Source organism: Pelophylax lessonae (assembly GCF_965119305.1).
Source record: "Pelophylax lessonae genome assembly, chromosome: 12".
NCBI classification, from domain to species: Eukaryota; Metazoa; Chordata; class Amphibia; order Anura; family Ranidae; genus Pelophylax; species Pelophylax lessonae.
The window spans coordinates 169,136,089-169,204,386 of NC_138779.1; the positions used below are offsets into that span (position 1 = coordinate 169,136,089).

The 68,298-nt window shown below is 45.3% G+C and overlaps 1 protein-coding gene across 1 annotated transcript; it reads left to right on the plus strand.

Moving 5' to 3' along the window:
- The first annotated feature begins 12,303 nt into the window (after positions 1–12,303).
- Positions 12,304–60,259, plus strand: SNRNP70 (small nuclear ribonucleoprotein U1 subunit 70). Its single transcript, XM_082273209.1, has 10 exons — positions 12,304–12,458; positions 23,890–24,045; positions 24,524–24,586; positions 26,534–26,588; positions 26,696–26,760; positions 32,467–32,529; positions 35,725–35,806; positions 42,068–42,169; positions 51,305–51,392; positions 59,172–60,259. The coding sequence occupies exons 2-10, from the start codon at positions 23,899–23,901 to the stop codon at positions 59,950–59,952; spliced, it is 1,446 nt and encodes a 481-aa protein (XP_082129335.1). The 5' UTR covers positions 12,304–12,458; positions 23,890–23,898; the 3' UTR covers positions 59,953–60,259.
- The last annotated feature ends 8,039 nt before the right edge of the window (positions 60,260–68,298 follow it).

Consider the following 68,298-nt stretch of genomic DNA (forward strand, 5'->3'; position numbering starts at 1 on the left):
GGACGGAAATTTAGTTTGGGTACAGCATTGCATGACCGCGCAATTGTCAGTTAAAGTCACGCAGTGCCGAGTTAAAAAAAGTGGTCTGGTCATTAAGCAGGAAAATCCTCCGGTCTTAAAGTGGTTAAGCAACATAAACACAAGTAATCAGAATAGAGTCTGGTGGACAAAACACCGCCCGCCTGCGGTCATGTGACGTCACTAATAGAGTCTTGTGCAGAAAGCAACAGAACAAGTTTGGTCACTGGTCTTAAAAATACTTTGGCCTCATTCTGCTGGAAGATCTTGACTTCAACATTACGGACATGCTTATCTTCGCTTAGCAGTTCTCTGGTGACCAGACCTAAAGGCCACTCATTCCTTTGTGTCTGGCAATCTCTCATGAGCACAACATCACCAGGTTTGAGATTAGGTTTTTCAATGTGCCTCTTTATCCTTGGTTGAAGTGTAGAGATATATTGTTTCCTCCACCGACTCCAGAAGGTGTTGGCAAGGGTTTGTACTTGTCTCCACTGACGTTTGTAAAGGTCCTTTTCACAAAACTCTCCAGCTGGAGCACCAACAAGGCCAGTCCTTTGAATGAGTAACATGACAGGTGTAAGAATCACTGGATCCTTGTCTACATCAATTAAATCAAATGTGGCAAAGTCATTAGTATTGCAGTCTGGATTGCGCAGAAAGGTGGGACCTGTGAACCATAAAGTACTTTTGAGGTGGCTGGACGCAACAGATCTGGTTGCTAGGTCTGCAGGATTGCAGTCTGTAGGCACAAAATGCCAAAATGTTCTGGGCGGGTGGACCTCCTTATCCTCAACACTCTGTTATTGACATAGATGCCTAGTTTCATTGTAGATGTAACCCAGAACTACTTTACTGTCTGTGTAAAACTCAGCTTCTTGAATTCCTATGTCTCTGTTGCAATTAGTTCAGCTAGCTCTATAGCCAATACTGCGACACAAAGTTCCAATCTAGGTATGGTGTGTTCGGGGAGTGGTGCAAGCTTTGCTTTAGCCATTACAAACCCTATGCGGCATTGTCCTTTAGTGTCTATGGTTTTGAGGTAGGCTACAGCAGCAATTGCTTTAACAGAAGCATCTAAAAACACACAAAGACTTTGCATCTGAACTTCTGTAGATGACACAGGGGCATATTGGCATGGAACTTTGAGGCAAGATAGAGGTGTTAGTGAGTCCTTCCATTCTACCCATAGGTTCTTCCTGTCATAGTAATAGGAAACACAAGGGTAATATAAGAACACTGCATTTCAAAAGAGCCAATTTCCCAAAACTGCGCTCACTGCTAGAAAATATCAAATGGGATAGAACCCTGGGAACAAAGAACACAGGGGAAAAATGGGAGTGCTTCAAGAGCATACTAAACAAAGGGACTGGCCAGTGCATTTCAAAGGGAAATACATTTAAAAGAGCAAAACTAAACCCTGGGTGGCTAAACTTCAACATAAAAATGCATATTTATACTAAAGAAAAGGCCTTCAAAAAATACAAGGCTGAGGGGTCATTGGCAGCATTCAAGCATTACAAAGAGTGTAATAAGAAATGCAAAGACTAAATCAAGGCGGCTAAAATAGAACACGAGAGACATATAGCAGAAGAGAGTAAAAAGAACCCCAAAAAATTATTTAAGTATATAAACAGTAAGAAAGCAAGGCCAGAACACATTGGCCCCATAAAAGATGACAAAGGAAATATGGCCACAGAGGACAGAGAAAAGGCGGAAGTATTAAATAATTTCTTCTCTTCAGTCTTCATAAAAGAATTGGGGGGGCAACACTAACCCAGCTTGTAAGGCCAAACTAAATAACACACCTCAGCAAGTACCGCCATGGCTAACAGAAGATAGACTTAGAACTAAACTAGAGAAACTCAACATAAATAAATCACCGGGACCGGATGGCTTGCACCCGAGGGTTCTTAAAGAGCTCAGCCAGGTGATTGCCAGACCATTATTCTTGATCTTTAAGGATAGTTTACGGGTATGGTGCCAGCTGATTGGAAAAAAGCCAACGTGGTACCAATATTTAAGAAAGGGCAGAGATATATCCCGGGCAACTATAGGCCGGTCAGCCTAACATCAGTAGTCTGCAAGATTTTGGAGGGGATGTTAAGGGACCACATACAAGACTTTAGTAATGAAAATGGTATTATTAGTAGTAATCAGCATGGATTCATGAAAAATCGTTCTTGCCAAACCAATCTATTAACCTTCTACGATGAAGTGAGCTGCAACCTAGATAAAGGTAAGCCTGTGGATGTGGTGTATCTGGACTTTGCAAAGGCCTTTGACACCGTTCCCCACAAACGCTTACTGTTTAAACTAAGGAAGGTAGGTATGGACCATAAGGTGAGTACCTGGATAGAGAACTGGCTCCAGGGGAGAGTCCAAAGGGTGGTGATAAATGGGGAGTACTCGGATTAGGCGGGTGTGGAAAGTGTGGTCCCCCAGGGTTCTGTGCTGGGACCAATCCTGTTTAATTTATTCATAAATGATCTAGAGCAGTGTTTCTCAACCTTTTTTCAGTCAAGGCGCCCTTTAAAATTATGGACAATCTGGAGGCACCCTCCAAAGTTATGGACAGTCTTGAGGCGCCCCATCCTAAAATCTAAAAACTATTCTTATAGTTTTACATAATACAACAAACATCAATACACGTAGGACACCCAGCATTAGAGGTGATTTATTCTTCCAAAGCAAATATACTTTTGCAAACTGGTACTGACTAGTATTCCAATGTTTCTTTTCTCCCTCACTTAGCTAATGAAACCCCAAAGCTGACGGAGAGAGGCAAGGGAGGGTCAAACAAGGATGATATGCAGGCAACTGACATCCTCCTTATCAACTGATGATGTCATTGGTCGTTAGGAGGTTGGCAGCTAGAAGGTTGTAATGGTGTACAATGAAAACCTGTGGCTTTGTGTAACTAAAAGGCAGGTTTCATCCAACCACCAGCTTGCATACAATTGTGGGGCAATTTTTAGGCATTTTGCCAAGGCACCCCTGAAGAAACCTCAAGGCGCCCCAGGGTGCCTGGGCACCCTGGTTGAAAAAGGCTGATCTAGAGGAGGGGATATCTAGTACAATCTCAGTATTTGCGGATGAGACTAAACTAAGCATGCCAATATCTTCTATGCAGGATGTGGAAACCTTACAAGCGGACCTGAACAAAATAATGGGGTGGGCAACTACATGGCAGATGAGGTTTAATGTTGAAAAATGTAAAGTAATGCACTTGGGTGCCAGAAACCAGAAAGCAAGCTACTCACTAGGGGGGGGCCTCTGGGTGAGTCTAGGATGGAAAAGGACCTGGGGGTACTGGTAGACAACAGGCTTTGCAGTGGCATGCAATGCCAAGCCGCTGCAAGCAAAGCCAACAGAATACTGGGATGCATAAAAAAAGGGGATTCACTCCAGAAATAAAGAGATTATTCTCCCTCTCTACAAGACTCTGGTCCAGCCACATCTGGAGTATGCTGTCCAGTTCTGGTCAGCGGTCCTCAGAAAGGATATGCTGGAACTGGAGAGAGTCCAGAGAAGGGCAACAAAAATAATTAGGGGAATGGAGGGCATCGGCTATGAGGAAAGACTACTAGCACTGGACTTATTCTCTCTGGAGAAGAGACGATTGAGGGGGGATATGATATCAATGTACAAATACTGTACTGGTGACCCTAGCATAAGGAACAAACTTTTCAGAGAAAGGGAATACAATAAGACACGTGGCCACTCACTAAAACTAGAGGAAAGGCGGTTTAACCTTAAAATACGTAGGGGGTTCTTCACTGTAAGAGCAGTAAGGATGTGGAATTCTCTTCCACAAGCAGTCGTATCAGCAGGGAGCATCGATAGTTTCAAAATACTGTTAGATGGGCACCTTAAAGACCACAACATAGAGGGGTATACAATGTATGGTTAACAGCAAACACACACACACATCATAGGTTGAACTGGATAGACGGATATCTTTTTTCAACCTCACTAACTATGTGTGGAGAGGGTCGTCCCAGTCTAATGACTCACAGGTTAAGTCTCTAAGTAGTGATTTACCCCAGATGGTAACAGGTGCTGCAAAGTCTAAAGGATCATACAGGCTGTTTATGGTAGATTGGACACCTCTATGGGTAAAGGTCTTTTCTTCTGCATTTACTTGGAAGGTGAAAGTGGCAGATTTTAAATCCCAAAGCAAACCAAGGCAGCGTTTCATGGGAAGTGAGTCTGTGCCTAGATCTAAGTCCTTTAACTCGCTAGAATGATCTTGGGCAGGAAAGGCTTCTATAACTTCCCTACTGTTGGAAGCAATTATACGGAGTCTTAAGTTGGAGCCAGCAAGCATTGCTTGAGCTCTTTTGAGGAGACTGATTGCAGCTTCATTTGTGAGTAGTGATTTCAAGCAGTCATCCACATAAAAATCCTTGTCCACAAATTGTCTGACATCTGACCCATACTCTGACTCTCCAACTCTAGCAGAGTGTCTGAGACCATAAATAGCAACTGCAGGGGAAGGACTGTTGCCAAATATGTGCACCCTCATGCGGCATTCTGTGATGTCTCCAGAGGGATTGTTGTCCCTGAACCAAAGGAACCTTAGAAAGTTTTGGTGTTCTTCTTTAACAAAAAAGCAATGGAACATTTGTTGTATGTCTGCCATGAATGCAGCTGAATCTTTGCGGAAGCATACCTCCCAACTTTTGAACTTCGCAATGAGGGACACTAAATGAAGTACACAACCTGCGACGCGCGTAGCGCGCCGCGGCAAATTGTGGGTGTGACCAATTGAGTAGCAGTGGGAGGGGCTTAAGGGATAGGGTAAACAAAACCGAGACTTCCTAGTACTCATAAAATAAGCTTTGATTGCTCAGCCTACCTTAAAGAAGAACTTCATTAAAATAGTCAGAGACTGCATAGCAACCAGCAACTGTTGAGACAATGAAGACTTTGGTGAGAAGTATATAATGTACAGTATTGTGTATATAGTGCAGGAGAGTGAAATGTACAAAATGCAGGAGACAGGAGTATGTAATGTACAAAATGCAGGAGACAGGAGTATGTAATGTACAGAATGCAGGAGACAGGAGTATGTAATGTACAGAATGCAGGAGACAGGAGTATGTAATGTACAGAATGCAGGAGACAGGAGTATGTAATGTACAAAATGCAGGAGACAGGAGTATGTAATGTACAGAATGCAGGAGACAGGAGTATGTAATGTATAGAATGCAGGAGACAGGAGTATGTAATGTATAGAATGCAGGAGACAGGAGTATGTAATGTACAGAATGCAGGAGACAGGAGTATGTAATGTATAGAATGCAGGAGACAGGAGTATGTAATGTGCAGAATGCAGGAGACAGAAGTATGTAATGTATAGAATGCAGGAGACAGGAGTATGTAATGTGCAGAATGCAGGAGACAGAAGTATGTAATGTATAGAATGCAGGAGACAGGAGTGTGTAATGTACAGAATGCAGGAGACAGGAGTATGTAATGTACAGAATGCAGGAGACAGGAGTATGTAATGTACAGAATGCAGGAGACAGGAGTATGTAATGTACAGAATGCAGGAGACAGGAGTATGTAATGTGCAGAGCGCAGGGGACAGGAGTGTAATGTACAGAATGCAGGGGTCGGACTCTGCACCATCCACCCCCAGCTCTATCCACCCCAAATGCCCATCCCAGCTCCATCCACCCCCCCATGCCCATCCCAGCTCCATCCACCCCCCAGCTCTATCCACCCCAAATGCCCATCCCAGCTTCATCCACCCCCCCCCCAGCTCTATACACCCCAAATGCCCACCCCAGCTCCATCCACCCCCCAGCTCTATACACCCCAAATGCCCACCCCAGCTCCATCCACCCCCTCACCGGCTCTATACACCCCAAATGCCCACCCCAGCTCCATAACCCCCCCCCCAAGCTCCATACACCCCCCCTAGCTCCATCCCTCCCCCAGCTACACCCCCCCCTCAGCTACATTCACCCCCTTCCCAGCCTCCCATCCCAGCTCTATACATCCCAAACACCCACCCCAGCTCCATATACCCCAAATGCCCAACAAAGCACCATCTACCCCCCAGCTCCATACACACCAAATGCCCACCCCAGCTCCCTACACCCCCCCAGCTCCATCCACCCCAAATGCCCACCCCAGCTCCATACTACCCCTCCCCCAGCTACATCCACCCCCCCAGCTCCATCCACCCCAAATGCCCACCCCAGGTCCATACATCCCTCCCCAAACTCCATCCACCCCCCCCAGCTACATTCACCCCCTTACCAACCTCCCGTCCCAGCTCTATCCATCCCAAACACCCACCCCAGCTCCATATACCCCAAATGCCCAACAAAGCTCCATACACACCAAATGCCCACCCCTGCTCCCTACACACCCCCCAGCTCCATCCACCCCCCCAGCTCCATCCACCGCAAATGCCCACCCCAGCTCCATACACCCCAAATGCCCACCCCAAGCTCCATCCACCCCCCCCTCAGCTACATTCACCCCCTTACCAACCTCCTGTCCCAGCTCTATCCATCCCAAACACCCTGCCCAGCTCCATATACCCCAAATGCCCAACAAAGCTCCATCTACCCCCCAGCTCCATACACCACAAATGGCCACCCCAGCTCCATCCACCCCCCTAGCTACATCCCTGCCCCCAGCTCCATCCACCCCAAATGCCCACCCCAGATCCATACACCCCCCCTGGCTAAATACCTCCCCAGGGCCATCCACCCCCCCCCCCAGCTACATCCCTCCCCAGCTCTATCCACCCCAAATGCCCACCCCAGCTCCACACATCCCCCCCGGTCCATCCACCCCCCCCCCCCAGCTACATCCCTCCCTCAGCTACATCCACCCCAAATGCCCACCCCAGCTCCATACACCCTCCCGGCTAAATCCCTCCCCAGCTACATCCACCCCAGTTCCATACAGCCCCCCCGGTTAAATCCCTCCATCCATCCACCCCAGCTCCAAACAAACCCCCCCAGCTACATCCACCCCAAATGCCCACCCAAGCTCCATACAACCCCCTGGCTAAATCCCTCCCCCAGGTCCCTCCCCCCCGGTTAAATCCCTCCCCAGGTACATCCATTCACCCCAGCTCTATTTACAACCCCCCCCCCCCCCCTCGGCTAACATCGCAGCAAGAGGTAGGGAGTTCCAAAAAGGACACTAACCTCTCGGGAGACAGGGAGATCCAGAGAGTAGACAGATGCAGATCGCAGAGACCTCAACTCCCGGGTCCCACTGCACCCGCCCGCAGGTCCTGCTGCTCGGCACTTCCTGTAATCATCATCATGTGTCAGGGGAAGAAGATAACTCCGCAGCCGCCTGACACAGACGGAAGTTAAAAAGTGCAGGAGTGAATCTCGCTGCAGCATTAACTGCAGACTGTGTCAGGCGGCCGCGGAGTTATCTTCCCCTGACATGTTCCTCTGATTGTCCCCCGCTGCAGCGATCGCGGCCGGCGCAGCGGAGCTGAGAGAGGCAGGGAGGTGGAGCTGGGAGGAGGAGGTAGGAGAAGAGATGGCCGGCCACATTTTCCGGGACTTCAGCCCGGCTCCCGGGACCGCGGGACTCCCGCCAAATTGCGGGACAGTCCCGCGGAATCCGGGACGGTTGGGAGGTATGCGGAAGTGGAGGAGTACTCCTAACAGTCTGTTGTTAAGGTCAGGGCCAGAGAGAAGAACATAATTTAAGGAGACAGATAATAAAAATATACATATATTCTCAGAAGAATATATTCTTCGCGCCTAGGAGTACCTAATTAAGCAGAAAAATACACTAATAGAAAAGTATTAATAAATTAGCAGGTGCTATAGAATAAAAAAACTGAGTAGAAAAAAACCCAAGGTAAATGGGATTATATAGCGCTTGCTGGTAGGATCATAAAGGAATATAAAATGTAGTAAAAAAGCTAATATTATAAATTACATAAAATCTAAACCATCAAAATAAACACAAAGTAATAAATAAATAACATTAGTGTCATAAAAGTGTAATAATGCCAGGTGAAGTCCAAAGTAAAGAGTTCATATGTGACTTAGTGACAAATAATCCACTTCAGTGCAAAGAAAAGTGCTAGTGCTCGGTGTTGGATCCTCCAATGGTCCAAGAAATCCAAACATGAGAAGTGACTTCAGGAAAGGGTAAGGTAAAAACTCACCAGATATGGTGGGTCTCAATTGCCTTACGACAGAGAGACCTATAGCACTTTGTGACCTTCCAGGTCAGAGGAGTGGTGACTGCTGGGCTGTGTTCCCTGTAAACCGAAATCTCCTTCCTGAGCAGGTAAGGTCCTCCAAGTCCGAATAAGGAAAAAACACAAGGCTCCAAATAGTGCAGTATCGTTTAAAAAGTTTATTGGAGTTGGTAGTCAAACAAAGATAAAAACACGCTGGTTCCGTGCCCGCTATAGTGATGTCTGTAGCGTGGAGAGCGGTAGCTACCGGATTGCGTTCCACGTGACTTCCGGGCTGACGGTGAGCGTTCCACCTGGCGCGCGTTTCGTCAGAGCGTATGACGTCTCCCCTCTGAAGAAGTAGGATTAGGGGGTATTTAAAATGGGTTTTTTGCTTGCTCAGACGAGTATTGGGTGAAGCAGTAAGCCAACAGCCCCAATAAGCCCTATTGAATGAAGCTATCTTCAATATGCCCTCCAGCGCACAGAGACTAGCTTCTTTTATTCTCTTAGCAGCCAAATGCACAATTGCAGGAGCCTGGAAGAAACCGCCTGTTTCCTTCACCCACACAAAACCTAAAATCTCCTGGATCATGATCCATGCGAAATTGGCAAGTGTGCTGCTTTATAAGGTTAAACAATTTGAATAGACATGGTCACCCTTGGTCATGTGTATGCATATCCAACTGGAAGAAGAACCACAGTTTTAATTTCCTGGCATCAGAGAACCTTAGGTCCACTGTGTTTTCCTTTTCACTCTATTTCCTATTCTTCATCCTTCGGTATATTCTGATACTGTTTCTCATGCTATTTTCTGCTTCTTAACAAAATTACTTTTATAAATACCTTTCTGGTAATGGCAGAAGTGTTTTTTTTTTTTTTTCCTGGCATGTCCTAACTGCACTGCGGTATGACTATGTAGTGGATTGCAGACACATTATAATGCATACTGCCTCCATTCTCTTTATATGCCATTGTATACTGTGCTGTAAGATGATCTGCACGTATCACAATGTGCTTGTGTGGTTATTCCTTTTGCTACCATTAGGGGAGGACTGGGCCAGGGGGCAGGGGGGCAATTGCCCCCTGGGCCACTCTGATGCCCCATAAAAAGGATGCACCACTTCTGCCACAGACATGCCTAAAGGATTCCTGGTGAAGAGAATGAAAAAGTCCCCACCACTGACCTACTGATTGCGGGATAAAGACAAGGACAGAGAGCAGGCCCCCCCCAGCATGAATGGTGTAAACTGTGTCTGAGCAGAGGCCAGTGACATGCACCACTGGAGACTCTCCTCCCCTGGCCAGCCCCAACCGAGCTGTCCCAGCTCCCCCCAACCACCCCCTCCTGGCCAGGTCGGGAAACCAGATTCGGACGGTGAGTAGAGAGTACCTGGAGCGGAGCTTCAGCCTGGAATGGGGGTCCGGAGGGGGCTGGGAAGAGAGAGAGTGGGAGGGGCCGAGTTGCTGCACCATGGGCCTCTGGTTTGTGCCTGCCCCCTGGGCCGAAAGTTGCCAGTCTGCCCCTGGCTACCATTGCCCTACCTTGCTGTATTATTTTTAATCTTTGTAAAAATTCAATAAATATATTGAACATAAATACATTAAGGGGTGAATAGGGTTTAAGAGGACATACTTTTCAATATGAAGCTAAGATCAAGAACATGGAGACATGACCTCAAACAAGCAAGAAGAAAAGTTCAAAACTAATCTTAGTATTATTTTACTAAAAGGGTAGTTGGGGCTTGAAATAGACTTCCAGCAGAGATAGTGAGTCAGTCAAAAGTAAGGCCTCATGCACACTTGAACTCAGTGGCGGCTGGTGCGTTAGGGGCGCAGGGGCGCCGCCCCCCTAATCTACATGCGGGGTGCCAAACGCATGGAGTTCAATGGGGTTTTTTTTTTTTTGAATCACCTGATTAGAGCCAGAGGCTCTTATAGGCTTCAGAAAGGGTGGACTCTGGGCGCAGAGAAGTGCGCCCCGAGCCCGCCCATTGTGTGACAATAGCGAAAACATACGTTGTGCGTGGGGTGCGATTAACCTCTTTATGACCGCCCGCCACAGATGTACTGCGGCAGGCAGCCGCTCCAGCGCAAACCACCATAACTGTACGTCGGTTGCGAGCAGGAGGCTAGGGGGCGAATGCGCACCGCCAGGGGGCCCGCCCCCACTCGTCAGCAGGGAAGCCGATGCAGCAGGAAGGGGGCTCCGACTGCTGCCTGACACCTGAGATCGTTCCCCGCTGAGAGAGAAGAACGGTCAGCTATTGTAAACACAGCTGACCATTCTTCTCCCTGGAATGATCATAGAGCCCCTGTGATCCTTCTATAAAGGAACACAGGTCTCTATGGTCATTTCAAAAGCCCCCCCCCCCCCCCACCGTTAGAATCACTCCCCTAGGCTCACATTTAACCCCTTGATCACCCACAATGTTAACCCCTTCCCTGCCAGTGTCATTATTACAGTAACTGCATATTTCTAGCACTGATTACTGTAGTAATGTCACTGGTCCCCCCAAATATGCCAAAAATGTCAGTTAGGGGCCTTATCTGTCCGCCACAATGTCGCAGTTCCGCAAAAAATCGCAGATCGCCGCCATTACTAGTAAAAAAATATGTAGCAGAAAACAAATTAATTTTTTTTTGGGAATGTTATATAGCAGAAAAAAAGGACGTAAATTTTGTTAGGGTACAGTGCCGCTCGACCGCGCAATTGTCAGTTAAAGTCACGCAGTGCCAAGTTGAAAAAAGTGACCTGGTCATTAAGGGGGCAAATCCTTACAGTCTTTAAGTGGTTAATTGTTAGTGGTACCCCAAAACGCAGGAAGTAGACACTCGCAGCAAAACGTACGTGATAAATGCAGTATAAAAATGCACGCAGCTCATCGCCCTAAAAGGTGCAGGAGCTTTTTTGCCATGCATAAGGCAGCTCTTCTAAGTGAATGAGCTGCTCTACGTGCGTCGCATGAAAAAAATATTGCAAGACAGAAAGACACAAAAAAGTCAATGCGATGATGCACACATAAGAACGGTACTATTGAATGCTCTGGGTAAACGTTTTATTCTGAATTTCTCTATGAATTAAATCTTGCTGCTGAAAAATCAGCTTTAAGCCCCAACAGTGTATTGGTTGTACAGTAAACCCCCGTTATATCGCGGTTCAGTTTTTGCGGTCCTGGTATATTGCGTTCTTTTTTTTCTGTAAGACCTATTAATATTATTTTACTAATTAAATCATTGTTAATTAAATATTTTTGTGTTTTCCACTGCGCTTGCTCTGTCTCCCAGTATCTTTTATGTGTTTAAATGTGTTTCTATTGTTTTAAAAGTGTGTTTAAAGGCCTTAAGAGCCCATTCAGACAGGGGCGACACGACTTGCCGGGGCGACCTGTGAAGTGCACCGCGACCTCGGCGCGACATGCAGGGACTTCATATCATTGAAGTCAATGCAAGTCGCCTCCAGGTCGCCCCAAAGTAGTACAGGACCCTTTTTCTAAGTCGGAGCGACTTGTGTCGCTACTCTTAGAACGGGTCCTGTGCTAATCAATGGCAGACGACCCACCGCGACTTGTCAGGTGACCAAGTCGCGCTAGTGTGAATGGGGACTAAAATGCTTTTAAAAGTACAGTGAAAGTTATGAACATGCCTAGAGTGTTTTTTTTAAATAGAGCCTTTCTATTTCTCGGATTTTCACTTTTCGCGGGTGGGTCCGGAAAATAACCCCCGTGATGGAGGGGGGTTTACTGTAATCATGAAAGAATAGCACCGAATCTGCCAACTGTAAGCGCTAAAACTTGTTTCGGGTTTCAGATATGACCGAAAGAAGCCTGGCAGTACACAGACCAACAAAGAAAAAGATGGTTGGGGGTTTACATACACTGGAAGCCACAACGGCGTTTTGGTTTTAACCTTGAATTTCCACAAATTTCTCTACTGTACTCTAGTCTGTGACTCGGGAATGGCCGAATATAGCCGAGCCCCACAATAGAAGGAATTCCTAACAATTGTCCTTCCAGCGAACTTTTTTTTTTCCACAGCGTTGTGTCGTTACGCGCTGCAGAACACAGAGAGAAGTGCTATTCATAGTACCGGAAGTGGGCGTGGTTTGAGGGTAGCATGAGGCTGTTTTGTAAGGCGGATGAATCCTCACCCACGACACGGTGAGTTCCGCTGAGTCGCTGTGCGGCCTAGTTCGACAGCAAGACGGGAGTGAGAGCGGGAGTGCTGAGGAGAGCGGAGACGTGTCGGGCACTGCCTGGTGAGTACCGAGAGGAAGGTGGCCGTAGTGCCGAAACGAGAAAGCGGTGGCGGGTTATTTATGTGATGTAGGCCTGAGCGGTGATTGAAATGTAAGGCGGGAACGTGCCGAATATAAGCGCACGACTCGGCCGCTGCTGATTGCTTATTTTCATTATTCGCTCTCTTCCTACGGTTGGGGTTGCGGTGCTAGCAGGCTGGGTGGTAATTATCTGTAGGCTAGGAGTCATTCCGTACTGGTGTGGAGGGGCTGTCTGGAAAAGGCGCGTTCTTCAGGAGGCATTGTTTGTCTTCGCGGTTTCCCTCACGTCTAGAAATGTACATGGGCGGCCAATTAAAGTCAGTAAAAGAGACTGAAATGTGTGCAGACCGCGTGACTTATGGCTTTGTCTGCGTCCGATATCACGGGGCCCGGGTCGGTCTAGGAGAAAAAAGGAAACTACAGACAGGAAGTCCTAGGCCGTACACGTGTGAGCCGTTCAGCCACTTGGAATCTCTCCTGTGATCTGAGCTTTAAGGCCTGGTTCACTCCACTGCCATTTTCACACGACTTCCTTCGCACAATGGGAATTGCACTCTGACTATAGATGAAATGCATGTCGTGTTTCTGTATTTTAGTGAATTTTTGGCAGAGTTGTATATAAATCCAGTCTCCTACCCCAGGCTGAGGCCCCATTCACACTTCGCTCATCTGAAATCACAGTCTGATTTTTCTGGTGATTCTAGATTGCGCTAAAATTGCAGCACATGGTTTTTGGATGTCCCTAAGGCTCCATGTACACGGGACGTTGTTAAAAGTCCCTTTGAATGCTGGAATTTTTGAGGATGTTTGAAACGTCCGTTCGGTCGCGTTTGTACCTGCGTTTAGCGGCGTTTGCGTTTAGAAGTGTTCCTAGAGGTCAAAAAAATTATTCCCCTTTAAAATGGAAAAACGCTAAACGCGGGTCATCGCGTTCAGACGCGTTTGAAACGCCGGGAAACACACGCTCGAACGCAAATAATTGCATTCTAAAAACAGTCCCTGAACGCAACTGCCTGCAAATGACTGTAAACGACAATGTGTACATGGACAGATAAGATAAAATGTAGATGGGTTCAGGGGCTTCTGAAAAAAAAACGCCCAACTGCTCCTAAACGGCCATTTCCAGCGTCCCGTGTACATGGAGCCTTACATGGTTAGCAGATTTGTGTTTGCTCTGAAAATGTGAGCGATGCTCCTCGCCCAATAACGTGCAGGAGCTCTGTGTTGTATTAGGCAGCCCATTCATGTGAAAGGAAATGCAAACAAAAAAACCCCTGTGTAGGAGTGCATGTTCTCACTATGCGGAGTGTGAAAGGGGCTTAAAGTGACCCTAAGCTCTGGATTGAGGACATCAATAAAAGTATGTATTCTTAGTGGTATTTTACCCATAACAGCATAAAAATAATGTTCTTTTGCAAGGAACATGCATTCAACGTTAATAATTATGCTATCAAAATGACTGTGTGCTGTAAATTGCCTCCAGCATTGCTTTTTTCTTCCAGCTGGTGGCTGCCATTTTGTTGCAGACCAAAACCCCAGAGCTTAAGCCGATCGGCTCATACTAATTCGGCACAGCACCTAAAAATGAAGAGCAATCATATGCAGAGCAGGGAGAGGCAGTGTATTACTGCATTTTAAGGGTCCATGTACAAGGGACGCTGGAAATGGCTGTTTAGGAGCAGTTGGGCATTTTTTTCAGAAGCCCCTGAACCCACCTCTGTTATCTTCTCTGTCCATGTACACATGGTCGTTTACAGTCATTTGCAGGCAGTTGCGTTCAGGGACTTTTTTTAGAACGCAATTATTTGCGTTCGAATGTGTTTCCCGACGTTTCAAACGCACGAACGCGATGACCCGCATTTAGCGTTCACGTTTTTTCCATTTTAAAGGGGAATAATTTTTTTGACCTCTAGGAATGCTTCTAAATGCAAACGCCCGCTAAACGCGGGTACAAACGCGACCAAACGGACGTTTCAAACGTCCTAAAAATTCCAGCATTCAAAGGGACTTTTAACAACGTCCCGTGTACATGGAGCCTAAACATACTTGTGTTGTATTGCATAGTTATACCTACAAAAGGGGCTGACCTTAACCACTTAAGCCCCGGAAGATTTTACCCCCTTCCTGACCAGGGCCTATTTTGCGATTCGGCACTGTGTGAATTTAACAGACAATTGCGCGGTCGTGCGACGCTGTACACAAACGAATTTGACGTCCTTTTTTCCTTACAAACAGAGCTTTCTTTTGGTGGTATTTGATCACCTGTGTGATTTTTTTTTTTTTTTTTTTTTTTTTTTTTTTTTTTTTTTTTGATCATGCGCTATAAACAAAAGAAGAGCGTACATTTTGCAAAAATAACAATATTTTTCACTTTTTTTTTATATGAAATTCCCCCCCAAAAATGTAAAAATCAAATTTTTTTTTTTTATCATTTTCGGCCAATTTGTTTTATGCTACATATGTTTGGTAAAAAAAATAGCAAAAAGCGTGTTTTGATTGGTTTGCGCAAAAGTTATCCTGTCTACTAACAAAGGGAAAGATTTTTTTTTTTTTTTTTACGCGCAATGGCGGCGATCTGCGATAGAACCGTATGATCACCATTCATACACGGGGGGAATGACAGGCGGCTTGTTTACATTAGCTGCCTGCCTTTCTCCCTCTGCACCGACGGTCGCCGAGTGACCGGCGGACGATCGGGTCCGCCGGCCACACGCGCGGGGGGGGGGTCCGTGACCACTCGGGAGCGTGCCTCGGGGGGGGGCGCGCGATCGCTCCCTGGGCCCTCACAGGCTAGTGATGTAGTACTACGTCACTCTGCCTGTGAGGGGCTGACCGCCGTAGTAAATAGTCGTGCGGCGGTCGGCAAGTGGTTAAAGTCATGTAGCAGGATTACATTTTCTGACTAAAGTTCTACTTTAGCGCAAAGAACCTTGAATCATACATTTTTCCTCATCTGAGTATCCCCCCCCCCCCCTTTATTTTTATTTATTTTTTTTTAATATCCCACTTACTGTTGGTTGCTACACTTGCTCTCCTTAGTCCTATTGTATTTAGGAACATAGCCATCCTCTCTTTCTCTCTCTGGACATAGGAAAGGCTATGGGATTTTTAGTCTGCATGTAGCTTGACCACATGTAATTTGCATTGCTCGTTCCAAACAATCAAAGAGAATTTTTAAAGGTGGCAAAAAAGGCAATTTAATGAAAAATAGTTTACAAGAATATTCCTGGAAGTGTAGGGATTGTTTTTGGCGATTAAAGATCCTTTAGTGTCCCTCTTAAGCCACCCATAGACAGTTTGAATCTATGCTGCTTCAGCAAGGAGATTCAAACCATCTATGGGCAGGCTGATTGTACCCAAGTCTATCAACCAGCATATTGGATTTGTAGCATGCGATCGTCGATGGCTTTATCCACTAGCATTATTTACTGTGTTCATTTGGCAGGGGTGGCCCCCAGCTGGGTGAACACAATAGTTCCATTGTAGAAATTCCCCCATTAACCCATGGTTGCAGGAAAGAAAATCACATCTGTGGCCTGCCTACATTTTTTTTTTTTTTTTTTTTTTTCTTTTTTTGTGCACATGACCATTTTTTCTTTTTTTTTTTTTTTCAGTCGTTCCAACTTCCAATTGATGCCTTAAAGTGGTTGTAAAGTCAGGTTTTATATCTTAATGCATTCTATGCATTAAGATAACAAACCTGTATGCATCAAACCCCTCAGCCCATTTCAATCCACGATGTTGCAGGTGGAACTCTGTCCCTGAGACTCTCACTCCTCGGCTGAGACAGCAACGTGGCAACATTGGTTCCCACTGCTGTCAGTCAGTAAACCAATGAGGAGGGGAGGCAGGGCAGTGCCATGGCTCCATGTCTGAATTGACGCAGGGGGCTGTGGCATGGCTCGGGGTGACCCATAGCAAGCTGCTTGCTGTGGGGGCACTCAGCAGGAGGGAGGAACCTTAGAAGAGGATCTGGGCCACTTTGTGCAAAACCACTGCACATAGCAGGTAAGTATTTTTTTTTTTACCAAACAAAAAACTTTACAATCACTTCAACCACTTATACCCCCTTCTTGACAAGTCCAATTTTCAGCACTGTCGCACTTTGAATGACAATTGTGCGGTCATGCAACACTACCCAAACAAGATTTCTATCTTTTTTTTTTTTTGCTAAAGAAACAAAAAAGAAAAAAGACAGAACATTTAGAACAGACTTTTTTTTATATGTTATAAAATTTTGCAAACAGGTAATTCTCCTTTACTGATGGGACCAGTGTCCTTGTAACAGAAGCTGGTTATCGGCTTTCTGACAGCATTAGAAGAAAAAAGGTGATTACCGGTGTTGATTACTGTAAATTGTTGTACATCAGCTAGTGTGATGTCAACACTGCGCATGTGCAGATTGCCAGAGGCTTTATCAGGCGATCAGCAAAGAGCGCAGACAATCTGATCATCAGATTCTGCCTCGCTCTCTGCTCATTTGGGTTCTGTCGATTACTGCGGACCGCTGGATAATGCCTGAAATCTGCGCAAGTGTTGCCTTGATGTCGCTACTGCACATGCGCAGATCGTCAGGCATTATCCAACTATCTGCAGTAATTGACTGAACACCGGCTTCTGTTTACTTGCGTGCTCAGCTGTTATTGGCTGACAGCTGATCACTTGGTAAAGGGCCACTGTGATTGGCCTTTGTCCCTGATCTGTGATCAGCCGAAGGACTTTGCAATCAAGAGTGTGCCACGGAGGACACACAAGCAGTGCAATTACGGGAGGGTGTCTATGGACTCCCTCCTGGCACTGGAAGCCAATGCTGTAGCTGGCTATATCACAGGCAAAAAGTGGTTAAGGGACAAAAGAGGAAGCTCCTTTAGACTTTTGAGCAGCAAATGCCTGGATGGTCAGGTATGTAAACAGAAACCATTTAAAACCATGGCTAGCTTGAAACTACAAAATGCTCAGGTATAGATGGGCCCCTATAGCCCTTGGCTTCCCTATGAGGGAAGGGAACTTCAGACACCTTTGGTGATAGCCCTTGTTTATCTTACAGACAAGCCATTGGACAAGATTTGTCAACATTTCCTGCAGGTGTATCATATATGTTCGCTATGGAACTCCTTGTCTAGTTTGGGGGCATTAATATCCAATGTTTGGTCTGGGAATAAATCTATTCCTCTACAACCTTCCCTGCCCTTGTAGTCCTTGGGCTTACTCGGCTTGTTGGCCTGGTACTGAAATATGTTCTCCATGATTTACCTTCAAATAGTTAATTTGGACCAACCCCACTAACATTTGCAGCGACTGGGAGCGCTGTATAAACTGTAGCTTCAGTATGATACAAGGAACCCCACTGTTCTGTCAGCGGGATAAGAATGTCCCTTCCTGCTCCAGAAACAATTTTAATTCGTAGTGTGTGCAGCTCAGCCATTCAGAGGGAGAGAAGTATTATATAAATGAAAGGATAAGTTCATCTTTGGGATCATGTTGCATGTTCCCAATGCTGCAGCCGCTGCCCAGGAGAAGTTCCCCGTATTAGCTGGCACTTTTTGAAATCAGCGCAGCCGCGTGGGGCTCCGGCCACACAGCTGCATCATTCATTCACATCGCTTTGTATGTGAACTGCAAGCCCCCACGTCCTTTGGGGCTCTCGGCTGGTAGTTCATCGATTCTTCTTTTCGGTATATCTGCTTGCCCGTACATGATGTATGGGCACACCAATACACAAGCAGATGCACGGCACCAGCCATCTACTGATTGCTGGTGCACTGGTTTACAGCAGGGATACTCAATTAAAACTCAAGGAGGTCCGGTTGGTAACCTTTTCTTTCTGTAGAGTAGGGCTGCAACTAACGATTAATTTGTTGACTAATCTTAAAAATAATCCTTAGATTAGTCAACTAATTGTAAAAATAATCAATAATCGAACGCCTGTAGCGGCCCCAATCAATGCAGCGGCCCGGCCGGCAATGCGAGTAGGGGGCGTGTGACGTGACGCGTCGACACCTTTCACGCACATCGAAGAATTTTTGTAGTCGATGAGTCGTGGCAGCCCTACTGCAAAGGTCTGAATCTAATTTTTCTGCTATGACTTGGGTCTTTCACATTGCAGCCCCCTTTAAATATAGTGTCCTCAGTCCCCCTTTTCTTGTCACAGCCCTTACATCACAACCCCCTTTCACATTAGAGACCCGCTTACATCACAGCCCCCTTGCTATCAAAACTCCCCACATCATAGCTCCATATCACAGCCCCCTTTCACATCCCAGCCCCCTATATCACTGCTTCCCCCTCACATAATGGCTCCCCCATAGCGCATCACAGCCCCCCACATCACAACTCCCTTTTTATATCACAGCTTCCCTTCTTACATCAGTCCCCCCCCCCATATCACAGCTTCACTCTCACATCACAGCCCTTCAGTACTATAGAGTACCCTCCCTCTCACAGCTCCCCCAACCTCACCTCACATCACAGCCACAGATATCAGTGCTCCCCCCCCCCCCCCAAAAAAAAAATCTTCTCCCTACCTCAACTCAAGTGTTGTGGAGGGCGGGGGGAGAGGTGGGGCGGACTCCTCCTCTGGACCAGCTCGTCTGCTGCCGCTAGGCTCCGTGCAGTCTGCCCTCCTTGCTTTGGGTTCAGTGGTGGGCGAGTGCATTGGGGGAGGAGAGAGGTTAGGCAGCTTCCACTCACCCTCACAAGTCAAAGCAGAGCGGACGGGGGTCCAGGTCCACCCTGCCATTCCTCCTTCCCCCTACCAGGAAGTGATCCTTAACAGCTGCAGGGGGAGAGGAGTCCGCTCAGGGTGGTGTGGCTGCAATCCGGGCGGGACTGTCACTCAGTCCATGCCCGAACCGCGGTCCCCCATTTAGTGACACATGGTTTACACGCTCCTGCAACAAAAAATAAGGTACATAGAAGAAGTGTGCTTAACCACTTGCCGACCACCGCACGACTATTTACGTCTGTGGTCAGCCCCTCACAGGCAGAGCGACGTAGGGCTACGTCGCTAGCCTGTTAGGGTCTAGGGAGCAGGCGAGCTCCCGCGTGGTCATGGACCCCCCCCCCCCCCCCCCGTGTGTGTGACCGGCGGACCCGATGCCCCTAGGGACACACATATCCCCTCCCTCTCAAAAGTTAACCCCTTCACTGCCAGTGTAATTTTACAGTAACCGTGCATGTGTATAGCACTGATTACTGTAGAAATGTCACTGGTAACCCCAAAAATGTCAGTCAAGGGTCCGATCTGTCCGCCGCAATGTCGCAGTCCCGAAAAAAAAATCGCAGATCGCCGCCATTACGCGTTAAAAAAAAAAAACAACAAAAATCTCTTGTTCGTTCGTCCTTTCCCAGTGAAGGTGCATTCTCCTGGAGCGCTGAGTGCCTCTTGGGCTTTTCGCCATCAGGCGTCAGTGATGCAAGTTTGCAAAATGGCAACTTGGTCGTCTCTGCATACGTTCACGAAATTCTATAAAGTTGATGTGTTGGCATCTTCGGATGTCTCCTTTGCCCGAAAGGGTTTGCAGGCTGCTGTTTAAAAATCATCTTTGTTCTCTTGGAGGGTGTATGTTTTGCTAGGTGAGCCCCAGTTGTTTCTGGTTGGCTACGTTTAGCTTTCGGGGAGTTGCGTTCTTTGCGTTGTCTTCCCAGTCCCACCCCTAATGAATATACTGCTTTGGGATATCCCAATGGTCTAAGAAGATATGGAGCTGCGTCTGTCAAACGATGGAGAAAATTGGATTTGTGTACTTTACGTAAAATCCTTTTTTTTTTTTTTTTTTTTTGAAGTTCGACAGACACAGCACCCACCCCTCCCCTCTTCTTTGAGTGTGGGGTTTTTTGTCTTCTAAACACTGCAACGAAACTGGCTGCTGTAGCAGTGTGTGTAGAGTTATGCCTGCAGGGACAGCCCCCCCTTAAGGATTTTACGTTAAGAACAAAAATCCAGTTTATCATTCATCGACAGACGAAGCCTCATCTCCATGAGCTGAGTGGGTTATGCTTCTCCCATCAGGAGTAGTCTAAGGCAGGAAAAATTGAATGTACACGCCCTAGGGGCTGTCCCAGGCATAACCCCCACAGCCCAGCACATCAGTTTGTTTCTGCCTAGAGAGAAAGTAGGACTGGCAGAAAGTAGGACCTAAGATTCCTGCTGGGACTCCAGTCTGTTTTTTTTTTTTTTTTATTATTATTATTATTTCTCTTCACTCGCTAGCTAGTGTTCAGGGAAGAATTATCCTGGTTATCTGCAAGCAACAATGCCGGCTGGGGCTTTGCACTGGATATTTTAAATCCTTATGGTCCCCCCAGTCTGGCCCACGAGCGTGAGTAGGTTATAGTTTCAACCTAGACCTAGCCACAACTGTCCCCCCTCTTCCATCTTTGTGTAGCCCTGGTGCTATAGTCAGCAGTGTAACCTTATTCAGGCGACATCACTTCCTGTGCAGTCACTTCCTGCTGCTGAGCCAAGGTCACTTCCTGCCTTTCCACGCTGCTGAAGGATTCAGGACAACGGTTTGTCTGAGGGTGGTACAGTACTTGGACATTATCCTTGCACTTTGTTGTCAGTTTGTTTTAAAGGGATTCCCTGCAGACCGCGGCGATCTGTGGCGGATGCTGCGGTTGGCGCTCTTAGTGACAGTACATAGTTTTTGAAAATTGCAATATGAAGTCCAAAACTGTGCAATCACCCTCAGACCCACTCTATGCAACTCCCGGACAGTTCGGAATCACAGTCACTGGCCGCGATTTCATCAGCCCTGGAAAGCCTGGCGACTAAAGTTAATTTAGTCATAAAAAGGGTTAATAGCTGAAAACGGCCGCTGCCTTCTCCTATGGAGGTGTCCTCTGATTCAGAGGCTAATGGGGTCGTCCCGGACGCCCCCCTTCCTGAGGGGTCGCTGTTCTCGCAGTCAGATTGTGAGGAGGACCGGTCTTCGGCTGCAGCGCGAGAATGCGCCTTAGTGGAAGCCCTGATTATTTCAGTGTGGGATACTTTAAAATTGTCTGAGCCCCTGCCGGCATGGACACAGGTGGCTTTTGACTCTTAGACGTCTCCAAAAGCTGACAGGGTTTTCCCTTGTCCCTACACTTTTCACGATATTGTGAATGACCAATGGCAGTGCATTAAGCACGTGTTAGTGGTGCCTAAACGCTGGTACCCTTTTGCTGACAAGGTCTCCAACTGTTGGACGGTGCCACCTAAAGTGGACCATCCTGTTTCCAGACTGAACAAATCTACCCTTGTGCCGTGTGGAGGATTCCCCAGTTTTTACAGATCCAGTGGACAGGCGGCTTGAATCCCTTTCCCGCCATCTTCATATGCTGGCAGGTTCCATTTTGAAATCGGTTTTTGTGTCTGTGTTAGTGTCACAGACGGTGAAGAAATGGATTAGGGGTTTGCGGTAGTCCCTGGACACCGAGACTGTTCTCCGGAATAGCTGAAACTGTTGGACCAGGTAATCCAAGCTCTGGTGTTCCTGTGTGATGCGCCTATGGATGCGGCTCCCCTGGTGGCCAGGGTCTCAGTCATGGGCATTGTTTTAAGACGCATGCTTTGGTTGAAGAGCTGGTCGGCTTCTAAGAACGCCTTAGCTGATCTCCCTTTTCTGGGAGACCGGTTTGGCAACTCATAGGATGAGTTAATCAAGGGCCTGACTGGCGGGAATAGTACTCTTCTTCTTTCTCAATCCTCTAAGGGTAAGACTCCCCGTACTTAGCGGGGTCCCTCCTCTTCTGCTCATAAACAGTTTTTTCCTGCCTCTGGGGCGCAAGAAAAAGGTAAGCCGTTAAGAACTTCTGCAGGAGCTGGAAGTCCTGAGGCAAGCCCAAGGCTGGTCAGTCTGGTGCGCCAGAAAAGTCCTCTTCAGTTTTAAGGGGCGCCCTCACCCGTGTCTCAGGGGTGGGGGAACGTCTGTGCTTTTTTCAGGAACCCTGGACTTCCTTCATTCAGGATGATTGGGTTCGCAAACTAATTTGCTCCGGGTTCAAAATTGAATTCTGGTCCCGGCCAGAGGACAGGTTCTTTCAGTCGAATCTTCATCTGTTTCCGGAGCGTTTAAAGGATCTGCGGGAGGCTGTGCAAGATCTCCTGGCTCAAGGGGTGATTGCTCCGGTTCCGCTGCAGGAACGCTCTCAAGGTTTCTATTCAAATCTGTTCAATGTGTCCAGAAAGGACGGCAAGGTGTGTCCAATCCTGGACCTCAAGGCTCTGAATCGCTTTGTGCGGGTGCAGAAGTTTCTAAATGGGAGTCCATTCAGTCGGTGGTGGCATCTTTGAATCCAGGATTTTCTGGCTTCCATAGTTTCAAAGATGCATATCTCCACGTCCCCATTTTCAAGGGACATCGATTTCTCCACTTTGCGGTGGCAGAGGAGCAATTTAAATTTGTGGCGTTACCCTTTGGTTTCGCCTCGGCTCCCAGAGTTTTTACTAAGGTGCTGGCCTTGTTACGTCGGCGAGGTATCTCCATTGTGGGATATTTGGACGATCTCCTGTTGCGTGCAGTCTACCATTCAGATCTGCTGGACAACATTTCCATCCCCCATTCAGACCCTTCCAAGTATTCGGGTGGACGATCAATGTCACCAAATCTGCCCTGACACCGTACGTGAGGGTCACTTATCTGGGGCTGATCCTTGACTCTGCTCTTGTGAGGGTCTTCCTTCCCTTGGACAAGCTTCAGAAGTTGCAAAGGGCAGTCCGGTTGCTGATGGAGGCCAATCAGTCCTCCTTGCGGGCTTGCATGAGGGCCCTGGGTCTGATTCTCAACCTTTTTGAAGCGGTCCCGTTTGCTAAGGCTCATACAAGACACTTGCAGAAGGAGATTCTGTCAAAATGGAACAGAGATCCTCGGTTATTGGACCAAAAGATTGGTTGAGCCAGCTCAAGAAGTCAGCTCTTTTTGTAACATCTTACTGTAAAATATTTTTCTCTAATGTCCATTGACAGACGCAGCACCCGGCCCTCTGGGGGTTGGTTCTTTTGTCTTCACTGCTTTAAACTAAACTGATGTGCTGGGCTGTGGCAGTGGTGGTTATGCTTGGAGGGACAGCTCCTAGGGCGTGTACATTCAAATTCTCCTGCCTAGACTACTCCTGATGGGAGGAGCAAAACCCACTCCTCTCATGGAGATAAGGCTGCATCTGTCGGTGCATCAGAGAAAAAGATTTTACGGTAAGATCTTACTAAAATCATATTTTTGGGGGAAATACTTTTTTTTTTATTATTTTGTTACGCCGAGAATCGTGAGAATTGTCCTCTTTTAAGCAAAAAAAATTGATTCACATTTTATCCGGAATCGTGCAGCTCTACTATACTGACTAAAAAGTGTTCCTTTAATTTTTTGAGCAGCATATCTGGGGTCCCTAATGTGTTCACTGAACTAAATTTTTTATTTTTTTTCTTTACTAGGTCTTCAAGATGACGCAGTTTCTGCCCCCGAACTTGTTAGCTTTGTTTGCCCCAAGAGATCCAGTTCCATACCTGCCGCCTTTGGATAAACTACCTCATGAAAAGCACCATAATCAACCATACTGTGGAATTGCTCCTTATATAAAAGATTTTGAGGTAACAATTTTTTTTTTATTTGTTTGCCGATATACTTGATTTGTGGTGTGCAGTCACTCCCTTGTTTGCCCTGTCTTTGTTTTCCAGCTGTGAAATTTTCCACAGCAATTCCTGGTTCTTTTCCTACTTGTATGGAGTTTTGTTTTATTTTGATCTTGGATATTCCTTTTGTCCTGTTTCATTTTCTACAGTTTATAGACCAAAACAGTAGAAACCACAGCAGGTGTTTATCTGGTGCCTAAGGGCTTGCACACATCGTGTTAGTTTTAGGTGCATTTCTGGGCACCACTATACATGTATGGTGTGAACTGGGCACATAGAAAACACTTGTAGTGTGATTCAAAATGCAGCTCAATGAACATTGTGTGAACAAGCCCTAAAGGGTGGAAATTTACTTCAGACTGCTCAGACTAAAAAAGTTGAGATTTGCACTTCATTCTTGCATCTGAAATTTGCTGATATTTTTTTGTTTCTGTAGGACCCCAGAGATGCTCCACCACCAACTAGGGCAGAGACAAGGGATGAACGGATGGAAAGAAAGGTAAGATGTGCAAAGGAGATGGATATTAAAGCAAAAATTACGGTACTGTGCAAGAGTTTTAGGTGCTTACGTTTTAGTTTTATTCATCAGTTAGGCTATAAAGTTCATAAACCAAAAAATATAAAAAATCACTTCATCTTGGTACACTTGCAAACAGAATTTTTTGGAACTCAGCAAGTGGGTCATTCAAACCTAGGAGCACGAACCAGTATTTTCTCGGGATTTTGGCTTTGTTGCTTTGTCTTATATTCCCAGACAGACATAATTTTAAAGTGATTCTAAAGGATGAAGGTTTTCTAAGGTGATGTTCACAATAGCCTCAGCTGACCCGGAACTCTCCCTCCTCATTGGCTGAGACAGCAGCGGGAGCTCACTGGCTCCCACTACAATCAGTCACAGCCACTGAGCCAATGAGGAGAGAGTTGGGCCAGAGCATCGGCTCAGGAGCAAGGATACAGCAGTGACCCCCAGATCAAGTTGTTTTCTTTGGGGGTACAGCTCGAAGGGAAGGAGCCAGGAGCGCTGGCACGGGAACTGAAAAGACCACTGCCAGAGCAGGTAAGTATAACGTGTGTGTCCGTCCCCCCCCCCCCCCCCCCCCCCTCCAACTTCAAAATTGGGTCTATGTGAGGGCCATGCTGTATCCAGGACTCATTTGTTCTTTTTATTCAGGATGGTTGTTTTGACTCTGTGGTTAAGGTTGTTGTCCTTCTGCAGAATTAATTTTGTACCTAGAAGACCCCTTTCTGACGTGTCTGCCTGCACTTTTCAGCATTCAGGAGACGGCAGTAATTTCAAATTTGAAGTTGCCAGCTGCTATATTGCACGGTTTCCCTGGTATACTGCCGCTTTTTCATTTCTCAACTTTAACAAGGCTGAAATGTGTATAAGTGTACATGGGCACACTAAATTTGGTTTGGGTTTTTTCTGTTTATGCGCTTAGTAGATTAATTGATAAAACAAGCTATTTTTTTGCAGCATGTTTGACATCACGATTTGCAATATATTGAATTTATTTTGCTTGCAGTGATGTTGACTGTAAGAAAAGACCTTTATGATGATCATATTGCTTTAGAGGGCTCAATATAATGTTTGTTATTTTGGAGCTACCCATATTTCTAGATCTCCCAGGGTACAAATTTTATGTAATTTCTTTTTTTTTTTTTATGCTCTTTTGGTTTTAAAAGTAAGACAAGTCTTTGAGACGAAGGTCCGTTCAGATCCGCCTGTCAGTTTTTCAGGCGGATCTGAACGGATGCCCCAAATCCGGACGGATGGAATGTCAGCGAAAACATGTCCGCTGACATACGATCCTGTCTGTCAAATCCAGACGGATGGAAACCCTATTTTCCATTAGTATGGCGGATCGGATGAGAACGGACAGGCGGTCTGTTCTCATCCGATTCCCCCATAGAGCACAGTGGGGATCTAATGCCTTCGTTTCTGCACACAGAGCGGAGACAGAGCTGTCATCCGCCGTTGAGCAGAATGGCTCTGTCGACGGAACGGAGCCGTGTGAAAGGGGCCTTAAAGTGAAAATGCCATTTCAGTGGGTGATGTCCTGCAGAATCAGTGTCTGAAGAAGTATAAGATAAATGTACTTCATAAAAGGACCACCATCTGTGGTATTACAAGCTGCCACAACTGACAGATTTGTAATGGGACCTGAGATAATAGCAGTTTTACGTGTTTTAGGCTTAAAGTGCATTTAAAAATACTTAACCATCCCTGACTACCAATGCCATCAGCATGTAGCATTTTTGGGAACTCCTTTAATGAAATTTTCTTCAGCATCCATTGTTAACATCCTTGGTTTAAAGTGTTATGCTGGTTGCATAGGGCTTACAGTTCACTTAAGCTCATTGATTTGCCAGAGGGGCTGGTAAGTTATGACATTTACGTTTTTCAGTGTGTATGCCAATGTTTATTTTGAACAAATTTTTGCAGAGGAGAGAGAAGATCGAAAGACGACAACAAGAAGTGGAAAGTGAACTGAAAGTTTGTAAGTGCTTCCCACAATTAACAATGGTTATTACTGTTTTTGATTCAGTAGTTTTTGATACTAAAATATTAAGATTGCATCCAACATGTCACTTTCTTTGTCTCCAGGGGATCCTCATAACGATCAAAATGCTCAAGGAGATGCCTTCAAAACACTATTTGTTGCCAGAGTGGTGAGCTTACTTTTTGTAATCTTTTTCAGTCTTCTAACTGCAGCAGGAACTGAGCTGTTAAGTTGTAATCAATGCTGGTGCTGTCAGGTGATCCAACAGCTCCAGCTCCTCTATGTAAGGCTAGGTTCACATCCATGCGGGTGGTTCCTGCTGCGGGATCCTCATCTGTAATAGCAGCTGCACTACCTGCACAGAAAAACGTGCTGGATGCGTGCGGGTTCCATTAATGCTAATGGTACACCACACTGCACTTGTGTTTCCTTTGCGAGCTGTGACTTAAAATGCTGCAGGGACATTTTCCCTGGGTTTCAGGAGGCATGGCAACCCATTCAAATCAATAGCCTGCCGTGCCTGCGCAAAGTGCAGCTCGCAGAGCCGCATGTGTGTGAACCCGAACGTAAGAGAACACTTGACAAAGGCTGAAGTCCCAGAGCTGTGACCACCCCCATTGCACATCTGTTGTCAGTGCTCCCTCCTCTGCAACAGGCTTTTTTTTTTTTTTTTTTTTTTTTTAACACATGCTGTGTGAAGGGTGGAGGGTGGCAGGCAGCAGTTTTAGGAATACAGTGTATCTGGAAAGTATTCACAGCGCTTCATTTTTTCCACATTGTTGTTTTAGGTTACAGCCTTAATCAAACAATTTGAAGCGGAGTTCTGCCTCCCCCTCCAAAAATTGTCAGCAGCTACACATACTGTAGCTGCTGACTTTTAATATTAGGACACTTACCTGTCCTGGAGTCCAGCGATGTCGGCACCACGGCCAATGATTTCCGTCGGGTGCTGCCGCCGCCATTGCCGGTACGGGAACCCAGCAGTGAAGCCTTGTGGCTTCACGGGCGGGACCCTACTGCGCATGCGCGCTGCGCATTTCTCTGGCTCGGTGGGGGGGGGCAGAGGTTCCGGGGGACAGTGCCACGGTGCCGTATCACGGAAGTGGGGAAGGGTACCTGTCAAAATCGGGTACCCCCCGCCCAAAAGGTGCCAAATGTGGTAGACAAAAGAGCGCAAGTTCCACTTTTGGGTGGAACTCCGCTTTAAATTTTGTCAAAATTCTACAAACAATACCTCATAATGACAACGTGAAAGAGAAATTTTTTGAAATCTTTTGCAAACTTATAAAATAAACGAAAAAACTTGCGTGCATCAATTCTTTGTTAAAGCACTTTTTGGCACGAATTACAGCCTTAAGTTGTTTTTGAGTATTGTGCTGCAAGCTTGGCACACCTATTCTTGGGTGGTTAATCCTATTCTTTGCAGGACCTCTAAAGCTCCATCAGGTTGGATGGGGTCGTCGGTGCACCGCCATGTTCAGATCCCTCTGGCTGGATCTGGTTCAATCGGGTTCAAGTTTGGGATCTAGGTGGGTCACTCAAGGGACATTCAGAGTTGTCCCATAGCCACTCTTTTATCTTGGCAGTGTGCTTAGGGTCATTGTCCTATTGGAAGTCTGAGGTCCAGAGCGCTCTAAAGCAGGCTTTCATCACGGATGTCTCTGTACTAGGGATGGACCAATATGGTTTTTTCAGGACCGATTCCGATATATTGGTCACAAGGTATCGGTATGGGCCGATATTCTGCACATTCAATCACACATCCAATGCAGAATGACCAGTGCCCCCATTGCATGCAGGCAGAGTGACCAGTGCATGGGGATTAGAGCTCCGCCTGATAACACAAAAAGCAGGGTTCTTCTGCTTACCCGGCGTGGCCACTGTCATACGAAGTCCCACCTCCTGGATCGGCTCCTATGATAGACGTCACCAGTGTGCTGTCTATCATGGGTAGGAGGCGGGACTTCGTATGACAGCGCCCACGCTGGGTAAGCAGAAAAACCCAGCTTTTTGTTTTATCAGGCCGAGCTATAATCCCCCTTCCCCTCCGGAGGCAGAAATGTCAGTCATAGGGCCAAGTTTGTGGCCGATATTTGCAAAAAATGAATATCGGCCAAACCGATAATCGGTTGATCCCTACTCTGTAGAATGCTGCATTCATCTTTCCCTCGATCCTGACTAGTCTCCCAGTCCCTGCTGCTGAAAAACATCCCCACAGTATGATGCTTCACTGTAGAGATATTGGGCAGGTGATCAGTGCCTGGTTTCCTCCAGACATGACACTTTCCAAGTTGCCATTCAGGCCAAAAAGTTAAATCTTTATTTCATCAGACGAGAGAAAATAAATAAATTCTCTGATGGTCAGAGTCCTTCTGGTGCCTTTTTTCAGGTGGATTCCAAGTTGTAGCAACCTCTCAAGAATGATCTGTGGAAAAGGATGCACCTGAGCTCAATTTTAGGTGTCATGGCAAAGGCTGTTACTAATGTACATGTGATTTTTTTTTTTTTTTTTTTTTTTTTTTTTTTTTTAATACATTTGCAAAGATTTCAAACAAACTTTCACATTGTCGTCATGGGGTATTGTTTGTAGAATTTTTAAGAAAATAAATTAATTTATTCAATTTTGGAACAAAGCTGTAACCTAACAAAATGTGGAAAGTACCTGTAGCTGGCCTTATCTCCCACTTTAAACCACTTCATCTCCGGAAGGTTTTACCCCCCTTAATGACCCGGCCATTTTTATGCGATTCGGCACTTACTTTAACAATTGCGTGGTCGTGCAATGCGACACCCAAATATAATTGATTTCCTTTTTCCCCACAAATGGGCCTTTTTTTTTTTTTTTCTTTAGATTTTGAGCTATAAACAAAGCGACAATCTTGAAGAAAAAAAAAATTTTTTTTCTTTACTGCTATAAAACATTCCCAATAAATAAAGTTCAGAATCAAATCTTTATCAGTTTAGGTCAATTTGTGTTCCACTAGATAATTTTGGTTAAAAAAAAAAAAATACCAAAAAGTGTATATTGGTTTCTGCAAAAGTTTATAGTGTTTACAAACTACAGGATAGATTTTTGGACTTTTTTTTTTTATTTGTTTTAATTAGTAATGGGTTTTTTTTTTTTTTTTTTTTTAAGCGGGACTGCGGCGTTAACGGCGGACAGATTGTACCCCTAACTGACATTTTTGACACTTTTTGGGGAACAGTGGCATATAGTAATCAGCGCTAAATAATATGCGCTGTTACTGTGTAAATGACACTGGCCGGGAAGGCGTTAATTACTGGGGGTGATCAAGGAGTTAAATGTATGCCTCGAGTGCAGCATACTAACTGGGGGGGGGGGGGGGGGGGGTTGGTGGGCTCTGTGAAAGACAGAGATCAGTGTGCCTGTCTGACCGAAGAGCCACCTCCTTTGTTTACATAGGCAGGCGGCTCTTCTGTCAGTTTCCCCAGAGATTGCGGGAGGCCAGCGACCATTGTGCCTGCTCCTCCCGCTGTGTCTAATCACAGCTGGAATGCGGCTCTGGCGGCCATACAAATAATCACGTAGATCTACATGATTATGTGCAGCCAAGCTGCCCTGCCGCAGTAAATCTGCGTGGGGCGGTCGTCAAGTGGTTAACTATTATAACATTAATTTATTTTCTTTTTGTTACTTTATTTTGTTTTATAAAAAGGGTAGTACATGGGGCAGCCAATTTTGTTGACTAAGTTCTAAACTTGCAAAGTAATCCAATTTGGTTTCCACTTCAGATCACCTTTTAGTGTATGAATTTACATATTTTTTTTTCCATATATCTGTGTATATAGAACATTGCAGCAATGTGGTGTTTCTTAAGTAAGGTCACCAGACAGAACCATGGTTGCCTCCTTAAATTTTGAGTTAATTTTATTGTGAATTAGAAATTATTGGTACCTGCTGTATGAAAGTGATAAACCATCAAGATCCTGGATTAGATTGTGGAGTTCAGTCCTCTCACTGGGTTTTCAAAACCCTAAATGGCTTTCAATGTTCTGCACTAGTGTGGCATGTGACTTGCAATAACACATTGTGATGCTAATGTAAAGCACATCAAAGCAATTGGGTTTTGTAAGTGAAAATTTGTTTTTAACCACTTAAGCCCCGGAGGATTTGGCTGCTAAAGGACCAGGGGTTTTTTTGCGATTTTTTTTTTTTACTGCGTGACTTTAACGGACAATTGCGAGGTCGTGCGACGCTGTACCTAAACGAATTTGACGTCCTTTTTTTCCCACAAACAGAGCTTTCTTTTGGTGGTATTTGATCACCTGTGCGATTTTTTGATCACGCGCTATAAACAAAAAAAGAGCGTAAATTTTGCAAAAATAACAATATTTTTCACATTTTTTTATATGAAATTCCCCAAAAAAAAAAGTAAAAATCAAAATTTTTTAACATTTTTCGGCCAATTTGTTTTATGCTACCTATGTTTGGTAAAAAAAATCGCAAAAAGCGTATTTTGATTGGTTTGCGCAAAAGTTATCGCGTTTACTAACAAAGAGAAAGATTTTTGTCATTTTTGGTGTTTTTTTTTTTAACGCATAATGGCGGCGATCTGCGATTTTTTTTTTCGGTACTGCGACATTGCGGCGGACAGATCGGACCCTTGACTGACATTTTTGACACTTTTGGGGTTACCAGTGACATTACTGCAGTAATCAGTGCTATACATATGCACTGTTACTGCAAAAATGACACTGGCAGGGAAGGGGTTAACTTTATTGGACAGGGAGGGGTTAAGTGTGTCCTAGGGGCGTGCTTTCTACTGTGTAGGGACATGGCTATTGGTGTAAAAGCAAAGATCAACCGTTCTACATAGTAGAACGGTCAGATCTTCACTTTTACACAGGGAGAACTGACAGGCAGCTTGTTTACACAAGCTGCTCTGTCTTTCTCCCTTCACAGGAGCGATCGTAGTGTGGCCGGCGGACATCGAGTCCGCCGGTCACACGCACTGACTTGCCTGTGAACGAGCCGCGGCGGGCGCGCGCCCGCCCGCTATAGGCTCGCAAGTCAGTGACAGGCGAGTGACGTACCGATACGTCACTCTGCCTGGCCGGGGCTGACCGCCGCAGTATATAGTCGTGCGGCGGTCGGCAACCGGTTAAAGGTATGTTGAGATTTTTAGTCTTTGAATCGTTTAAAGATTTGATATTTGTAAAGAGTACGGGATTGATTTATTTTTTCAAGAATCATTTAGGTGGATGCAGCATCGGTCTGATAACACATCTTCTCCCTGCCTGGCTCTAAGACTGAGAGCTCAGGTTTACAGGGCTCCGTGAGCAGAGAGCTGGTGACTGTTGCTGCTGTCTGATGATCAGGAGTGCAGAATGAACTGCGCTTCTGTGATCCACAGGAGAAGTAAAACCAAACAAGCTTTGGCTGTACTTAAGGCCTCACACACACGAAAACTGACGGTTTAGGGCTCATTCACATTGGCACCAAACTTTTAAGTGATCCATGTTTGGATTGCTCTTTAGAAAGCATTTGACAGGCAGTGATGAGGTGTTGCATTGTTTCCTTACCGCCTGCTTTTAACTCCTTGATGCCCACACTAGTTAGCCTTGCACGATGCTTACAGAGCAGCCCATTCACATGAATGGGTCATGTTCGGTGGGTGGTGGCACTGGGGGGGAGGGGGGTAATGCTGTTGCAGCATCCCCCGGCGGCTACCTCCTGAACCTATTTGGGATGATAAAAGCATGGCTCGAGTGCAGTGTTTTTACTACCTCCCAACTGCTAGTGTGAACAAGCCCTTAACCATCTTACTGTATCCAAAGGAAAAATGTTGTCTTAATGTTTAAGAGCTTGAATAGTATCTTCTGATGGTAAATTTGATATTTGTTTTTCTTCTAGAACTATGACTCAACTGAATCTAAATTACGAAGAGAGTTTGAAGTTTATGGGCCCATTAAACGGGTATGTAGAAACCGGCGGTGTTCTAGTTTCAAATTGCTTTATTAATGTATGAATTTTCAATATTTAAAGGATGTAGCTTATCTGCAGATTGTAAATCTATGGTACTCTTTAAAAATAATACCAAAAAGTGCCCATTCAGAGTGAAATTTGTTGTTGTTGTTGTGTTTTTTTTTTTTTTTTTTTTTTTTTTTTTTTGGGTACAAAGGCTATGGTAATGAATGCAATCCAGTGCTTGGTGGCTTTGTTTGGGGACATCTGATAATGGCACTATATGCGCTAAACACTAGTGTATACAAAACATTAAGCATTGAATGCAAATCAGAATATATACTGAAGAGCAGTATGATGCATAGGATGAACATTACACTACTGGTGCTGGTTATTATAAAGTATAAAACTTACAACGCAGTGCTATGTAGTGGCATGAAGTAAATGAATGCATACAGTGAGTATAGATAATCGCCCTTTAAAATCACGTTTTGTTGCTTTGCAGGCCAACATGAAGAGACTGTTAGTTTTATCCACCTGCATTTACTCCCTCCTTTTTATTTAAACTCGGCGATTTGGCTTTTACATTTTTTTTTATTTTTTTTTTTCAGGCTGCAAAGCAATAAAATTATTATTTTAAAGGGGGGGTTCTCTATACCTACTGTATGTGTAGTGAGCTGATTGAAAACCTTTACTGTACAGCAGGGTACACACGGGCCAGATGTCGGGAGACATCAGCTGGATAAAAAGCTGACATTTGTCCCTTGTGTATGTCGGATCTGTTCGTCAGCCGGCTTCTGCCAAACGTGCATGCTGGAAAACCAGAAGCCGACTGGCTCCTGATCAGCACACTCAGCCAATGGCAGAGAGCACTGATTGGAGTGTTCTGGCATGGGACCATTCCCCCTGTCGGAACACAACTGCTTAGTGGGGGGGGGGATTGCTGCTTTAATGTCAAATCATTAGTACAGCGCCTCCAACCTGAGCTGACAGTGTGTACCAGGCTTTACAAGGAGAGAAATGGGTAGGTAACAACATAAACCTAAGCTGGGCATAGAATGTTTTAAGTGAGCAGATTCCTCCATCTGCACAAGCGAGATAGATGAGATTCCTACCTGAACCCCCTCCCTCTGCCCGGACACTGCATTCAGGATTTCACACAAACATACATTCGAAATAAGTGCAGCACTAAAAATTGAGGCACCGTGCCGTAAAATGACTTAAAAATTGCACAATAGGATCAAATTAACCAATTAACATATGAGTTAATGCAATTCTCAAAACCGTGTGCTTCACACAACACGATGTGATGTAAACACATATATGCAATGACCAAAAAATATTTGCGCTGGTAGATTAAACAAGCCGCTGACACAAAAAAAAATCTGATACAATTTAAAGTAATGTTGAAAGTCAGGTTTAACTGATTTTTTTACATATATGCAATGACCCCTTAATAATAATTAGGTCATACACCTAACAATCCTGTGATCAATCTCAGTGCATGGGAGAAAAAAGTCCACAAACATGAATGCTTCGGAATAAATACAAAAATGTGCTGTGCAACACTCAGGTTCCAGGGCTTGTCAAAAGATTGTGTGGACAGAGAACAGATTACATTTGCTTTTTACTGGAATTCTAAGGCACTCTATATACCGAGTAGCCATAAGTGCTTTTGGGATTAAAGTCCCCTAGATACCATAAGGCTAGATCGCTCCAAACTCCAGCCAGATTCTACTTAAAGTGGAGTTCCACCCATTTTAGTAACTTTAGATGTATGTAATCCCCTTTAAAACTACTTTTACCAATGGAAACTTTTTTTTTTGCTAGGAAATACCTTATTTTCTTCATCCTCTCCTCACTTCCGGGTCCGGCTGCCGATCGGCGATTACGTCATTCGGTGATTCGTAGGGGGTGCTGGGATGTATCGCATGGGATGAAATCTCGCATTATTACACAGGAGTCCTGAGCTGTATTGGATTGGATTGAGGCTGTGCTCTGCCCCGCCTCCTCTCAGTGAGCAAGGACTGAAAGCATTATATCCTCACTGAGCTCACTGAGAGGAGGCGTGGCAGAGCACGGCCTCAATCCAATACAGTACAGCTCAGGACTCCTGTGTAATAATGCGAGATTACATCCCAGCACCCCCTGCGAATCGCCGAATGACGTAATCGCCGATCGGCAGCCAGACCCGGAAGTCAGGAGAGGATGCATAAAGAAGAAAATAAGGTATTTCTTAGCAAAAGAAAAGTTTCCATTGGTAAAAGTAGTTTTAAAGGGGATTACATACATCTATGTAATCCAAGTTATTAAAAATGGGTGGAACTCCACTTTAAAGAACAGGGAGAAGGTCAGACATAGTGTAGTAAGATTAAAACACTTAAAAAAAAATAAACAATTCCTTGGTACCATGCATTAAAATAAAGCTGCAGCATAACCCTACTAATCTTCTGGCTAGCAGCCGCTGTGCACGATGTAACCTCAGGTGCAGCCCCACCTGTTTTGTCACACAATGTCAGGCGTGGTCCCAACGGCCTCATCGAGCCAGTACAATTTGAGATATTTGTGCTGTTTTAGCCAAAATGCAGTGCATTCTAATCCTCTCCAAAATGGTATCTGTTCTAGTCATACAGTCATTCATGTCTTTTATGGGTGACATTTTAGAAAGGATACAAAGACTTGCTGTCAGCACAAAAATGGAATTGCTACCGACAATGTGAGGGCAACATGGCAGTCTTGATTCTCATTTGCTCAGGACCTCTAGTAAATTAACTCCAGAATTATGCTGGAGGTTCATCTTGGCAGCAAGGGTGCAATTTGTTAAAGACACCAGTTTGTGATTATTGCCCTCATAGAACGGTCTAGAACAATGGTACTCAACTTCTGTCCTCAGGACCCACTAACAGGCCAGATTTTGGGTATTACCTAGGGGAGATGCAGACTAGAATACTACAATCCCTGAGCAGAAAATATCACCTGTGATGTATTTCAGCTGTCTTGTAAACCTGGCCTGTTAGTGGTTCCCGAGGACAGGAGGTGAGAACCACTGGTCTAGAAGCTTAGGAAGCTTTCCTATTGTAACAAAAGGTACCTAAATGAAACACGACAAAAGTGCAGTTATCCTTTGATAGTGTCACTCCTAATATGAGCCTTTGTACAGGTTGTAATTAGTAATTGTTTGTATTTTTTTTTTCTCCCAAATCGAAGATTCACATGGTATATAATAATCGCTCTGGGAAGCCTCGTGGTTATGCCTTCATTGAATATGAACATGAACGTGATATGCATTGTAAGTTTCTTTTTAATAGTAATTTATACACTATTTATAATGCTAAGTCTGTTTAAATGTTTAAAATGCCCTAAGGGGCTGGTTCCAGAAGGTAAGTTATTGTGTTGAAGTAGGTACCCAAATTCCATTAATCTCATAGCTGCACTCAACCCATTGAGGTTGGGTTCGGTTTAGTACATGCATAGAATGAGTCCCTTTCACTGCAGTAATTTTATATATCTGCGTTTTTTGTTTTTTATTTTTATCTAAGGGAATGTTGGAGATTTATTGCCTTCCCCAAGGAGGCAGGCTAATACAAACAAAATTTTATGTAGAATTTTTTTTCCCACTGCTAGGAACTTTTCCCTCAGGAATTGATGTACTTTTGTAGTATTGCCAAATTGACTTTTTGCAGTTTCTAAAATCTGGGATTACTGTAATTTGGGTCCTTCCACATATGGGTTGAATATGATGGGCAACAATATATACATTATAAATTCCAATTGAAATGCTTTCATAAGCATAAATTCTCCCTTGATTTGTTTTTATGCATCCTATTCCCTTTGAATTTTTTAATTTTAACACTGCATTGGAGTTCTTGGGACCATCGGTCTACTTTTTTTTTTTTTTTGCAACTCCACTTGTGTTTATTAGAATTGATGATCTGTTCCCATAGTTCACTGTTGCCCATCAATTGTGCTTGTAAAAAATGTTTTATTTAAATTAACAAACTGTACAAAGTGTAATGTGAGTGGGGTGTATTAATTTTGTGTTCTTATTGCCACTGCAGCCACCATTGTGATGGCAATTGCCACTGCTGGCTTGCAGCTGATGCTAATGCTCCCCTTTACAACATCTCATTGTATGGTTGGTATAAGGGTTTGTATGATGGGTAAGACTTTGCAGCATTTACACACAAGACAAAGGGCAGCAATTTAGACAACTGCACAGCCTTTTTAGGTGCAACAGACAATATCTTTTCACTACACAAGCATCACCAACATAAATGCCTTACTAGATAATGATTGGTGGGGGCTGACACAGTAATAGCATGAACATTTAAATTTGAACTCTTAAACGGTATGGGCAAGGGTACATTGCTAAAGGTGCATCATTTACTGCTTAGATTTCATGGTGGTCTTAACACAATTGAATCATTTCTTATGATGGTCCTGTAGTAGTAATCAATTTAGGTAGCATAGGAAATGTAAGGGTATAAGAAATTGATAAAGATTCTCCAGAAAGCCTAGGTAACATTTGCTTTAAAAAACGTATTTTTAGATTCGATTGAAGTTTTCTGCTGTCCCTATTAGAGGTTTAGAGTACCCACCGGGTCAGTGGCAAAAATCATTCCAGAACTCCACTACGCAGATGAGTTTATTCAAAGTGTCCTGTCCTGAGAGAAATGTGTAGGCTGCAGTTTGTCTTCCTTCTGAAAATATTAGTTGCCTTGCTCTCTTTTAAACCCTGGTATGCATGCAAGGAAAGGCAGAACTTCTAGTCTCCATACATTTTCCAGGTCAGTATCTTGATACTAAATTTATTATCTTACCTGCCAGGCAGCTAGAATTTTCAAGAGCGGTTAGCAGTAGCATCCTGCAAATTCCTTTCAGCATAGATTTCCTCTTAAGGCTGTACTGAACCTTCACAAACCGCAATGCTTTTGAGTACAAGTTGGTGGTTTCTATAAAAAATAAAAAAAAAAACTCACTAATTTTCATGGAGCGCTGCAGTAATTTACCCCTTAGCGCTGGCGCCTCCCGGCCCTTTGAGAGGTTTTAGATGTTGAGAGGCAAGCATATTGCAGCAAATGGAGAGAAAGCCGCTCAGGTGTATGTTCCAAACCCGGTGCAGGTCAGATCCGTCATCCAGCAGCAGAAGAAATCCAAGTAGAGACCGCACTCAAGGTATATGATGAAATCAATAAGTATCTTTATTCCTCAGGAATAAATATTCCTGAGGATTCCTGAGGAATAAAGATACTTATTGATTTCATCATATACCTTGAGTGCGGTCTCTACTTGGATTTCTTAGGCAAGCATATTAGTCATGTGAGTGAGCGCTATGATTAGCTGTCAAAGCGATCACATGATCGGAAAGTGCCCAAGTAGTGATTGTGAGCTTTCTGTTACCCGCGAGTAACTGCCGGGAGCGCACAGGGTGCGCTCTCTCGGCACAGCATTGTTTGCATTTTGACAGGCATATATGTGTCCTCTGTGTTGTGGCTCACCAGCCGAGAGGTTGCATATATGCTTATGGCTGGCATGAAGAGGTTAAAGAGACTGTCATGAGAGAAACATGGGGGGGGGGGGGTGTGCCTTTCTGAAAGTGCTAGTTGCCGAACTGTAATGGGGTTGCTCTTCAGTTTTAAATTGCTGGTCTGAAACAAGTATGCACGTGAGGACTTCTGACTTTAATGTTTATACTTGTTTCTTGAAAAGGAATAAATTATGCCTAGACAACTAGCATTTGCAGCAAGCATTCTATAGTGAAAGCCCCTTATTCCTCTGATTTTTGGTTTACTTAAATCTTACCAAATGAAATTGGTAACCCATACACTCAGTCTGTCCAAAACTTATAAGTTGTCACCTTAACCAAGAAAAAAAAAATGAAGACCCTTAAAAGTACCTACAGCAGCTTTTAGTTCTCTCACTAAGCCCAAAGGACTGTTCTAATTGGGAAAAGCTTTGGTACTACTTGGTTGTGTTGAAACGTTGCCCTCTTCAAACTGTCTAGCAGTTGGACGGTAAGTGGAAACTGCTGCACATACGCAGGCACCCCTAGGGTTTTTTAAAATAAAAAAATCATTGCCAGACTTTTTTTTTTTTTTTAAGGCAACTTGCATCTCTACTTTGGGTTATCAAGTTCACACACTTGAGTCTTTCATTACAATGCTGACTTGCTTTGTTTCCTCATTTTGTTAAATTATGCAAGATCCAGCATGAAAAGTAAAGTTGCATCTAAATGGCATCCCTGAGAAATAAGAAGCCTCCAAAGGCTAAAATATCTTTGGGTCGTAAAGGGATATGTGTAACTACATTTCAGGTGGCTTTCGTGAAGATCGATTTGTAAGCCATATTTACATAGTATATTTTCACAAATATTTTTTGCTGTAAAAAGGCAATATTTAAGTGGAAGGACAAAAAAGCAGCTACCATTGCTGACTGCAAGTTGCATGTTCTTGAACCTTCCTCATCCTTCACTGTATAGGAAGTTTCTAACCTGGAACAAGCACTCTGTAGTTTGCATAATGATCTATGTATGCAGAAGTAGGTAACTTCAGTTAATAAATTATAGCACATCTTTTAGTAGACCTAGAAGTTAGCTGATTGCTTGGTTTACTTTTTAGAAGGAAAACTGCATAAACTAGTATAGTGTGTGCCCATAACTTTTATAGATGTTTAAAATACATTCAACTCTTGGCATAGGATTTTCTCATTCCTAGCATTTTGAGAGATTTTAGGGATAGGTTTTTGTGTAATTGCTTGCTGGTTATCCGCCATAGATAATCATACAGCTGGTAAGGCTGTGCAAGGTGAGCTGTTAGGGCCCAGGTAAGCCACAGCAAGTGGAGTCATCCTTTCGCCTTCTCTCTGGCGCATGATGCTTCAATCAAATAAGGCAGTTTACGAATCGCCAGCGATGGTAAATCTTCGCTTAATTAAAAGAAGAAGCTGAAGACTACTTGGATGGAGAGGGGTAGGTGTGGGTATTAGGTTTGTGAAAATGGAAAAGGCCATGGTATTGAAATGGGTTTTCTAAGACTAAACCTTTTGGGGTGGGCGAGCCAGCTATCTCCTCGAATACGAGATCTCTTCCTATTATTGGAGAAGCTGCATGCTGTTGATGCCAGTAACTTTCGTATTTGGTCGACAGGTGCTGACGACATGCTCAGTGTGAAAGCTTTGTTCCCTTTTCCATACACAAAAGGGAGCAACTAGCTATTTACTAAAATGTTTTTTCTTTATTTTCGAAATTTTGTATTATGTTGATCACTTTTGGTTATCAGTAGGGCTGTGAATTAATTTCTTGGCCCCATTGCTTAATCGGATTGTGTATTTTCTCTGGCCCTTTTATGGCTATCCTAAAATTAGCTTATTGTGCCCAAAATGTTCTTAAATCCACCGCTTACGGTGGGCAGGATGTAAAGCCTGTAACCCCTCATTGTGTTGTCTGCACCTATTTTCTAATTTGAGTATTGAATCAGTGTCGCCACCAGGTTTTGTATTCCCTGTTTTAATAGCTTTTATATAAGTCACACTAAACTTGGGTTTAAATTCAGTTTAGTATGTTACTAACTCGAAGTGCCTTCTGTTGCTCTCAGCCTCTTTGAAATACCCTGTATGTTTTTTTTCTTCCCATTCTTCTCCTCCTCCTCCTCCTCCTCCTTTTTTTTTTTTTTTTTTTCTAATACCTTTTTAAAATAAAATCGTGGTATCGGGTCAGATACCTACCAGGGGTAATATCCGTATGCCCATGTTGTAATGGCAGTTTTAAGCCAGTTTTAACTTGTGTTCAATCAAACAATCCTGCTCGCCATGTGAGTATTAATGGGGAATCTGTATATCTATCTGGAGCTAGTCGCAATACGAACCACCTCTAATGGCCTGTGCAAGGGGTCCTGTGCTGGCCTCTTCTTCCCAGCTTCATCCAGGTGCCAGTCTTTGGCTGTCTTGATTGGCTGGCAAAAAAACTCCTGCGCAGGAGTCAGACGTTCTGGAATACAAACCATGCCGACGATGTAAATTGAGCTGCGCATCTCGTAAATTCCAGAGAAGACTGCAAGCAGCCAGTTAGGTTTATTTTATTGCTGAGGAGTCATTGCATGTTTCTTCTGCAATAAATAGCCTACCTGCTCATAAGCTTTGTCAATTTGACTTGTTATCTTTAAATTTTGCCATTCGGGTCTCTGACCTAATTTGGTAAGAACCAAGCCTAACAGTATTTGCATCTAGCCAGTTCTGGTGGATGGCCTGTTAACAAAGTATGTATTTAAGGTGCCTGACCAAAATACAATTGCAAATCCATTTGCAGTATCCTCTTTGTGACTTGTCTATTGGCGTTTAACAGGTAACTATATGTAACTTCAGAAACGGTAGTCAAACAATATTGTAAACAAACTCATTTGTGCCGCCCATGTACAGAATGTCTTTTAAAAGTATTGACAGGAGTTTTCACTCCTGACCACTGAGCCACATAAGAGAATCTCCAATATTATGGCTAATTATTGCAAAGGAAAGACCTTATATGTTCAATGCTAAAGTGGCAGACAAAGCCAGGTAATTGCAGAAGCAAGGTTGTAAACACCCAGTGAAGCCTTTGTGACTCGGCCACTGTTAGCAGGCAGCCTGTGATGCTCTGCAGTGTTCAGCTGTTCAAATGCAAAGCTAAGGAATTTCAGTGGAATAACCTAGAGCAGCCGAGACAGGTAAGCGTTTCTCGGCTATAAGAAATGCATCTGCACTTAACAAAAACTTCCAAGATTCAGAACTCCTTTTTCCAAGATATCGTCATGAAATTCGTTGAATTTGAGGCGGTAATTTGAGAAATTTTGTAAGTAGCTTCACCAGGTAACTTTTTTTTATTATTTTAGTGGTTCTGTCTAGTGCTTCTATGCTGTATTTTACTTATAGCTTTTTTTTATACCTTTTGTGTGATAGAGGACTTGTAAACCTTTGACATGCCTCACTGTCGTACACTTAAGTCTTAGCGTCTAATAGCACACAGAGAAAAGCACTAAATTATGTTTTTTACAATTTTTTATTGATTTTCTCATTCAGATTTACACAGTAAAGGTAGACAAATCCGATTTGTAGCACCTGAACAGGATAAGCAAGCCATTTTGTTTTTTTTTTTTTTTGTTTTTTCCCCCTCCTTTTCAGCTGAGTTGCAGTGGGTTACATTTGGCGAAGTGGGCATAGTTATGTAGTCCAAGGTTTTTGATAACAGTTATGCTCCTCTGTACTGCATATTCATGAATTGGCTATAGTTATCTCTTGAGTTTAACTCTGCTTACCTGCAGAGTTTTAGAATAGTCCAACTATAGTTTAATTTCTGTAAAGAGCATTTGCTGTGCTTTGACACCATGTTCTGAAGGGGTACTATTGCTAGCTTCAGAAGACTCCTGTGATCAACATGGAGAACCAGCTGCTTGATGTCGTGCATTATTCAGTATGCTGTTTTGTTTTATGTGAAAGGATAAGCTTATGGGAGGGGGGAATAATGCTGTACACCTTGGCTAACTGTTTCTATTCTGCCCTTCTGGAAATGATGTATTTACAGCGGCATACAAGCATGCAGATGGAAAGAAAATTGATGGAAGACGTGTGCTGGTTGATGTTGAGAGAGGTCGTACTGTAAAAGGCTGGCGCCCTCGTAGACTTGGTAAGCACTTTTTGAAAGCGTTACATGTTGTTGCAAAATGTTATATTTGAGGGCTTGTGCACACTGGCACCTTCCTCGTTGATGGCATTAACTAAAAATTTGGGGACTGTGCCCTTGCACAACTTTATGCAAGTAGCGGCATATACCTGGTTTCATAGATATGGATGGCACATGCAACTGTTCAGGTCTATGGGTAGCTGTATGCAGTAAAAGGGTCTCCCAGGCACCAAAATATGCTGTAAGGAGGAATGCATTAATGTGCATGACCCCTAAAATGGTGCAGGCTTTTAATGGATTAAAGTCTGTCTGGAATGTCTAGACAGTCATACATGCAAGCAGGCCAAAAAGGCACAAAAAATTCTGCTGTGGTGTTGCATTTTCTATATTCCATTGAGGGGAGGATCTTTGAGAACTGGAATGAAAAAAAGGCTGAACATCAGTCTGCCCTGGCATCTTTTGGTTCATGTTTTTACACAGACCTCCATCTTTTTAAAGCACCATTTGGAGTAAGCCACAGAGTGCTTTGCAGCTGAGACCTTTCCCTGTAGACCCCTGTATGTCCATTAAAAGGTAAACCAAGATGGAGGGGTATCCTACATGGTATGCCTACAAAACTACCAGTGATGTGCATAGGGAGGCGACTAAGAACCAGATGATCACTCTAAAAGAGCTCCAGCATTTGTTTCTGTAAAGAGGAGAACCTTCCAGAAGAACCATCTCTGCAGCACAGACATCCCATGAAAGACTTAAGGCCCGTACACACGAGTTGAAATTCGGCTGGGAATTTTCGTCCGATGACCGATCTGCCGATTTTCGGGCTTGTTAGTATGATGTTTCCGACTTTTCGGCCGAAAAAATCTGGCGTACAGGCTATAAAATTTTTGTCCTCCGTCAAAACACGTCCGATTTTCGTGCAGTCAGTACAGATTTCGACAGGGAAAAATTTTATGAGCAAGACTCAGAAGAAAGAACACAAATAAAGCAAACCAACACATGACATCACTTCTGAAGTAGAATTTTGTCATGCGGGAAAATTCGTGTGCAGTCTAGGCACATTCCAACCAACAAAAGATGGACGACCGGTCGGCGGAAATTCATTGCGTGTGTACTAGGCTTTAGACTATGAGACCAAATTCTCTGGTCTGATGAAATGAATTGAACTCTTCGGCCTGAATAGCAAGCATCATGTCTGAAGGAAAACAGGCACTGCTCATCACCTAGCCAATACCATCCCTCCACTGAAGCATGGTGGTATCATGCTGTGGGGATGTTTTTCAGCGTCAGGATTGATGGAAATATGAATGCAGCAATGTACAAACATTCTTGATGAAAACCTGCTTCAGAGCGCTCTGGACCTCAGACTGGGATGAAGGTTCATCTTCCAACAGGCCAACGATCCTAAGCACACAGCCAAGATGATGGAGTGGCTACGGGACTACTCTGCGAAGGTCCTTGAGTGGCCTAGACTTGATCCTGATTTAAAGTCTCTGGAGAGACCTGAAAATCACGGTGCACCGACGCTCCCTATCAAACTTGATGGACCTTGAGAGGTCCTGCAAAGAGTGGAAGAAACTGCCCAAAAACAGGTGTCAAGCTTGTTTCTCTTACGTCCTCCGACAGTCGCCGCCTCTTCATATTCGTCACATATGGGGGTATTAGACTTTGCTCCGAAGGAGTAGCTAGGCAACAGAATGTTAACATTAAAGCTTTTAACATATCCCACCCTCAAGGGGTGGTCCCCTCAGTCAATACCCTCCTACTTCCTGCAACCATATCTCAGTTTTCAATGTCTAGCTTGTCAGGAGTGGCTAGCTCTCTGTGCTGGGGCTTTGTGCCCCAGACTTTCTTCTTTTTTGATTTTTTGTTTGAGTTTTCTCTCTACCTTTTACTTAGCTGTTCTTTTTGTCAGCATTAGTTAGTTCTTCGGATGAAGAGGATCATGCGGGCTGGGTCTCGGGCTGATCCCCCTGGTCGCAGGTCGTGGGTCAGTGGCTTCCCAGCCTGCCATCGAGCGTTCAGCCAGGTAACGCTCCTGGCACAGTGAACGACCCATCCCTGTTCGGTGCAGGGATGATTGGTGAGGTGGCTACCTCACTGGACGCTGTGCGGTTTCTTAACCCCCATTCTGTGCGTCTTGTATGCGACTCTCCCTGCCTCATGTGCAGCGGCTTGTTCGCCTGTGCGGGTCCCCCACGCCATTGTGAGGTAAGTGTATCTATGTGGGGACCTGTCTGTCTGGGGGGGTGTCAGTCTGGGACTGTGTAACCTGCCTCTGTTCTCACTGTTTGTCTCCCTATCACTCGGCTGCATGCTGTGGGCTGCAAGGGGGGGGGGGGGAGCTGTGTGACACTGTGTGTGTCAGCCTTGTCAGTGTGAGAAGCTGTGTGCTGTGGGGCATGTTTTGTGGCATGTTTGGGCACTATACAGCGATCGCTACGGCGATCTAACATGTTTTTTTATACATGGATGACATGTGTGCATTACTGTACTGTGGAGCGGCGGTTTCGGCGCCATTTTGCCTACATTCGCTCCGGCCGCATGTTCTACATGCATGGCGGCCATTTTCTTGTAGCCTCCCATAGGCTTTCATAGAGCGCCCTGGCCGCATCACTTCCTCTTCTCCAGGAACACCGATCGAGGCAGCGGCGAGGGTCTCCTCAGGTTATATCCTTGTCCATTGCCTGTGTCAGTTTTATTGTCCCTGTGGGGGTCTCATTGTGCTTGTGTGTGGTGCGGTGGGCTGCGCTCGCCGCGCTTGTTAAAGGGGCAGTTAACCCTTTATTATCCGGCATTTTTAATAGGGGCAATGGATTCTCAGGAGGGCAAATTTCCTACCGCCTTGGTGGAAAGCCAGGGGACCGCTGTTTCCACCCCAGGGGGGGATTTAGCCACTATTGTGGCTGGCCTTGCTGCTCAGGTGCAGATGCTGGTGGCTGCTCAATCTACTAAAAGACCCAGAGTTTCTCTTTCCTCTGATTCTGAGGGTGAAGGTGATGGGGCTGTTATGGCGGGGGCCTCCTTATCGGGGTCCCGCTCCTCCCTGGATCTAGTGGGGTCCGAGGTGGAGGCTGAAGTTGAAGGGGTTGATAATTCTCCCCCTGGCTCGCCTGAAGAGCTTGCAATCATGGATGAATTGATTGCTTCCATAAAACAAACGCTGCGTTTGCAGGATGAAGTGTGTCCCCCCCGCTGCCTTGGCGGCTTATGGGACGCAGAGGAAACTCAGGACGCCGCAGGTTTTTCCCTGCAATGATGATTTTCAGCGCGCTGTTAAGGAACAATGGCGCAATCTACGCAAACCTTTTGCTGTACCAAGTAGGTTCAAGCTGCGTTATCCTTTCTCGCCTTCCACTGATGAAAGGTGGTGTGTGCCACCCCCAGTGGATCACGCAATTGCGGTTTTAAACAAATCCACTGCGATTCCTGCAGAGGATTCCCCTGTGTTCCGTGATGCCACGGATAGGAGATTGGAGTCTCTTGCCCGTCATACTTATTCTGTTACGGGTTCTATGCTTAAGGCTCTGTTTGCCTCTCTCATGGCGGCCCAGGCGGTTGCAAGTTGGACGCAGATGCTTAGGCGCGTCCTAGTGGCCGATTCGGCCTCGCCGGCGACCCTGGATATGGTGGATCAAATCCACCAGGGTGTCATGTATCTGTGTGATGCGGACTTGGACCTAGTCCCGTTGGCTGCACGTGTGCACAGCGTGGCGGTGTTGTCTCGCCGCCTGGTTTGGTTGAAATGTTGGTCGGTGGACCAATCTTCATGTAAGACCTTAGCCAATCTGCCTTATGATGGGTCTCGCCTTTTTGGTTAGTCCTTGGATGTGTTGATTAAGGGGATCACCGGAGGTAAGAGCACTCTCTTGCCCCATTTCTCCAAGGCTAAGGGGGCTTCTGGGAAGAAGCATGCTAATTTTCGGCCCCCTCAGGGGTCCTTTCGGTCGCACTACAAGGGCAAACCGTTCAAAGGTCAAGGCTCTCAGAAGAAGCCCTGGTCTGGAAAACAGAAGTCCGGTCAATCCGGATCCGCAGACCATAACAGTGCGGCCTGAAGGGGCGCCCTCACCCAGTTTTGGGGTGGGGGGACGCTTGCTCGGTTTTCTTCAGCCCTGGTTGGCCCGCGTGCGGGACAGATGGGTTCAGGAGATCGTTCGATCTGGTTACAAGATCGAGTTTCTCTCTCGGCCGGAGAGCAGATTTTTTCCCTCAAATCTTCAACTGTCTCCAGAGCGTTTACGGTACCTGCACCTGGCGGTGCGGGACCTGAGGGCTCAGGGAGTGGTAGTTCCGGTGCCTCATCGGGACAGATTTCGGGGGTTTTATTCCAATCTGTTCACCGTGCCCAGAAAGGAGGGCAAGGTTCGTCCAATTCTGGACTTGAAGGCTCTGAACCGCTCTGTGCGGGTTCGCAAGTTCCGCATGGAATCCCTGCGGTCGGTGGTGGCTGCCCTGGTTCCGGGGGAATTCATGGCCTCCATCGATTTGAAGGATGCGTATCTTCACATCCCCATTTTCGAGGGTCACCAGAGGTACCTTCGATTCGCCATTGCGGAGGATCACTACCAGTTCGTGGCGTTGCCTTTTGGTCTCGGCTCCGCGGGTCTTCACCAAGGTGCTTGCACCGGTTCTGGCATTATTGAGGGCCCAGGGCATTTCTGTCCTGGGGTATCTGGACGACATTCTGGTTCGGTCTGCGACCAGCCAGGGTCTGGAGCAGGACCGGTCTGTCACGATGCAAACTCTGCAGGAGTTTGGTTGGACGATAAATTTTCCAAAGTCGACACTGAGTCCGTCGGTTCGTCTTCCCTACCTGGGAATGATTCTGGACTCTGTGCAGGCGAAGGTCTTCCTGCCGGAAGACAAACTCAGAACTCTTCAGGAGGAAGTCAGGTCCCTCAGGGACGTTCCGCACTCGTCTCTGCGGACGTGCATGAGATGTCTGGGATTGATGGTCTCGGCCTTCGAGGCGTTTCCCTTCGCCCAGTTTCACACGCGGGGTCTCCAAGCGGAGATCTTGTCCATGTGGGACGGGCGACCTCAATCTCTGGATCTTCAAATCTCGTTGAGTCATCACACCAGAAGAGACCTTCTGTGGTGGCTCCAGTCCCCGATGGTGTCCGGGGGCAAGTCGTTTCGTCCTATCTCGTGGACGGTAATCACTACGGATGCCAGCCTGTCGGGCTGGGGTGGTGTTCTGGGCGTTCTGTCCGCCCAGGGGACTTGGTCGGAGGGGGAGTCCTCCCTTCCGATCAACATTCTGAAACTGCGTGCGATCAATCTCTGTCTTTATCACTGGACGGACCGGCTGCAGGGCTGCCCGGTTCGGGTGCAGACGGACAATGCCACGGCGGTGGCCTACATCAACCACCAAGGGGGCACCAGGAGTGCCCGAGCGGCTCGAGAAGTGGCCGACATTCTGTCTTGGGCCGAGACATGTCCCGGCGATAACGGCGGTTCACATTCCAGGGGTGGAGAACTGGCAGGCGGACTATCTGAGTCGCCAGACCCTGGATCAGGGGGAATGGTCTCTCCACCCGGCTGTCTTCCAGATGTTGTGCGCGAAGTGGGGTCTTCCAGATGTGGACCTGTTCGCGTCTCGTCTCAACAACAAGGTTCGTAGCAAGGACGCGCGACCCTCGGGCGGACGCGTTAGTGTCCCCGTGGCATCAGTACAAGCTGATGTACGCGTTTCCACCGATTCAGTTGCTGTCCAGGTTCCTTCGCAGGTTACACTCGGAACGCAGCACGGTGATTCTTGTGGCACCGGACTGGCCTCGCCGGTCCTGGTACGCAGACCTCGTGAATCTGGCGGTCGACGCCCCGTGGCGTCTGCCTCTTCGAGACTATCTCCTGTCTCAAGGGCCGATATACCATCCTGCTTTACAGTCGCTGGCTTTGACGGCCTGGCTGTTGAGACCGAGGTCCTGAAGGAGAAGGGTCTCTCCCCAGAGGTCGTTCATACCTTGATCAACGTGAGGAAGGCTTCCTCGGGGAAGGTTTATTACCGTACTTGGAAGGCCTATTTTGCCTGGTGTGAGTCCAGGGGGTTTTCACCCCGCACGTACTCGGTTTCCCGAGTGCTGTCTTTCCTTCAAACGGGTGTCGATCAGCGTTTGGCGCTGGCTACGATAAAGGGTCAGGTGTCTGCGCTGGCCGTTCTGTTTCAACGTCCCGTGGCTTCCAACTCCTTGGTTGGCACTTTTGTTCAGGGAGTGCAGCATCTGGTTCCTCCTAGGAGGGATCCTCTGCCCCCTTGGGACTTGAATCTCGTTCTATCTTTGTTACAACGTGCTCCTTTTGAACAGATCAGGGAGATCTCGTTGTCTATGTTGTCCAAAAAGGTCGCCTTTTTGGTTACGATCACTTCGGCTCGCAGAGTGTCGGAGCTGGCGGCTTTGTCCTGCAAGTCTCCGTATCTGGTTGTTCATTTGGATAAGGTGGTCTTGCGACCTAATCCTTTTCTTCCGAAGCGAGTTTCGGAATTCCATCTTAATGAGATTGTCTTGCCTTCGCTGTGCGCGAAGCCTAAACATCCAAAGGAGGTGAGATTACATTCTTTGGATGTTGTTCGGGTGATAAGGGTTTACCTTAAATCGACTGAGTCTTTTCGAAAGACGGATTCCTTGTTTGTTCTTCCAGAGGGTCCTCGGAAGGGCATGGCGGCGTCGGCCTCTACCATCGCCAAATGGATCAGGCAGACCATTGAACAGGCCTATGCTTTGCAGGGGAAGGTTCCCCCTGTGCCTGTGAAGGCGCACTCTACTAGATCTCTGAGTACGTCTTGGGCCTGTCGTCATGGGGCTTCTGTAGCCCAGGTGTGTAAGGCGGCGACCTGGTCGACCGTGCACACTTTAACAAAATTCTACAAAGTAGATGTTCAGGCATCGGCGGATGCTTCCTTTGGCCGCAAGGTTCTTAGTGCGGCGATTCCCTAGGGTCCCTTGTTGGGGACCTCTGGCTGTTGGGATAAGTTTTTTATCCCCTGGTTATGTCTTTTCCTGGGTTGTTGCTCCTGTTGAGCACCTGTTTTTTTTCCTGTTTTTTCCTGTTGCCCAGCTGGGTTCCTTCCTTTGGTAAGGTTCCTTTCTTTGATGCGGAGACTGCGTTGCCTTTCGGCGCGGATGCGTTTCCCACCCCTCATGTTTGCACTGCTTTGTGACGTCCCCATATGTGACGAATATGAAGAGGCGGCGACTGTCGGAGGACGTAAGAGAAAACGGAATTTTTGTAAAATCTTACCTGTAAAATTCCTTTCTCTGAGTCCTCCGACAGTCGCCGCCCCCGCCCCTCTTTTGGGGTTTGGTTGTATACTCTACTGCTATTCCACTGAAACTGAGATATGGTTGCAGGAAGTAGGAGGGTATTGACTGAGGGGACCACCCCTTGAGGGTGGGATATGTTAAAAGCTTTAATGTTAGCATATTCTGTTGCCTAGCTACTCCTTCGGAGCAAAGTCTAATACCCCCATATGTGACGAATATGAAGAGGCGGCGACTGTCGGAGGACTCAGAGAAAGGAATTTTACAGGTAAGATTTTACAAAAATTCCGTTATTTGAGTATTGAGCTAAAGGTGAATACTTATGTACATGTGAGATAAAGTGTGTGTGTATGTGTGTATATATGTATATATGTATATGTGTGTGTGTGTGTATATATATATATATATATATATATATATATATATATATATATATATATAATATATTATATATATATATATATATATATATATAATATATTATATATATATATATATATATATATATATAATATATTATATATATATATATATATATATAATTTTTTTTTTTTTTTTTAGCTGCAAATATTTCATAAAAACTTCATGTTTTGGGGCATTTGTAGAATTTTGAAGAAAATTCAATTTTGGGAACAGAGTGTAACATGTGGAAAAAGGGAAGCGCTGTGAATACTTTCCGTATGCATCGTATTGTAGGCCTGCGATAAAGTTCATATTTTCTTCCCCACCCCCCCCCCCCCCCCTTTTTTTTTTTTTTTTTTTTTTTGTGGCACCTAGTGTCATTCTGGGTCCTGTACCAAGCGACTGCTCCACTGAGGGTCGCTTGCTCTGCACTGCTGCCATTTACAGAATGCTGGATGGAGGAGATAATCCTAGTAAACAAGTATTTTCTCTGATCTTTAGCTCTGTCTAGTGGCCATAATGCAGTATATTTACCTTTTTTTTTTTTTTTTTTTTTTTTTTTTTTTTTTTTTTTTACTTTTTTCATATAAATAAAAAAATTACCCTGGTCAGAGAATTTTCTTTTTCCACGTTCGCACAGAATTCGTATACGTGCCATTTCAGAGGACAAATGGTTCTGTTTTACAAATGCACACCTTAGTTAACCCTAAGGTGCCATATAAAAATAGAAGTTCAGAATGGGGCCAGGGGGCTTTTTGCTACAATAACGCTTATTTTAAAATTATCCCTGATCATTTAATGTAATGTGTATTTTGAAATTAAAGCATAAAAGGAACAGCATTGAGATCTATATACAAATGAGTCCATGTAGTAATGTGTGCAAAAAGCAAGTCCCAGGCAGATGATCCGCATGAGTAAAGGAAATGCACCACCTAGAAAAAATGTCCCAGGTAAGAATAGGGTGACTACAAATCAGTCAACTCCACACCCTAAGTGAGTAATCTGCTTACCAGAACCAGTAGACCACTGTTATAGGTCAGTGATGGCAAACCTTGGTACCCCAGATGTTTTGGAACTACATTTCCCATGATGCTCATGGACTCTGAAGTTTGAGCATCATGGGAAATGTAGTTCCAAAACATCTGGTGTGCCAAGGTTCGCCATCACTGTTATAGGTGGTCGCCTCAAGCGCAAGGGAATTGGGTCTTTTATTTCTAATATTTGGAGTGTGTATTCTTTCTTAGTGCTGGCAGCTTATTACATACTCTAGCGCAGTGTTTTTCTGTTGGTTAATGCAAATAAAATACATGGCTTGTGGAAAAAGAAAATTATCTGAATTTTCAATCAATCCTACACACCAATTAAACCAGAGGGGGGAAAAGAGGTGTTTTATGTGTGTATGATATAATAACACCGTTTAAGATACCACAGAGGGAAAACGTATGTTTTAGCTTTTTATGTTTACTGATTTTAGGTGGTGGTCTGGGAGGCACTAGACGCGGTGGAGCGGATGTCAACATAAGGCATTCTGGTAGAGATGATACATCCCGATACGATGAAAGGTGAGTGCTGCCAGCGCATTTTTGCATGTTTGCCGCAATTTATTGGCTGGCATTGGTGCTGCTTATGCATTGTACCCAAGTATCAGTTCATTTTTAAAGTTTTTTTTTTTTGTGTTTTATCATATTTTGTTAGAGATTCATATTTTGATGTATAGGGTGCAGCTAGACCTCTTTCCATTACTGTGCAGACTGAGCAACATCTGTTTTGTGCATGTTGTGAAGAGCATCCTTGGCCATTATAGGGGACATGGTATAATTGCTCCCATGCAGGGGTCACAATCTGTCACTTCAGCAATGATTGTTTATAGTCTGGCTTGCCATTCCCTAAGGTTGTGGGCCTTGTCTTTTACCCAAGCTGTGTTCTGTGAGTACCCCATTGGGGAAATGGGTGTGGCAATCAACAATGCATAATGGCTGGTTTACTTTTGAGCTTCTCCGGTTATATTTGCCTGGCAATGTCTAGTATGAGAAGGCAGGTTAACGGAGTGATGCTGGTGAACCTATTTAGTTGTCTTTTGCAGACTGTTGTATCTGCAGTAAAAGATTTGATTGACAGGGCTATCTTGCTTTTTGACAACTGCACATCTTTGGCTAAGCTGTCTACTTTTGCCCCTGTTTTTAGAAGCAACGAAAGTTTCCAATGTGGAAGTTTCTCCTATACTCAAGTTGCAACAGTCAGCTCAGAGGCTTGTGAACAAATTAGTTGGGCCACTGTTTCTGATACTTGTGTCAAATGTTTGACTTTTATAACATAGGATCTTAAAGATCTCATTGCCTTTTTATTGCTCCCAAAAAATTACAATGATATCCATTCAGCCTGTTCTGTTTTTTAGGGCTCTTTCAAACGGACTGTCTGGTCAGGTCCTCCTGTCAGTTTTTCAGGTGGACCTGATTGGACCCTCCAGTCACCCCTATAGAGTGGTGGATGTCAGCGGTGACATGTCTGCTGACCCCTGCCTCTATCTGATACTGTCCACAAAATCCAGACGGATGGTGGTCCTATTTTCCATCAGTCTATTGGTGCTGGATATGTTGAGATGACCACACAGCTGGTATGTCCCCCCCCCCCCCCCAAACCTGATCTTCCCATAGAGCGGAGCAGACCTGTCATCCTCCTGCTCAGTGGGTATCAGCAGAGCAATCCCCTGCTGGGCAAGTGAATCCCGCAAAACAGAGGCCCCCATGTTAAAGGGGCCTTACAGTGCATGTTTTCTGGCTTCTGTAAATTTCCGGAATGCATGGTTATACATTCCCATATTTTCAGGCCACTAGTAACTTCTTTGTTTTAAAGCAGAGGAGGCCATTCCTAATTTGTGGCTTTTTTTTTTTGCCCCTCCAACCTTGGCAGGGAGCGGGTACTTTCTCCATCTACAATGGAAAGTGGTCACTTCAGGTGTTCTTGGGAACCTTTTGTCTGCAAGGGTGGTGATTGCCAGAGAAAGCAATGCTCCCAATGAGCATTCTGAAACTTTGAGCCTCTCCATTCTTTACTGAACTGATTACTCACCTGTGCTCGATTTTTGGATTTCGTTTGGTAATGCCACAGCTGTAGCTTACATGAGTTACAGGGAAGAAACAAATGGCATCATGGCTTGATGGTCTTTAACAAAAAGGACTAGTTCATTGCTGGATTTTGATAGGCTGAGGATCCAGCAATGGAGACACTGTAGGATCAGTGTTATGATTTATGCATTCCTTGCCCTAACATTTTTGCTTTTGGTTACTTGGGAAACTTGAGCTAGAACCACCCTTGGGTTCCTTGAGGTTTCTTCATGGGTGGGTTAGCAAATGCCTAAAAATTGTATACAAGCTGGCGTGTGGATAAAGCTTGCCTTTTAGTTAAACAAAGCCATAGGTTTTCACTGTGAACCATTTCAACCTTCTAGCCGCCAGCATCCTAATGACCAATGGCCTCACCAGTTGAAAAGGAAGTTGTCTGTTGCCTGCATAGCATTCTTGTTTGACCCTCCCCTGCCCCTCTATATCAGCATTGAGGGCACCTTAGCGGGTTGTTGGAGAAAAACTGAGCGAGAAGAGAAACATTTGAATACTAGTCAGAACCAGTTTGCAAAAAAGCCTCAAGACTGCCCATGATTTTTAAAGGGAGTCTCCATAATTTTCAAGGGTGCCTTGACTGAAAAAGGTTGAGAAACACTGAGCTAGAAGTTAATTTTTTAGTGCAGGACTGGCCCAGGAGGGCTTGGTATGCCGACTTAATCAATCTGCTCACAGATGCATTATGAGCTCTACTACATTAACCAAGTCTGCTGTTCAAGGTCTGGTCTTGCACTTGCCAAGAATGGTTGCAGGTTTAAACAGCATGGCTGTTGAAGGGAGGACCTGTGTGTGTGTGTGTGTGTGTGTGTGTGTGTGTGTACAGACCAAATTTGACATTGCCTATACTTTTTCCTTACAAGACCAAACACACCGCCACTAGTGCCTCTTTATGGGGAGGACTTGGAGGGTAATTGGAGTTAGAGGCTGCAATTGTGGCAATTATTACTTTAGCAAGGCTTGAGGCAGTCCAATCTCTTCCCTGCGCATCCATTTTAAGAGCTACAGCAGTGGTAGTTGAGCTGTACCTTTGACACAGCCAGAGGATGACAAAACCAGTCAGGTGTCCCAATGTAATGTTCATCTGTACCCTTGGTTGCATGAAAGATTGTTGATGGGTATTGCATGCTTTTGCATAGAATGCACATCTTGTCATCCTCGTGGAATAACTGGAACAATATATTTGCTGATACAGTAAAACCTTGGATTGCGAGCATAATTCGTTGTAGTTTGCAATTTAAATGTGGTCGTTTTCTCCCCCCCCCCCCCCCCCCCCCCCAGCAGCCCTGAATACTGTAACTACTTTATTTAAGACACCAGTCCAGGGATCCAGCGTTGTCCTCACCCAGGCCTGTTCTTTGGATCTCTGGCGCCACCATGTTGACTGTGGGAATCCATCTGTGACTCCCAGCCGCTTAGTCCGCTCCCCATTGCACATGCACAAGCTAAGCTGTGCTCTGTGAATGGTTCTGCAGCCTCCCGTGATGTGTGGCAGGGAGTGGTTTGAACTTCTGCTTGGATTGCCTAGGCCAGCCTTCATTAAATGGCGGACTGCAATCTGGACACAGACTGATCGATACTCCAAGCCAGACTATCACTCTAGTAGCCCATTACTTTACGCAGCATGCATCTACACCTAGCTCCTGCCACAGAAAAAGCGTCTCAAAAAAGTGCTTAGGACAAGTTGTTGCACTTGTGGCTCCTTCCAGTGAGATTAAAATTGGAAAATCCAACCAGCTTGCATATAAACGTTAAACATTTTTCTCTATCGTCTATTGACAGAGGCAGCAGGTATGCTTTTTTACCATTATGTGCCATCTACAGGAGTAGACTAGGCAATGAAAAAATTCACTGACGCTTATAGGGGGCTGTCCTTCTCGGCATAACCCCACACACACTGTGCTCTCAAATCAGTTTCTTGCTGCCTAGTGAAGGAGTAGGACCTAGGTTTCCTGCTGGGACTTGGGTCTCAGTTTTTCATTCTTAGAATATTTGTTCATTTCTTTACTCACTATCGCTAGCTAGTGTAGAGGGGATCCTACTACCCCCCCCCCCAGGCCTATCAAAGCCCTGCCCTTCCTGCTCCCACATGGGGGTGCTATATTCGCAATGGGGGGGGGGGGGGCAGTATACAATGTTACCTTGTCCTGTGGCATCCTTTTAGGTGGATCCCTGAGGTGGCCTCATGCCTGGGTCCTGACTGTGTGGCAGCGATTCCGACTGCCATCTTAAGTGTGGGCATCGGCTCTGTGTGTAAGGTACAGCGGCCATTTTCCCTGAGCTTCCTATGCTTTTGCATTGCTACCATTTTGTTGTAGCTTGGAGCTACACAGGCAGTTTGGCCTCTTGTGCTTCCAGGTCTCTTCCTGTGAGACGTTGTATCTGCTGAATCTCCATGCTGCTGAATGCACTGTGAGGTGGTACAGTATAGGTGTCTTTTTGGGCATTCCTCAGGCACACTCTGCTACCTGCTGCTATTTAAGGGTGACTCTGGTTACAGCACGATATAGCGGTATGGATCACGATTTAAAGGGGCAGTACACCTTTCCTTTTTTTTAAGTTGCAAAATTCAGTCCCAAACAGTAAATTCTCCGCCAGACCCCCTCATTGCGACTGCCGGTGCATCCAGATTGCACTCTTATGTCTTTCTGCAGCATTTGAGTATCTGGCATTATAAGTGGATTATTTTAATGAAACAAGTCACTAGCCAAAAACGGCCACTGCCTTCTCTGTCCTCTGATTCAAAGCCTGATATGGTCGATACGGACAACCCCCTCCTCGAGGGCTCCCTGTCTTCGCAGTTGGATGGTGAGGAGGATATGATTCTTTCAGTAAGAGAAACGTAACAATGGATGAGTCCACAATCGGGAAAGCGGGTAGTTTTTGACTCTCGGAAGTCGGGTCAGGTGTTCCCTTGTCCCGAGGATTTCCACGATATTGTGAATGAGCAATGGCGGCGCATTAAGCACGTGCTACTGGTGCCAAAGCACTTAAAACCCTGTTATCACCTAGGGTGCATCACCCTGTTTCCAGTTTAAACAAATCTACTGTGTTGCCCGTGGAAGATTTCCTGCCGTTTATGGACCAGGTGGACAGACGTGTGGAATCTTTCCCGCCACCTACTCTACAAGACTCTGGTCCGGCCACATCTGGAGTATGCTGTCCAGTTCTGGGCACCGGTCCTCAGGAAGGATGTGCTGGAACTGGAAAGAGTCCAGAGAAGGGCAACAAAAATAATTAGGGGAATGGAGGACATCAGCTATGAGGAAAGACTACAAGCACTGAACTTATTCTCTCTGGAGAAGAGACGACTAAGGGGGGATATGATATCAATGTTCAAATACTGTACTGGCGACCCTAGCATAAGGAACAAACTATTCAGAGAAAGGGAATACAATAAGACACGTGGCCATTCACTAAAACTAGAGGAAAGGCGGTTTAACCTTAAAATGCGTAAGGGGTTCTTCACTGTAAGAGCAGTAAGGATGTGGAATTCTCTTCCACAAGCAGTCGTATCAGCAGGGAGCATTGATAGTTTCAAAAAACTGTTAGATGGGCACCTTAGAGACCACAACATACAGGGGTATACAATGTACGGTTAAAAGTTAACACACACACACACACATTATAGGTTGAACTGGATGGACTGGTGTCTTTTTTTTCAACCTCACTAACTATGTAACTATGTAACCTACATCTTTTGGCGGGCTCGGTACTAAAATCCATCTTTGCGTCCGTTCTGGTTTCACAGACGGTAACAGAATGGGTTAAAAGGGGTAACTTGAACACTGACCTAGTTCCCCCTGACCCTGATTGAGCTCACGGACCAGGTGGCCCAGGCCCTGGTGTCCCTGTGTGATACGGCCCCTATGGTTGCCAGAGTGTCAGCGGTAGGGAATGCCATATGCCGCATGGTGTGACTGAAGAGCTGGTCGGCGGACCAGGCCTCTAAGAAGGCCTTAACAGATCTCCCTTTTTTGGGTGAACGTCTGTTTGGAGACTCCTTGGATGAGTTAAAGGATTAATGGTGGGTAAGAGTACTATTCTACCCCAATCCTCAAAAGGCAATGCGTCCCGCAGTGGGCGGGGGCCCTTGTTCACGGCTCATAGGTGGTTTTTCGTGCCTCGGGGCACAAGAAAAAGGTAAACCGTTCAGAGCCTCTGGAGGTAACAAAAGGGCTTGGTTGGGTAAGCCCAAGACTAGCCAGTCCGGCGGACAAATCCTCTTCTACACGAAGGGGCGCTCTCACCCGATTCTGGGGGGGGGGGGGCATCTGCGTTACTTTCTGGAACCCCGGACATCTGGTGTTGCCGGGGGAAACGGTGCCTCATCATTGGTGTCGGAGGAATACACAGACCTCTCCCTTCCAAAATCCAGTCCAGAGCTGCCACCTCTCCCTCCCACACTGCGGCCTGGCTTCTCCAGCCCACTTTGGTCTGGCCCTTTTCCCCAGCCCACTTCCCCCTTTTGGGTCCGGTCCCTTGTCCAAACAAACTCCCTTTCTATCGCAACCCCCCTCTGGTCTGGTTCCTCTCCCACATGCCTCTCTTCCAAACTCCCTTCCTCCCAACCTACTACCTCTAACGCAGGGGGTCTTCAAACTTTGGCCTTCCAGTCCTTCAGGAACTACAATTCCCCTCATGCCTAGTCATGTCTGTGAATGTCAGTTTTTCAATGCCTCATGGGATGTGTAGTTCCGCAACAGCTGGAGGGCCGTAGTTTGAGGATCCCTGCTCTTAACGCCTGGTCTCAACTCCCTCCTACCCTCCAGTACGGTCCCCTCTCACACTTGGGGTCAGCCCCCTCACTGCATTGTCAGTAATAAATGAGGAGTTTACTTTAGCAGTCATGTTGTAAAATGTGTGCTAACTAAACCCCTGTTTTGACGCTAACTGTTAAGACAGGTTAATTTGGTTGGTAAGCAAACTGGCTGGCAGATCGAACTGGGAATTTTACTTTTGTTTGTTTCATGTGTGGAGCCCTTCCATGTGTTCTTTGCCATGAAGGCCAGTAATAGGTGGGGGCAGTGGCCATTTTCTATGTTGTGATGTTCCCTGTTAGAAAAAAAAATATTCAGAAAGTAAATTAACAGTTTCTCTGCATGGTTGTTTTTTTTTGTACTTTAAAGGGCTATTTTTTTAACTCCATCGTGACATGATGAACAAGTCATGTCATATCATGACATGACTTGTTCATTATTTTAAATAAATGAAAAAATGGCATTGAGTTTTTTTGTGATTTTATCCGATAAGAAATTTGATTTGCAGTCTTGCAGATGTGTTCTTCCTTGCTTAGCTTGACTTTTTCATGGCTGTTCAAAGCCAGGTCCCCCTGAGCCATTTAGTGGAATTCCTTTTTTTTTTTTTTTTTTTTTTTTTTTTAATCCTGCTTTTTAGTTTGTGTGAACAATGGAATTTGTTCCTTGATAATGAGACCTTTCTAGTCTTGTGGTGTTTTTTCTTTCACTAAATTTAATTTACGCTTTTAGCTCCCTATCTTTTATGAACGGCAAATTTTGTGTTTTTAATTGGGTAGTAAACCATAAGTTAAAGTAAAATTATTTACCAGCAAGACAGTGTTGCTCCAGGACAAAAAAGCCTCTGCTTAAAGTTCAGCCTCAGAAATTCAGGTGCTGGTTGCAACCGAAGCATATGGAAGAAATGGACTGGATGGCAGCACTCCAAAAAAAGAGTCCTTTACTGAAGAAACAAAAATGCCGAAATACATGGATGATCATACATACCACAGTGGAGATGACACTGGCATAAGCTATGACTAAGCACGAGCTTGGGTGCGAAACTCGTTAACTGCTAGTGTTATCTCCACTGTGGTATGATCATCCATGTATTTCTGCATTTTTGTTTCTTCAATAAAGGACTAATTTTTGGAGTGCTGCCATCCAGTCCATTTCACCCATAAAATATAAATACCCTATTCACATCTATGCAGTCCAGTATCTTGTAGAAATGGCACAATTCACATGATACATTACCACGTGTTGCAAAGCAGATGTATTGGGTGTGCATTTCAATTATTTACAAAGTGCTGTTTTGTGTACTTTATGCTTTGTGGTAATGCCTATACCTGAAACTCACCTTTTTTGTGAGTTTTTCTTTGTTAGAAATTGTTTAGAACACTTGACATTTACACTGATCAATTTGAGTGTTTTTTTTTTTTTTTTAAATGTATAAATGTAATCTGAAATTCATATGTGCATTTATTAGGGACCGTGATCGAGAACGAGAGAGAGACCGCCGAGATCGCAGCCGCGACCGAGACAAGGAGCGAGAGAGGAGGAGGAGCAGCCGCTCCAGAGAGCGCAGGAGGAGATCCCGAAGTCGTGAAAAGGACGATAGGAAGCGTAGCAGAGAAAGGAGTAGAGACAAGGACAAAGATAAGGACAAGGACAAAGATAAGGACAAAGACAAGGACAAAGATAAGGACAAGGACAAAGACAGAGACCGCAAGCGCAGGAGTCGCAGTAGAGACCGCAAGCGTGACCGGGATCGTGACAGGGAAAAGAAAGAAGAGCGAACAGAGGGAGAACCTCTGGAAAATGCTGAGGTTAATCCTGAAGAAATACAAGTGGGTGATAGTGCTTTAGATGGAACAGAGGTCAAGCCAGAACCAGAAGAAAAGGGTAGGGACCGTGAGAGAGACAGGGATAGGGATAAGGATAGGGATAAGGACAGGGATAAAGAGAGAGACAGGGATCGAGACAGACGACGTAGCCATAGAGAGAGGGATAGGGATAAGGATAGAGATAGAGACAGGGATAGGAGGAGAGATAGAGACAGAGAGAGGGATCGAGATCACAAGCGGGATAGAGACCGGGGTGACCGCAGTGAGAAGCGTGAGGAGAGAGTTCCTGACAATGGTTTAATTCAAGAACCTCCAGCAGAGGAGACCAGTCAAGACATGTACTTGGACCAAGAATCCATGCAGTCTGGAGACGGATATTTATCCACAGAAAATGGCTATGTTATGGAGCCTCCTATGGAGTGACCCACCTAATAACTTCATTTGAACTCTTCTTCTGTAGTTGCGCTTCTATGCGTGTATCTAAGAGCCACATCCACGTAAATGTTTCACTTGTGCATATGACTTGGGATTTCCCATCCGTAATTAACTATGAAGTTACGAAGCAATTAAGCTATACAACAGTTGCATTTTTGTTCCCTCGTAGGTGGGTATGTTTTACAATTTGTGATGGTCCTCACCCAACTTGTGTAAAATTGCTTACGTTATTTTATTTCCTTTTTTATTTTATTTTTTTTTTTTATGGCCTTTCAAATAAAACCATTTTAATGTTTCTCATGATTTTTGTGTTTGGTGGGTAGAGCAATTCATAAGGACAGTTGTGATTTCCACAGCTGGGTTGGGGGCAGGGCTAAGCTAGAGCTGGTCACGTCTTGGCTTTTTCAGGCTGTGCAAAGTGGATTGTAACTAGGGCTGCAACTAACGATTATTTTCACAATAGATTAGTTGGCCGATTGTTTAGATTAATCAGATAAAAACCTCAAAAAATAAAAAGGTTGGTGTATAATTTAGTTAATAATCTTGAATATATGCAGTAGTAAACATAAACATCCAGCTATATAGTTGGATATTTATTCCACTCTTAGACGTATGTATTATTAGAGGTTTAAATGTGGTACATATCAAACTCAGGTCAATTTTTTTAAAAGACCTGAAACACTGTTTTGCAAATTTTCAGACCGGATTGGTATAGAATATTCATGATAGACTCCCTTATTGATAGGCAGGTAGCTTGATACAAGCTCCCTGCGCCTGCTGTCACTTATGCTGACCATACACAAACTAATTTTTTTTTAGAAAAATGTTAAACATTCATCCAATTTGTCTAACCATTAGTGGGGTCTATTCGATGTTTGTGTCAACCACAGTGACAGGAAAATTTGGAGGAGCAGAAAAGAAAACTTCTCGATCAAACGAATATTCAAATAGTGTATGTGGTTTTTGCTCAGAAGTTATATTCATTTTAAAATGTAATTTTCAAAGCAAGTGGAATTTTCAAACACTCGTCCATTCAACGAATAATAATTTTAAATATAATGCACAATACTAGTAAACTTTTACTTTGAATGTAATTGTAATGCCTTATATGACCTCTATTCGATCGGTCTCCCCCCTTCTCTGGGTTCAGATGCTCATCTTCCCTGCACAGAGCCCTTAAAGCGATTGTAAACGCTGGAATTTTTCTTTTAACAACAATCTTGTAGAGCTGCACAATCAATCGTATGAAAATCGTGATCTCGATTCCCCCCCCCCCCCCCCCCCGACGATCTAAACCTGACATATGCTCGATTCTTTGCATAGCTGAACAGCTGTGGGGGAAAAAAAAAAAAAGCCTCCCGGCAAACGCTTAAGGGCTCTTTCACACGGGCGGTCCGATCAGATCCTCCTGTCAGTTTTTTAGGCGGATCTGATCGGATCCTCCATGCAGCTCTATGGGGCAGCGGGTGTCAGCAGAGACACATCCGCTGACACCCGCTGCCATCCGCATCCGATCCTGTGCTGAAATCTGGACGGATGGAAACCCTATTTTTCCATCCGTTCAGTAATCGGATCTTATGAGAGCGGACAGGCGGTCCGTTCTCCTCCGATCCCCCATAGAGGGCAGCGGGTGCTGAGACACCTCCCTCTCCGCTCTGCAAGCGGAGACGGAGCTGTCACCCGCCCGGCTCAGCGGGGATCGTGGATCGATCCCCGCTGAGCAACACGGATCCGCCTACGGAGGCGGACTGTGTGAAAGAGCCCTATCAGCATTAAGTCTCCCAGTAACTATAAACAAAATTATTACATTGTATCTTTTCCTTCCCTCTGCCAGGGAGAAAGGAAGTTTAACCTTTTAACCCTCCTCTTATGTTAGAATTCCGTTACTATCCATGATGTTAGGGTCAGTTTTGACCCGTGTTTTTTAAATCAGCCATAAAATACCCTCTGAATAATTATTTATCATCAAATTTGTTTCTTACCTCTTGGTTACCTTGTTAGGCTTCTTTATCCTTGAAAAGATTGGTTTTAGTATTTTTGGTGTGACCCCTAGACCTTTCTTTTGATAGCATACCTCTCATTGTCAAATTGAAAAAATGGTAAAATAAAGTCAGCAACTCTGAAATGAATTTGTCCTATGTTTCTTTACTTTAGAGAAGCAGACAAGCAGGAAAAGAGATAGGCCCCTCCCTAACTACAGCTCACAGGGTTGAGGGGATTGGCTGTCACTGTTACTAAGCAGAGAGTTTATGATTTCAGTTTTGCCACTTATTAGTGTCCTAAAATCCTATATTATAACTGGTCAGAATTGACCCTAACACCATGAACGTCTTAATTTTCACCACAGTATTTTATAATTTAGTGAAAAGGATTATTTTTCTTTTTGTTTAAATAAAGGTTCCTGACAAAGTAAAAAAATCTTGATGCAATAAACAAATTTATGTGATACTTCTAGACATTCAAAACCTGAAAACGGGTCAGTTTTGACCCTAACACAAGAGGAGGGTTAAAGACTAGACCTTTTTCTGACACTTGTTGTTTGCAAGTTAAAATCATTTTTTTTTGCTAGAAAAGCACTTGCAACCCCCAAACATTTTATATATTTTTTTTAGCAGAGACCCTACAGAATAAAATGGCGATTGTTGTAATATTTTATGTCACACTGTATTTGCGCAGCAGTCTTTCAAACGCAATTAATAGACTTTAATGAATAGAAAAAAGTAACAGTAAAGTTATCCCAATTTTTTTGAATTCATGAGAGAATTGTGATCTTTATTCCAAGCTAAAAAATCGTGATTCTCATTTTGGCCAGAATTGTGCAGCTCTACAATCTTGTCATACTTGCCCTCTCTGTGTAATGATTTTGCACAGAGCAGCACTGATTCTCCTCTTCTGCCAATCCCGCCCCCTACAGCACTTCTGGCCCCTCCTGCCTTCAAAGTGCCCCTAAAGAAAGCAACTAAGTATAGTACTGTAGAGTGTCTCCATAGCAAGGTAAAAAAAAACTCTGCCTTTAGAATCACTTGGTTCCTTCTTGTCCATGACTACATTTCCCTTGAGGCATTGATCCTCACACATTCAGAAGTTCTCTGCCATCTACATACATGTAAGGATGGTGTACTGAGCTGTATGTGCGTTGCACTGTATTTTCTGATATATAGACCAATAATGCATTCTGTATGCAGGACAACTAATCGGCTGACCGATTAATCGATTACGAAAATAGTTGACAACTATTTTTATAATCGATTAGTTGTTTCAGCCCTGATTGTAACGGTCAATCAAGGATCTGATCTGCCCCAAGGCATTGGTGGATGGATCATATTTTTGACTGACATTCAACTCCGCTTTACACCATCTTTTTTGCTGGGTGTCTTTGTGCTTACCAGAAGGCAGCATACAGACTTGTACAATGAGGAGAATCTTCCTGTGATAAGAATCTTGTGTCTTGGCCTGTAATGTCATTAAGCTTCTAAATGCCGAAGAAGGCATTTTAATACCCAGCTTACATTACAGAGCAAATTCTAACAGTGGCCAGTGAGCCAGAAAACCACATTTGAACATCCAGCTCACATTACAGAGAATCCTTAGTTGAGCAGGACCTGAATGATCAGACCAGCACACAAGATTCTCATTACTGTACATGATCAGTCAGTCGGGGATCTGACCCAACCACCAATGCCTTGGGGTGGATCTGATCATTGACTAACAGTTCCAATCCTCTTTGCTATGCCTTGGGGGGGGGGGGGGGGAGAAACAGAAAAAGCTGAGGCAGTATCACAGGACATGTGACCCCCCCCCCCCCAAGTGTCTCCCAGCCTGGCAGTGGTAGGAGTTATTTCTCTAGCGCTCATTGACAGACGTAGTCCTCGGTGATACAGCACCTTCGGGTTATGTTGCCTCCACAGGAGCAGGACTAGACAGGAAATTAAAAAGCTCTGGCCACACCCTAGGGGCAGTCCCAGAGGGTATATCCTCTCTCTCTCTGCCTCAACAAATCAGTTATTTTTTGTCTAGTTAGGAGTAAGGACCTAGATACCTTGCTGGGATCTTAGGTCCTGGCAAGATTTTTTTCTTAAAAGATTTTTTTTAGACCGCATTTTTTCTCCAGTGTTCCTGTGAGATCTTCAAGCAAGAAAGCTGAACTGGGCGACGGGCTGGATGTTAAGATCCGGTGGTCACCCCAGTTCAGCCTACGAGCGTGTGCAGGCCATAGCTCCGCGCTGGGTCGGCCGCGACCAAGTCCCATTAAAGGACTGACCCCGCGAGTTAAACGTCTCGCTGAAACGCCAAAGACCATGAGTCACGGCGTCCATATCGGTCGACAGCCCTCCCGCCCCGGTGGAGAGGGGTACTGTCAGGAGTTGGTGCCCGCCTGGTTCCGGTATGGTAAGTAGTATGTTCCCCCTTTTCCCCTGACGGGTCTTGTGGTGAACGCGGGCCCCTCTCTGTATGGTAGATAGAGTCCCTCTCTATCCTATAAATGACACAGATCCTCCTACTTTGAGTGTGATTTTATGTGCAAAAAGCCAGGAGGCTTGGTTTGGGAGCTAACAATCTAATTGTATACATGTTAAAAAGATTGTAATCAGTGGCATTCTGGGAATCTTACGGTGATAAGAATAAGCTACCTACCAGTCAGAAGCCACGGACATGTAGACTGCCTTCCTAATCAGATCTCCAGCTATTAGCAGGCCTCCCGAATGGCCATGCGGTCCGCCAGGGCCGGTACTGCCAACCACGCCAAATCCCCATGCAGAGAGAGGGTTGTGTGCCCTGCAGCACACCGCTATTCAGTACAGGCCGCCGCCATTTTTTTTGCTGGATCGCACGAGCCGCCATTTTGGCGTAGCCTCGTGTCTCCAGCATGGGGGCGGCCATGTTTGAGGTGATCCAAACACCTCGTGGAGCTAGGGGAGGCGCCGGAAGGCGTGCAGAGGGGCGGAGCCGCCTCCTTTCTTCCTGGGCAGCCAGCCAAAAGACTTCCTGTTTGTCAAGACAGCGCTGTAACCTGTTGCAGTTAAACTCTGAGCATCAAGTGGTGAGCCTGGGGGTCTATCTCTCTCTCGATCGATAGGGATCCCTAGCAGGTAACACTAAGGGGCTTTTTGTGGCGCTGGGGGTCTGAAAAAAAAAAAAAAGTGTTTTATTTTTGAATTATATTATCCAGGAAGTGACTGGAATTATCATGGACCCTGCCACACATATTCCCCCACCTGTTTCCCTCGAGGGGGCCACGGGACCCGCCGGTGCACAGAGTGTAGAGTCATTTACAGCAATTTTGGAGTCTATGGTGGCTCGGGTGGAGGCGGCCTGTCAGGGACGGGGGTCAAGGAAGCGACCCCCGCCTACCCCTATACTATCTGACACCTCTGACTCAGATTCAGAGATGGTCACTGCAGTTGCAGGTTCCTCTGCAAGGGCTGTTGTCTCAGGTAAAGCCCCCTCAGACAGTGAGGAGGACGTTTCTTCTCCCGCTATAATTAAGGAAGAAGCATTGGTGGACGCACTAGTTGTGGCAGTGCAGGAAACCTTAAAACTTGAGGCTTTACCGGCAGAGGCAACTGAAACAGAGATTCCTTTTGGTACTAATAAGCCCATCAAAACGGTGAAGGTTTTTCCTGTACCCAAGTGTTTCGGTAATCAGATTAAAGGAGAATGGGAGCATTCTAAACGTACCTTTACTATTTCCAAGCGTATTGCTAGACGCTATCCTTTTGAGGAATCCATCATTAAGAAATGGACGGTACCACCAGTGGTGGATCCACCTATTTCCAGGCTGAATAAAGCCACGGTTATCCCAGTGGAGGACACTTCGTCCTTTAAGGATCCGGTGGATCGAAAGATGGAAGCAGAGTCCCGCACCATCTTCTCTCTGATAGGGTCAGCATTTAGACCAGTAATTGTTATTGGTCTAGTTTCCCAGACACTTACGGAATGGGCGAGAATGGTACGCCAAGACCTTAGGGGAAAAGATATTCCCCAGGAGACATCTGATTTGATGGAACAGATTATACAAGGGCTACAGTTTATCTGTGATGCAGCCTTGGACACTACTCCCTTATTAGGGCATGCATCTATGTCAGCGGTCATCCTCAGACGTGTGCTGTGGTTAAAATGCTGGTCAGCTGACCTAGGTTCCAAAAAGACCTTGACAAATCTCCCTTTTCAGGGGAATCGTCTATTTGGGGCCAACCTAGATGAAATCATTAAGGATGCCACTGGGGGCAAGAGCACTTTTTTTGCCACAGGCTGCTAAAGCTAAGGGACCTCGCAACAAGCGAGGACCTTTCTTTACCGCCCATAAAGGGCGCCCGGCTGGTACAAGCGGGAAAGGCAAGACTCCTCCAGGAGGGTTCAAGAAGGGCTGGTCGGACAAGCAGAGGACCAACCCAGCCAAACCCGAAGCAAAGGAGTACACAGCCTGAAGGTGCGCCCCCACCCGGTTTCAGGGTGGGGGGGACGTTTTCACCGGTATTCAGGACATTAGATCGAGCATCAACCACTACTACCGGTGCGATTCTTCCCTTCCAACATTTAAGTACTACAGGAAGCGGTAGTTACCGTTCCCTGAATAGATCTTTTCCTTTACCTTTTCCTAAGATTAGTCCCTATACCTCACAGGAATCGGATCTGGTTGACCAGATAGGCCAAGTAGCCTCTAGTCGGGTGACTTCGGTCCCTGAGGTTCAACCAGAAAAGATCACCCTTCCTGATAACAATCAGGTATCTGATAAATGTGTGGGAACAGAAAACGACCAGACTTTCTCGGATGGTCGGGGCCAGATACCTCTAGGGACGCCTGGTTCAGATTCTATCAGCGCCAGTGGTCCTAGAAATTCTAGGCTGGCCTCCTCAAGCCGGCCTGGCCGACTTGGACATGCTAGTCGCAGACGTTCCGTGGGAACTTCGTCTCAGGGAGTGTCTGTGGTCTCAAGGACCAATTTACCATCATGCTTTACAGTCGCTGGTTTTAATGGCCTGGCCATTGAGACCCAAGTACTGAAGGACAGAGGTTTGTCTACTTCAGTCATTCCTACCCTTATTAAAGCAAGGAAAGCGACTTCCAGCAAGGTCTATTATCACACATGGAAGACTTATATTGCGTGGTGCGAATCTTTAGGATTTCCTCCACGTACCTATTCGGTGACTCGAATATTGGCCTTTTTGCAACAAGGGGTTGAGCAGAAGCTAGCCTTGAGCACCATCAAGGGTCAAGTTTCAGCATTAGCAATCTTCTTTCAGAAGCCTTTGGCTACCAAGTCCTTGGTGCGGAATTTCATCCAGGGGGTACGGCACCTGGCTCCACCAGTCCGTGCGCCCTTACCGCCCTGGGATCTTAATTTGGTTTTGTCGGTTCTACAGAAACCTCCCTTTGAAAACATCAGGGAGATTCCCTTGCTTACTTTATCCCAGAAGGTGGCCTTCTTGGTGGCTATTACTTCTGCTCGCAGGGTGTCAGAACTGGCTGCATTATCATGCCGGTCCCCATACCTAGTGATTCATAGGGATAAGGTAGTACTTCATCCTAAGCCATATTTTCTTCCTAAGTTGGTTTCAGATTTTCATCTGAATGAAGATATTGTACTACCTTCCTTGTGTCCTCAGCCCAAGCATCATCGGGAACATGCGTTGCATTCCTTAGATGTGGTTCGGGCAATCAGGGTATACCTGAAAGCTACGGAATCATTCCGTAAGACGGATTCACTTTTTGTGATCACGGATGGCCCCAGAAAGGGTTTGCCTGCATCTGCCGCGACCATTGCCAAATGGATTAGACAAACGGTGGTACAGGCTTATTCTATTAAGGGTCAGAGTCCTCCGTTCCCTGTTAGGGCGCACTCCACTCGAGCGCTCAGTACTTCCTGGGCCTTTCGCCATCAGGCGTCAGTGGTCCAGGTATGTAAGGCGGCCACCTGGTCGTCGGTACATACCTTTACAAAATTCTATAAAATTGATGTGACGGCATCGGCGGATGCCTCATTTGGCCGCAAGGTTTTGCAGGCCGCAATTTGAGGAGACCGTTGGTCTACCTCGAGGGTTTTTTTCTGTTTGAAAAAAAAAAAAAAGATTTTTTTCTCTTTTTTGTTGAGTCTCATCATTAAGGATGAGCATTGTAAACTTCTAGTTGGCACCGGTTGGGCCTTCTAGATTGGGATTTGATTTTCATTTTCCCACCCCTCATTTGTGATACTGCTCTGGGACGTCCCGAAGGTGCTGTATCACCGAGGACTACGTCTGTCAATGAGCGCTAGAGAAAAATGGATTTTTGTAAAATCTTACCGTAAAATCCTTTTCTCTTAGCTCATTGACAGACGTAGTCCCCGCCCCTCT

Excerpts from the sequence above, each read along its gene's own strand:
- SNRNP70 (XM_082273209.1), top strand. The coding sequence starts at position 23,899 with ATGACGCAGTTTCTGCCCCCGAACTTGTTAGCTTTGTTTGCCCCAAGA. Across the intron at positions 24,046-24,523 it reads CTTATATAAAAGATTTTGAG|GACCCCAGAGATGCTCCACC; the intron begins GTAACAATTTTT and ends TTGTTTCTGTAG. Across the intron at positions 42,170-51,304 it reads CTGGCGCCCTCGTAGACTTG|GTGGTGGTCTGGGAGGCACT; the intron begins GTAAGCACTTTT and ends TACTGATTTTAG.